We start from the raw sequence: 69,585 nt of genomic DNA, 5'->3' as shown, positions 1-69,585 counted from the left end.
CAGACAAGACCATTGGCAACAATCTGGCTCTACCATTACATAGTTGCTTCAGCAAGTTAGCATACTATCTTTGTGTAGCACATAAATCCCATGCAACTGCCAATAAGCCTTGGTTCAAACAACACTTCCTGCTCTTATCTGGGTAGAGGGTTGAGAGAACCTAATAAAGGTGTGCATAACTTACTCATGAGAGAGAGAGAGACCAATCCACCTTCAAAAGGTTAAAGGCACCAAAACAAAAACATAAAAGAAGAGAGACAGGCTGAAAATTGACATGCATAAGGTCTGGGTTGCCTCGTCTTTATGTTTTCAATTCCTTCTCTTTTAGAATGGGAAAAAGGTACAACTTGGTCGTTGACTAAGCATGGTTTCAAATGCTAACTTGACCAAATTACTCTCAATGATTCTGATCGATTAACAAATCATTAAAAATGACAACCAAACCTCATGGAGTTGTAATCCTGAAGCAATGAAATTCTCCCCCTTGTAGTGGCAGCACCATGGGTAAAGATAATCAGGATGTATGATAGTGTAAAACTAAAGACTTGAAAAACTCAAGAAGAATGATGAATGCGTGACAATCAGTTAACATAGAGGTGTTGCATATACAAATACAAGTGTCAGTATGAGTAGTTAAGTCTCATATTGAATGGAAGTTACAAGTAATTAATATAATGTAATTGACCAGTACCTAAACTTTTAGGTAAGGTGGTAACATGTTATATCATGACTCACTGGAAACTTTTTTTTATGCCATACAGATGAGGAAAAATAATGTAAACTAAACTATGTGGTGAAACATTAAGATTTGTTGTTGTGAATAGCAAACAGGATACACTGGCTGGATCTCACTATCAAAAGTGCTTGGGAGGCGCCTCAGAGATTGTTGGTTCTTTGCTCCTCTCTCTGCCACTTTAGCAGCAACCATGATTGACCAAGTTGTCCACAGGGAATGTGCCTTGAAGTGAACAGCATCTATGGGGGAACTATTTTTATTTGGCAAGTACTTCTACTCTTCAAAGTCAGTGTTCATTATAAAGCTGGGAAATGCCAGAGTTATGTCCCTGGAAAATGGGAAACACTTATGAAGAATTAGAATAACTATATAGTTTGAGTAGTAAAAGCAATTTCAAATGGATAGTTCATCTTGTTAGTGAATATTTCCACCCCCCCGGTGAATTGCTTATTTTACTCTTGAATAGTCAAACTGTTAGATATAGTAAGGTTCAGGGCCCGAGGCCATATAGATTCAATTTACTAGGACCTACTTGTAGTGCAATCAAAGTAATCTTAATTCTACTTGTAGTGCAAGTAAAGTAACCCCAAGGTTAGTATATGGTTAGCCTAGGATTAGCCTCTATATGTATACCCTAATCAACTCATTGTAACACACAATTTAAGACAACATAGATGTTGTTGGGGTTAGGACAAGAGGCTGAACCACTTTAATCTCTATGTACTTCTACTCTCTCTCCTAACATAACTTCTAATACAAACCATCTCAAGATTCTTGTTTCAATGTATGGTTAGTGATATAGAGTAGTAACTAGCTAGAGTTTAAATCCAAAATGATATCATGACCGAGCATTATAAAAAATGAACTGAACAACAGATGATGCATGGATACAACAGTAGGACCTACTTTAAATATGGAAGAGTCATGTTCTTTATCAGAGCTGGATTCTTTTCTACCAATTCCTTCCACTCTTCTTGATCAATTTTCCCATCTCCTTTTGAATCAGCCTCCATAATTGTCTAAACAAATAAACAATGTTGACAACCAATGGAAATTTAGATATAGACATTGAGTGAAAATACAGCAAATATGAAGTGTGGTATGTGTAACACCTTATTGACAATTGATTCCACTTCTTCATCGGAAAGCGTCAATTCAGATTCAGTTAGAATAGCCAACACCATCTCCTTCAACTTCAAGAGTAGCAATTGTGTAGTTCATGAGATAGAGGACGCAACAGTTGAGTGATTAAAGATAACTTGTAGAGAGTGTTAGGAAGTTCAACAATAGTAAAATGTTTGGAACAAGATTTATATGCTGCTATACTTACACAAGAGATTATATACCACATCTGACAAAAACCATATGATAAGGAAAGGTATAGTAACTGTAACATTGTATGCAAGAACAAAGCTATGACAGACAGTAGTTGTTAACATGACTCACACTTCTTCTGCAATTCCATAAATGAAATTTCCAATAAAATCAGCTTTCTCCAAAGCTTTGTAGAAGTTCATGGTGATATTTTTTTGCAAAAATTTCCTTTTTACAACAATGAGAACTGCTCAGTCTAATAATCAGGCTTGCAATAATTGTGAAGGAAAATAACAAACCAGATATCTAATTGGAATCCTCTAATATCTTATTTAGTCTTGTATTGTGATTTCTTTAATTTTTATTTTTATTTTTTATCTTTGAAGGAAATCATAGATATGTCACTTTGAAGACCATCCTGAAACAAAACATATTTGATGTGATTATTCTTTTGGTCCCCACTACCAATAAAATTTTCCTTTGGCAGCTATCCAAGGTTAAAATTGAGGCTAGTTTAAGCCTTACAGGATATGGTTGAAAATAACATATACAATAGGTTAGAATTAAATTCTTGATATCAGATTAACTAGATATTAAATTGGGGGGAATTCCCGCTTCTACTGGATAGGCTCCAATTTGAAGTATTTGTGCTATATGAAAAAACGTAAAGAGATTTCGCATATGGTCATGTGAGTGTTAAAGCCACATAAATATTAGCAACAGTTGAGCAATTATTGTTGCCATTAATTGGATTTTGTGATATATTTAAAGACACCATGAGGACAAAAAGAAAATTTCTAACTCACCTCTTGATGCTCAATGTAGCCAGTCTGTCGCAAATCATACAATCTAAATGCAACTGCAAAAGAATCCTTTCCCAGCTTAGTAATCATAAAAGATCTTGGATAGATAAAGGGAGGGTTGCATATTTCAACATACAATTTATATCTTCACTGGAACAAGAAACATACATCAAGATGAAAATTAAGAAGAAGGAAATGATTTATTGTTGTGACAAATTGTCATACATGTAATTTTGTCTTCTTTAGGTGCATTTGGGTGGAAGATGCTTAAAGACCGAACAAATTCTTCAAATTCAATAACCCCATTATGCTTGACATCAAACAGATCAAATACCTGCAATATGTTTTAGTGTGGGCATGCATATAACTCAATATCAGCTGGCTGAAATTTGTTATGTACAAAGTAAGACAGTTGACAATTAGACGGATTATGGACAACAAGCTACAATGGATAATAAAGTTTTTTATCATTTGTTTTACAATGAAAACATTTTTAGATCCATTTGTTATTCTAAATTCACTTTGAATTCCAGAAAATTGACAAGTTGGATTTCTTTGATAAACAGATACAACCTTTCGTTTTACCCAATTGAGTATACATTTAAAAGAAAAATTATAAGTAATAAATAATTGACATGAGAAGAAACTCAAGTATACAAGGTGACAAGAGACAACAATAGCAGAAAAAGGAAACAAAGAGTACAGTGCAACGCAGAAAATACAGACCCTGTCTGCAAAAAAATTCTGCTTATGGCTGTTTCTAAGAAGTGCAAGATGGAATTCCTCCTGTCAATAGAATTTGAATAAATTAGCACAGGTGCACCAATAATTTCAAGTTCTAATCAAAGTGTTAAAAAGTCTATGTTAACCTTCAACCATATTGATCACAGATTTCAGAAAGTGGACCAAGCTACCACCACTAACTCATGAAAAGAGACAAATCAGAAGCTACATAATAAAACATTGCATAGATATACCTTGTGAACAAGACTATCATCATATATGCAATTGCTTAGTTTCTTGAATAGATCATACAAGGCCTTGATTTCATTGACTGTAACTGTCAAAAATTTAAAAATTCATTAGATTGTCTCAAATGGCAAATCAAACACACAGTTTTGACAATTCTTTGTTTTATCTTCAGCTTTTTGTGGCAACTTTGGCTGCCTCAGTCCCTCCAGTAATTGTGCAAAAGGTTTTGAGGTTTTAGTGAATGAGCATTACAAATAGTCTCTTTGAAGAAAATTTGTTCTGCCCTAACAGCTCTCAGCATTGCCTCTACAAGTTCCTTATAAAGAAAACCAGATTTTTCTTATGCCTTTAGGGGTAGTCCCCCCACCCCTCCCCTATATGCCTACTAACAGAACTTTGATCTTAGCAAATGGTTTTTTCACCTAAAAAACTTCTAAAAAATTAACATATAGATTTTAAAAATTATGATGAACAAGCATTTACTCCCTACAGGTAGGTTAGAAGTACATGTACTGTAACACATTCAACTAGATATGTGTTATTCCCTTGGTGGATGGACATAGAAGTAGATGGTGTCACCTTGCACCTATGCCAAAACCAACACACAATGTGCAAGGGAGTCAAGATATTGGCAAGCAAAGTGGAAAATGAGCTAAACAACAATGCTTGCAGCAACTAACACCAAGGCTACACCCATGCAAGGGCAATTTCGAAGATAGAGGAGAGAAACACCCTGGCATGTGCAGCATGGAAACAAGCATGGTGCATTAAGCAGTAGACCTTAATCAACTTACTGGCAGACTTGTATTAGGTAAAAAATAAAGGCATGAACGAACTTGATGCTCCTACTAACAACCTGGTTCAATCTACTTTAGAGGCATGAGGGAGTTTTTCTCTACTTGAATTGTGGGTGCAATACAGGCAACACCATGTTGATAATGGCATGAGTATAGCTTGAGGAGAAATATCCGTAAGCACAATGCTAGCGTACATTGAGACAATAGCCAGTTGGTTACATACACTCACTTCCGTAGACCATAGTTATATCCCACACAAATAAGTACTCAAGAAGCCATTGCGAAGGAATGGCAGGGCATGAGGTTGAGAAAGTAAACTAATGCAAAAGGCCAAAAACCTATCAAGTGAGCTAAGCTTTTAGCTAGCACTTACATGGACCAACCATTATCAAGTAAACTAGCATTGATTCAAAATGCATGGACTGATTGGCAGATGCAATGCGGGGCATTGCATGGCATATGTGACTGTCCTAGCCTTGCAGGTTAACTAACTAATAAAAGGAGACGTATCCTACAGGCAGCTGAGAATAACTACCAAGACACTTGACAGCATAGCGAATGAAAAGCCAGTTGAAAAATCTTTTCCTAGATAGGCTAGAATATAGACTTCCTTAATCTGAATAAATATGCTTTCTGTTTCAGTTTCATATTTCCACTTGTTTGTGTAGCTGAGAGCAAGTAGAGAAAGGCCACAAAGAAGAAAAACTGAAGCAGGGTCTAATTAGGATATATAAAAGAAATAAATTTGATAACTTAAAGCTGTCTGTCCTTGATCTGATTATTTCATTTGTAAGTTAAAATTGATCAAGTCAGCTCAAATTTTCTACTTACAAGATGTTTCAGAAGCAAGAATGATAGCCTCTTGATACCGAGGTTTTTGTTTATTCTTTTTCAAGCTGAGGCAGCTCAAAAAAGCACGCATGATGCAAATACCGAGTTGATGCTTTGTAATATAGAACTGCAACATCCAAAGAGAAAAAAAAAATTAAAAGAAATCTTCAATATAAGAGATAAGCTTACAAACATTCATGTCTCATTTTAGTAGATTTACATTTTTGGCTGGAGTTCTCTTTGACGGAAAGACAATTTAAATCCTTGTTACATATAATATTGTTCTATTCTTTTTTACATAGCATCTGATTTGAGTCTATTTTGATTTAGTGAACATATGAAATATGCCAATTTTGTTGCGCTAAAGGAAAGTTTTCTAAATTTTCATGAAATGACAGATGCATGTCAAATCCAATTGCAAATAAACGGACTCGTTCTCTCTCATGCAAAGTTCAAGCATGTCCAAAACTGTTTAAGTTTGATCCATAGGATGAATGGTTTGCTGTTCTTTCTCTCTAGAGTGTCACGGCCTTTCATAGGCACTTGTGCTTCCACTGCTGATGAATCAAATTAATAAAAACCTAAAAGACATTTATGGTGAGTCATGTATTTATCACTACGCAAAAAACCATGTGGATTCACAACTTGAATGGCAACATGACACATCTAAAGACATAGATATCAGAAACTTCAACCTTTCAAGCATTTTTTTTTTTTTTTCTGAGAAGGCCCAATCTAGACCACTGACCCTTGGTATTTAAGAAACTACTGGTACTTGCTTTTGAAAGGGGGGAAATAAATTATACTTTTCCTCCCAAAATTTGGTGTAGGTTTGATTTTGGTTCTTTAAACTTAAAAACTTCAGATTTGCTATCTGAAATTTTAGAAATAGAACAATTTGCTCCCTTCATCTATTTTTCTGTTTCAGTGACTAATGGTATGCAAAGGCATCCCATTTTTAAGAGAATTAATTGAATTAACTATATTTGTAGGGGACCAAATTCGAACCAACCTCATATTTAAGGGACCAAAATCGAACCAGTTTCATAGACAAGGAGAGATGGAATTTTTTCCTTTTTGAAATTTCAAGAATCAAATCCGAGTTTTTTAAATTAAAGGACCAAAATCGAACTTATCCCAAATTTCAGGGATCAAAATCTAACTCTTCTAAGGTACCCATCATGAATATGTTACTGTAAAAGTTATAGCAAGAAATGAGCAATTCGATCTCATAAAGTCAAAAATCATAAGCACCCAGTTGCCATACCGGATTGAATCTCTCAAAACCAGCCAACTATAACATCAAAACTATAAAGCATGAGATATATAACATAATCCAAAAGTGATACTGTAACTATAGGTGTAGGACCCAAGTAAAGCCACAAAAAAAAATGTAAAACAGTGAAGTCAAACCAACACAAAGTAAATAAACACAACCGGCCTCTTCATGAATACGAAATACCAACTCCTCTGATCCTCATTATAAAAAAAAAAAACCAAAAACAAAACTCAAATTGGACTTGATGAAAGAAATAAACTATATATGAATGTCTATCTCAAGCAAACCAAAAAAAAAGAAACTATATATGAATGTAAAACAGTATGCTAAACTTGATGATGGAAGAATGGAAAGAACTAGTTTGATAGTGTTTATTGATGAGGGCAATAAAAACTGACCTGGGTAGTCCTCAATAGCTAGCTGTTCTCTTGCACACTGCACAGTTTCACAGCTTTTCAATCTGCAGGACTTGTGTGTTGCACTTCTTCTTCTTATTTCTGCATGTATCTGCTATAATATAAACTTTTTTTTTTTTTTGGGATATGCTATAATATAAACTTGTATATTTTAACTTTAAAGTCCATAATGTCACTTTTATTATATTTTGTTTGGTTCGACCTGAACTCAACCTATCTTAATAATACGTTGAAAAGTAGTATTTCAGGCATTCAAAAGTCCAAGCCAGCTGCTATTGGCTTAAGACCGTTTACTATCACTGTGATTCGTGGAGCCAACTTTTAGAGAGGTTATATGATAAACAATATTTTCATAATACTTTTACAATAAATCATGAGTTATAAATTGTTATTGGTTCTAATTTAAATCTTTGCTGATATTACTTTTTTCTTACTAATTATAACCCGTAATAATGTATCAATTATAATTTAATGTGAAAATATTGCAAACATAACATTTCTCAAATTTTCATGTGCCAACAATTTAAAGATCGGTCACTTTTTAGAGGGACAAAATGGGCTTCTGCCCTTTTCAGCCAAACTAATTAGCATTTTACCCTTCTTCTCAAACTAATTAGGGAAATGCCCCTCTTTTGAAACTCGATTTTCTCAAAATCGAGTTAAAAAAAAAAAATTCTGGAACCCTATAGTGACGTTTTTAAGGACCTATAGTGACGTTTTAAAAACCTATAGTGACGTTTTATAACTTGATATCCATGAAATCGAGTTATAGGCAATAAAATTGCCTATAACTCGATTTCATGAGTATCAAGTTATAAAACGCCACTATAAGTCTTTAAAAACGTCACTATAGGTCCTTCAAAACGTCACTATAGGGCTTAACTCGATTTTAAAAAAGTCGAGTTTCAAAAGAGGGACATTTTCCTATTTAGTTTGGAAAGAAGGGCAAAATGCTAATTAGTTTTCCCGAAATGGGCATTTGGCAATTTTGTCCCTTTTTAGAGAAAGCACGAGAGATGGAAGGTAGATTCACGTTTGGTTTGAGAATATTCCTGATGCTACGAATTCTGCAGTGGTTTGAGAATATTTCTCGTGATAAATTAAACCCTTTATTTTTAAATGAGAAATGCATCACTTTTAACCTCGTACTTTCGTTATTGTGCCAAACAGAACCCCACCCATGGTCTCAGTTGTTTTATAATTTTTAAGTGTTTGGCACAATAACAAAAATTGCGGGATTTGAAATGGTTCATTTGACAATATGGAGTTTAATTTGTTACAAGAATAAATTAAAGGATTTTTTTGGACTTTTCCCGAATTTTTTTTTGTGACATATACCAATTGAATAGTCATTACATAAATTTTTATTTTTTTTATTTTTTTATATATATATAAGATAGAATTTTACTCTAGTCTAATCTAAGTGTATATGTGTGTAAAGCTCCTTTTTAGAAACTTGAACTTTGACTTTTACCCCTACACCCCACAAACACTTATACTTGTGGAGTGACCATCGCGCAAAAGGGTGCGATGGTAGTCATTACATAAAGTTTTAATAATGGAAAAAATTATATTTTGAATCCTATATTTTAGGGGTGTAATAATGTTGTGTTTTTTAGTTTAATATAAGTTGAAAGTTTTTTTTTTTTTTTTTTTTAAGAAACTGTTGAAGGTTTAATTTGAAATTTTAAAATTTCGCATGAAATTACATTGAGATAACATAAGTATGCTACTATATTATAATATAATAAAGGACATATTTAACAATTCTTTTAGTCATGGATTTTTCATTTAAATTTGTAATATACTTGTACGCAAGTCTTTAATTTTCATTTTTATGCCCACCACACACACACACACACACACACACACACATATATATATATATATATATTATGTATTGTATATATTTCATCTGGTACATTAAGAAACTATCAATATACAACGACACAACGATGCCAAGTTTAGTAATATAAGCTTGTAATCAAGTGAGAGATTAAAGTGGATGAAGTATGTTGAAATTGTTAGGTCGGATTTGGTTACCTGTTGGATTAACCTTTGCATTGTAGAGTAATCTTTAATGTGCCCCCTTTGCCCTGAGTTAAAGGGCATTCCCACGCACCACAAGTGGGTAGCCATCTATAAACTTTGGTTGAGAGAATCTAGATTGGGGTTGGGGTTTCCCCGTTATAGTGGAAGGAGATGCAAAAGAATGTTTTTATGCCCTGTTTAAAAAAGAAGATCCAACTGTTTGGTCTATTTCTATTGTTAAATAAGTAATTTTTTTATTTAATTGTCTTTCGTTAGCCGTGAATAGGGGTGTTCACCAAACCGTAAAAACCGCATCAAAACTACCCGCAAAATGGCATAACCACACCACACCGTAAGTAACAGTGCACTGCACCACATGATGCAGTGTAGTTTGCAGTTTTATAATATGAAAACTACATAAACCACACCGCACCACACCCTTTATATATATTAATATATTTATTTATTTAATATTATATATATATATATATAAAATAAGGACAAAAGATCAGTACATTAATAATTTAATACCCTAGTCCCTAGCCGTATATGTAACTTCTATTAGTAAAAAAAAAAAAACTTATCACTCTCTCAATCCTTAAAAGTCAGACCCTAGCCGCCACACTTCCACCTAGGCTACTCACCGACATTGCACCAATTTCTTCTACTATTGAGATATTCATGTGTTTAATTCAAGTTTTTCTTTGTTAAAGTTAATCTATTGGCATATTATACTATTCACTCAGGACAAGTTGTTAAAGTTAATCTATTGTTAAAGTTTTTCTTTGTTGAATTCACTGTTGTTGCACCAGTTGTTAATTATATTATTTTTTTATTGATTGTTGTGTTGCCGTTGGTATACTAGCACTTGGAACTTCCTATGTTAGATATTTAAGTTAGATATTATTTGTTTATTGATGGGTCCTATGTTAGATATTTAAGTTTAATTTTTGTGGATTTTCTTTGTTTTTGTTTGATATTGAATCTGGGTATATAGATACATATAATCTTTTCCTTTTGCTTAGAAGGAAGGAGAGGAAAAGGTAGATTGGGAAGCTAGCAATGATAGAATGTGATATTCTATTTAGGCTTGTCCACGGGTCAGGTTGGATCGAGTTTGTGTTCAACCCGCATCCGACCCGATTAGATCGGGTGGACAAACTTTGAACCTGTCGCCAACCGAGAGGATGATCGGTTCAGACGGGTTGGAACATCAATGAGCAACGGTCGGGTTCGGTCGGAGTCGAGTCGAGATCTGGAAAATAGAGGAAATCCAGTGAGAAAACGATGAAAATTGGCCAAAAACCTCTGAGATTTCGCTGGAAATAACTAAGATCTCGACTAGATCTGGCGAAATCTCGCTGGATCTAGCCAAGAACTTGACTAAATCCAACTAAATCTCACCGAATCTAGCCAAGAACTCAACTAGATCTAGCAAAATCTTGCCAGATCTAGCTAAAAAACATCTTAGAACTCATCGGATTTATCAAATAACGTTAGAATATTTGTGGGTCGGTCGGATCGGGTTTCTCAGATTTTGAAGAAGGTGAATTGACGTCCGACCCGTCAAAGTCGGGTTTTGGAGGAAGCAATCCATTGCTGGCCGTCGAAGAGGTCGATTCGGTTGGCGACGGGTCGAGTTCGGTCAGCAGAGGTGGGTGGGTCGGGTCTATCGGTTGACTGGACAACCCTAATTCTATTTCAATTTACATCATACCACACCGCAGATGTGATCGCAAAAATGACGTGCGATACGGTTATGGTTTTGGTTAAATTATACATCGCATTGCACTACACCACACATGTGATCGTAAAAATGAGGTGCGGTGCAGTTATGGTTTTGGCTAAACTGCACCGTAAAGTGCGGTACTAAAAATGGCCTAAAACCGCACCACGCCACATCGTGAACACCCCTAGCCGTGAGTTTTGTTGGGTTAAAAGATTTCTAAACTCAACAACTCATTATGCTATTAAAATTTTTGTTACTCTTAAAGCTAACTTCTCTTGTAATTGTAGTTTTGAAAGCATGCATGTGTAAGGGTGGCAATTCATGTTCGTATGTCGGGTTTGTGTCGTGTCAACTTATGAGTATTCGACTATATAGGTCAACCCTAACCTGACATGTTTATTAAACGGATTAAGATTCCTCAACTTTAACACAACTCATTCATTAAACGGGTTAATCGTGTCAACCTGTTTATAAAAAAAAAAAAAAATAGTATTAACCAAATTGATATGAATTATGAAAAACCAAACAAATAAATATTTCTAATAAAAAATTATAACTAATGAGTAACTGCATCACAAATAATCATTCAAAACTAAGTCATATCTTGATATCATAAATAATCAATCATAATATGTAAAAGAAAAAAAAAAAAAACCACAACAACTAATAAGTTTATATACCTAAGGTTCAAATGGTATATTGGTAAAATGTTATTTAATTAAACGGATCAAATAGGTCAAACGAGTTTTATGTAATGTACACTAACCCAACCCGTTTTATTATGAGTCAATCGTGTCAACCCAATCCGAATATGTCAGATTTGTAGGTAGTGTCTAATTTTGCCACCCCATGCATGTGCAATTGATGTACTGCCCTTTTCTTTTCTTTTTTCCGAAACCATGTACTGCGGCTACTGCCTTTTGATTCTTAAATCTTAATAAAATTTTGGTTAAAAAAAAAAAAAAAAAACGACACATATTGGGTTTATAAGTCAGTAGCTCGTTTAAGTTGGGCTGCAAGCTGAGTGTGTAACTACATGATATGGGCCGGGCTTAACCCAATCTCTCCTAAGCAGCCTGCTACTCTACATTGAATAATAGTAATTCATGAATACGTTTCTAAATTCCTATTAAAAAAACGTTTTGCATAAACGAAAAAGCCTGCGCTCGAAACCTTGGTCGTAGCATTAGAAATTTATTTATAACATCTTCTTCATCGTCTACATCAAAAGAAACACAAATAAATGGTTCTTTCTCTCAGTCCCAGGTATAAGTTGCTTATTCCCCATTTGACTCTTTCAATTTTTTTTTTCTTTTTTCCAAGCATCAAGAGCTTGATCTTCAAATTCCATGAAAATCTGACTTTTCCCATCACCAATTTTCAATTTTTTTTCCTGGGTTCATTTTTTTTTTCAACTACTTTCACTTATCAGTAGCTTACCATCTTTTATTTATTTATTACTTTTTTATTAGAATTTGATTTGGGCTGGCAAGTTGTGTTGGGTTTGAAAATGGAGGTGGAATTTGTTACAAGTGGCATTGCAGAGGAAGAGTTCTTTGAAGTTGATGATAATAGCAATAATATTGTAAGCCCATGTTGTTTTGCCTTATTATTTAAGTCACAATTCATGAAATAGCTAAAATTTCTGTTTTTGTTGCATTGAATTTTGTGTTATCTATTTTTTTGATTCGGTTATACTTGGGCATTTGGGTGGGTGGTGAGTGTCTAGTAACAAATCTCTAGTTGTCAAATCTTTTCAATTTAGGGGAACAAAGATCACTAAAGAAGAAATAGACATATGGGTCTTTTTTTTCTTTAACAAGTAATAGATTTCATTAATAAAAAAGTGCAATGGGGTGCATAAGCTAACCTAGGTACACTGGAAGTTCCAAGTAGTTTTAGGACTCTCACAAGTTTGAAGACAAGAGTAAATCAGTTGGCGGAATCCGCGTGTTGAGGGATCTTAAAAGCAAAAGTTTGAGCCTCATTACCGGCAGCTGAATCCTCTTGGAATGCACTACAGTGTACAAAAAAGGAATAAATGACCAATTCATATCACCCTAGTAATATCATAGTGAAGGAATAAATGATCCATGGTCTTCCCATTTGATTTACACATGCAAGACCAATCCACAATGCTTTTAAAATTCAACGAATAGCTTCCTGAAAAATCGTATAACCTTTGTAACATATTTAGGTAATCTTTGCTCTGTGAATTATGTTGTTCTCAAGCTCCATTTACTTGCTTTGTGTTGCACTAGTAAAAAAATGTGAAGCTTATGGAACAATTTGTTGGATTGCATTTATTCTGGTACTTATGGATACTCAAGCTTAGGTAATAGCTATTTATTTATGATGTCTTTCTTTCTTTCTTTTTTTGAAATCTAAATCCAAAATTATTTATAATGTGGAAAGGAAAATGCTAATTTTGAGGGCGGAAGGTGTGGAATATGTATGGATGTTGTCATAGACAGAGGGGTTCTTGACTGCTGCCAGCACTGGTATGTATCTCCATATTCCTTTCATCACTTATGATTGTTGAAACATGCATTCTCGCAGAGTTTAGTTGAGTTAAAAAGCCCAGAGATTCTTTAGTTGGATGTTTGTGTTTATGAAATTTATCTTCCTTTATCCATGTTTATAGAACCCTTTATGGTTTGTCTATATAGTCAATGATAGTGCTAGTTTTTTTTTTTTTTATTTTTTTTTTTTAAATTATTTTTTTAAATAAATAAACACACACACACACACACACACATATATATATATATATATATATATCTTTTGTACATTCAAATTGAGGAAAACTATGAACTCTTTTTCATTTCTATCAAATTATATTTGCATGGGGGCTTCAAGTGATAACCCAGTGGTAATGGCATCCTTTGTGGTATCCCATGTTTGTGGTTTGAACCCCACATATTCCCTCTCCCCCACTATCCACCTATCAAGTTATATTTGCTTGGACATGTAGCAAGTTTGACTTCATTATCTGGCATCATCATGTGATTTCAGGTTCTGTTTTCTATGCATTGACAATTGGTCTACCATCACAAACTTGTGCCCGCTTTGCCAGAATGAATTTCAGTTGATCACATGTGTTCCGGTTAGTGTTACAACATTGTTGAAGACTTTTTCTTTTCATTGGTTGCTATTACTCTTGCTGTAATTGATATACATTCAGAACCTTATTTGCCTATTTTCTATTGAACTTCTATTCAATCTGTAATTAAAATTTGGTGCCAAATGGAAGCCAAAGTTTAATTAGTTTCATTCAATTATGAAGGTCTATGATACTATTGGTAGCAACAAAGCTGATGAAGACTCATTTTCCAGGTATTAAAAAATTATGCACTTTGCTTGTGTTGTTTTGCCTGTCTCATAGCTTTGTTCCTCTTGGTTTTGTAGCTCCACATGATACTAGCATTGCTTCCTGAAAACTTAAGACTTCACTCTAAGACATTACTTTCTTGTAATAGCAATTCATTTTACCCGTTATCTTATTCGTTAGTCATCTTTGACTCAAAGCAATATCGCTACACTTATAGATGTTAATGGAGCCTCAAAATCAATTAATTGTTTATGAAGCTCCTTTTGTTAGAAGAGATTGAAATAGAACATAGAAAGAATTATTGCTTGCATTACACGAGTTTGAGTGCCATGTGGACAATCTGTGGCTCGTAGAACTTATCATATTTTATTATAAATAATGATGAAATTATTCATGTTTTGACTGTGCTTATGTTTTCAGCACTGATTAATTGTCATTTTTTGTCCGTTCATATATGCAGAGATGATGAATGGTCCATTGAAGGGAAGAATAATACTCTCTCTTTTCCGTCCTACTATATTGATGAAAATGTAATTATCCTCCATATGTAATCTCATAAGGTTTATTGAAATGTTTTGAGGTTTCTGAGATTAGTTGTGGCTTTTGTAAAAGATCTGACCTCTCATGCCAGTGTTATTGGCACATTTACCATATAAACTCAAGGCTGCCTTCCACACATTTTCATTTTGTAGAGGCATTTACATCTTAATCTCTTTCTTATGTACTTTATCATGTTGTAGGCAGTTATCTGCTTGGATGGAGATGGCTGTAAAATTCGAAGTGGATTAGCAACTATTGAGGGAGATTCCAATCTTGATACATCAATTGCTTGTGACTCATGTGATATATGGTATATTTGATCTAAATAATTTGATTACTAAGGTCTTACATATACATTGAATGACATTTAGGGATTTCTTCCCTTCTCAACGTGGCTTAAGTTGAGATGTGAAGTTTCAGTAGGTTGATTTTCCTAAATATTTCTGTGAACAAGTTGTGAAATTTCTTATTGTCTTTGAAGGAGAAAAAAGCATCATAACCAATTTTTTCTTGGTTTTGCATGGAGTTAGGTATCATGCATTTTGTGTGGGATTTGATCCTGAAGCCACATCTGAGAGTACCTGGTTATGCCCAAGGTAAGTTTTCAGAGGATGATTGTTTGTTGGTTGGTGCTGGACTGTTGGTTCCCTGGCTAAGTCTAAAAGCTAATGGATTTTCTTGAGGTTCACATGCATTATTCAATTAACTAGCATGCATTATGAATCTGCAAACCCTCTTAAATACCAACTTCCTCTCTGCTTGGAGTATAGTTAGGTAACTAACAATCGTCAATACTGCCAGGTGATCATTAACCACCGCATCTATGGCTTAGAGATAAATAACCTTGTAACTGTTTCATGATCATCTGATGTTGTCAAGTAAAGGTCTCCTTAAGTTAAAAATAATTATTGCAGCTTTGGAGCTCCACATGTATTCTAGGCTTGAACCATGGATAAATGGAAATGTCAAAAATGTGTCTTTTTCTAAATGTAGCTTCCCTTTTCATTTCTTTCAACATTCTTGCTTGTGGATTATTGTAGATGTGTGCCACAAAAATCAGAGGTAATTTCAATACAGAGGCCTGATAATCAGGGTGGCTCCGAAAATGGTAATAGTGAATGTTTCATTGAGGATGCTTTATCTGGAAAGGTGTCTGTTTCTGTTGCTGATGCCGGAGAAACAGCTCTTGTGGTCTCAATGGTTGATGAAAATCAATGTACTGGAGAACCAAATGAGAACTTTTTGTCAATTGTCAAAGTTGAGAAGGACTTGGAAACTGAAACGTTGCTATTGACTTCCGATGCCAATAGTTACAAGGCAACTGTTAAAGTTGAGAAGGACTTGCAAACTGAAACATTGATATTGAGCTCTGATGCCAGTAGTCAAAAGGTGGAAACACTGTCTGGGGGGAAGACTATCATTCAACCAATCTTTGATGCAAAGGAACTCGAATTGTCCTTATCACGTGATGCATCCTTTATTTCAGCTTCTAATTCCTTGGTGCTTAGTGAGTCGAAGACAAGTTGTGCTGAGAAAGCAATGAAGGAACTAAGAAGCAATGATGGCATTGAAAATCCTTCAAAAAAGTTTATTAATGAGTCCTCTACTGGAAACAGGCTATCTGAAAATGAATCCAGTATAGGCCTTCATCTTGGTTTATCTGTAGGCGCTTTTTTATCTGGTAATTTTGTGTGTACAACTTTTCCCTACCATTACTTTTATAGCTACAATTCCATCATTATGATAGCAGGCAGCTGAAAGTATATACATGCTTTGTGTATTTGAGAGCATCTCATTGTTATCAATTTTAATGTGTTTCTAGTTGACGAAAAAAAGAATGATGGAATTGAAGATCAAGTTGCTGAAGATGTCCAGCAGCAAATTCCTTCAGAAGATTCTTTGGAAAAAGGTTTGAAAGTGGTTTAGGAATATTTCCTTCTTCTTCTTGTTTATTTTTTGGCCTTTAATGGGCTGTAGAAAAGCTAATATATTTAGCAAAGGTAGTTTAGGTTTTTAGTAAGGCATTGATATGAGTATCCTGTTTCATTGCCTCATTGCTGAAATGTTTTCAGTTGACAAAGTTGAACTGGACAAAGTTGGACTGGATGCTAATAAGGATGCTGCCAGAATGGTTGGTGTAAAGAGAAAGCCTACAGATTGCAGGTAACTTATTGTTCAAGTCTCCATTGATTCTCTCACTGTTCTTTGCAGTAAGTTCTTGTAACTATGTTACCCAAGGATTTGTTACTGCTACTCCCATGTCAAAATTTTCCAGTGCTGCTTGCTTATTTCCAGGTCCAGTAATCCTCATTTATATTCTGCATTGTGTTTCTGCTCTTCATTGAGGTTCTTAGACCTTTCAGCTTGCAGAAACATGGGCTTTGTAGGATACATGGGTTGAGGAAAAGTTTCTTTTATTGCTGTATTGTGGTTGTTTCATCTTTATTAAACATACCATGTTGCATTTTAAACTATGCTTAATATTTTTGACAATTCTTTAGTAGTAATTCAGAGTGGGTGGTCGCCAAATTTTATCATTTATCTTAAATTATTGTGTTGCTGAGCAGTCTATTAATGTATCCTATGTTCATCTCTTTAAATATCATTTTCCCTCTTAAACACATGCTTGTTTGAATTGAATATTGTGAAAGCTTTATGTCATTCAATGCAGGTAGTATCAAATTCTGACTATTCTTTTATGTTGTCTTTCTGATTTCTTTATAACTATAAGCGAGCAAGTGTGTATGAGTACTGATGATGGAGATACCAAACACAAGATTGTGACAGAAGTTTCTAGAAAGAAAATTAAAGCTGAAGGGAGGATTCAACAGGTGGCTAAAAGGGACAAAGTCAATGCACCTGTGTCAGATAATTCTCAGAAATTCCCAACCCCAATAGCAGATCCCAAAGATGACAGGTTGAAATATCATCAAGATAAGGAAGATGCTACCTCTGATTTAATGAGCATAGTTCGAGGGGCAAAACATAGACCTTCCAAGGGGCTTGGACACCCAAATCCAGCTGATAAATCATTGATAGAACGAGAAAATATGGCTGGCTTACGAGTGAAAAAGATCATGAGGAGAGATTCTGAGGATAAGGAGTCATCCATGGTAGTCCAAAAACTAAGAAAAGAAATAAGGGAAGCTGTCCGTAACAAATCCTCAAAAGATTTCGGGGAAAGCCTTTTTGATCCGAAGCTTCTTGCTGCCTTCAGGGCTGCTGTATCAGGACCCAAAACTGAACCTGCTAAGAAGTTATCACCTTTAGCTGTAAAGACAAAGAAGTCAATGTTACAGAAGGGGAAAGTACGTGAGAATCTAACAAAGAAGATATATGCATCATCCAATGGAAGACGAAAACGTGCTTGGGATCGGGACTGTGAAGTTGAGTTTTGGAAGTATCGTTGCATGAGAGCTACGAAGCCTGAAAAGATTGCGACTTTGAAGTCAGTTCTTGGCCTCCTAAGAAACAGTTTGGATAATTCAGATCAGAGGTCTGAATCACAGGCCACAAATCCAATTCTTTCCAGGTTGTATTTAGCAGATACATCTATATTCCCAAGAAAGGATGATATCAAGCCTCTCTCAGCTCTTAAAGTTACAGGCAATTCAGAGCAGAATAAAGAACAGCTCATTTCTTCAGAAAACTGTTTGAAGTCATCTCTTGATAGTAATAATATGAAATCCACAGAATCAAGTAAGGTTTTGGCAAAGGCTGGACTTCCTTCATTTGAAAATAATGAAAACAAGAACATTGTTCCAACCTCAAAGAGTGAGGTTGCTTCTACTTCTAGCAAAGTACCTTTAAGCAGACGCCCAGAAGGGCCAACCATTTCTGCATTAAGTGACTCTAAAGTTAATGCTCAGAAGCAGACAGTTGGTAAATCTGATGATGTAAAGAGTGACAAAAGAAAATGGGCCCTAGAGGTCCTTTCTAGGAAAGCAGCTGCTGCAAGCAGGAACTCAAGAGATGATTCAAAGGAAGACAATGCAGTGCTTAAAGGAAATTATCCGTTACTGGTATGCAATAGTTTGTTTTCTGAAAGGATGTTTCATGCCTTTAAACTTGTTTTGATACGATTCCTTTTTCTGACTGGTGTGAGCAGGCGCAACTACCAGCAGACATGAGACCAGTACTGGCACCCAGTTGCCATAATAAAATTCCCCTATCTGTGAGGCAGGTATGCTGTAATTTGCTGTCTCCACTTGATCATAATCAGGCTGAGTATATGTCCTACTACAAATGGATTATCTTTCTCCTTGGATTATTATTGAAGTTGCTTTTTTTTTTTTGGATAAGTAATGAATAAAAGGACTTCATGTTTACAATGATGAACACAGAGAATCTTAAAAAATTACACTAAATATTTTAATGTAAAAGACATTAAGCATTTAAGTTTCCTTTTAATGTAAAAATATTTGGGAATGGAAATAAAAGTTATTTTTCTGTTTGACTTTGGATAAAAATTTAGAAAAGCTGAAAAGGATGTGGATACTCTTGTAACAAAATTGAGAAAAAATTGTGCCCCTAATCCTTACTAGGCATTTTTATGGTAGATTTTGTTCATTACCTCCTAACATAGAAGAAATCACAATCTCCAACTACATCAAACCAATGCTCCCACCTTGTGGAAGAAATCAGAATCATCAACTTTTCAATACCAATGCTCCAGCCACTAACACCACCATACCACCATGCAGTTCCCAGTATCATTTCTGCTCCCACTGCTACTGCCACCTCAAGTACCATCACTACCAGTGCAGTACTGCTGCAACACTGCCAACACCAACTCAACCACCTTTCATCACCACCACTGCACCACCACAACAACTGTGTCAACGCCAACTTGACTACCTTCATCAGACCATCACGAATGCTAGCTATACTGTTTTTCATTTGTCACTGCCATCCCTACTTCTATAAGTTATAAAGAAAATCTTCCAAAAAGAAAAAAATCAATTCCATAATTTGTTTGCTTGGAATTGGAGCAGTTAGGATTCAAGGTTTGGTTTTATATAAATGGATTTGGAGGCAATTTTAACAAAGACTTATGCCACAGTAAAACAAGGATTTATTTACACAACATAATTGGATTTCTAAACCACATTCATTCTTTTATATTAAAACTGTCCTCACTGTGGTTTAAGTTTTCTATATATCAAAATCATCTCTCACTAGCAAATGTTATACTAGTTCTTTTCTTTATAATACTGGAATTGATTTTTCTGGTCGTTTAGACTCATTGATGACATCTGCTATACAGGCACAGCTTTACCGCCTGACAGAGCACTTCTTGAGGAAGGCAAATTTGCCAGTCATTCGCAGAACTGCAGAAACAGAGTTGGCAGTTGCAGATGCAATTAATATTGAAAAAGAGGTTGCTGATAGGTCAAACAGCAAATTAGTATATGTAAATTTATGTTCGCAGGAGCTATTGCATCGATCAGATAACATTAAGTCCAGTAGAGCCACTGAATCAAATACCTCACCCTTGTCAGAAGTCCCTGTTGATGGATCTGAACAAGCTACCACCGAACTTTCAACTGATCCTGTAATTTTAGAAGCATTGAGAACTGCGGGCCTTGTGTCTGATTCTCCTCCAAATAGTCCACAACCGGAAAAGCAAGTCCTCGATGATGTTCCCTCCGAAAGAGAGGAAGAACTGGATAATGTATTTGACATGGCTTCTCATCCAGAACTGGATATTTATGGTGATTTTGAGTATGATTTGGAAGATGAAGACTACATTGGTGTAAGTTCAACAAACATCTTTAAGATACCACCAGAAGAAGGTGCCTCAAAAATGAAAGTGGTTTTCTCTACGCTTAACCCTGAACAGTTGAATGATGGTCTAAATTCTGATGATCATGAAAAGTCAGGGAATGTTGAAGCACCAAAGGACTCCAACTTGCCCCAGAATCATAGTGATGCAGGAATCAGAAGTGCTACCATAAAGGGTGAGACCAATGATTCTTGTGTTCCTCCAGAACCTTTAATCAATGAAGACAGTGAAGAGCCTTCAATTGCAGAATGTGAAGAGCTATATGGCCCAGACAAAGAACCACTTATTAAAAAATTTCCTGAAGTAGCTTTACGAAAGCCATCTGGACAGGTTGAAACAGTAGCTCTAACTGAGAACAAAGATCCTATAGGAAATGAAAATTGTGTGTCAAATAAAATGGTGAAAACATCTGAAGTCAGGAGTGAGAGCTGTACAGAGAACATGCTTGTTGCTGCTGTTGATCCCGACTCTCCTGGTGGGAAACATTCACCCAACCATTTTCAAACAGGGGAAAATGTTGAAAGTAAGGAGAAGAAATCTAGCCTTGAGACTAACAAGCAGTCTGAGAGCTTCAATCATGTATTCAAGAAGGTAGTAGAAGACCCTCTTTTCATCATCTCTTTGATTTCATGTTCTTATCTTTTCCGTTCATTTTTCTCCGTGTCACAGCTCTATGTAAATTGTTCCGGTCTTCAGTTCTGTCCATTACTTGTTATTGTTTACCACCTTTTCTTCTTATAGATTTTAGTTGATCAGTCACACTAATTCTGTATAGGTGGAAGCCTACATCAAAGAACACATCAGGCCACTGTGCAAGAGTGGTGTGATAACAGCCGAACAGTATAGGTGGGCTGTGTCAAAAACGACTGATAAGGTTATGAAGTACCACAGCAAATCCAAGAATGCTAATTTTCTCATCAAGGAAGGTGAGAAGGTGAAGAAACTGGCAGAGCAGTATATTGAGACAGCCCAACAGAAGGACAAAAGTGAATCTTCATAACGGCAGCTGTTTTCATCTTTCTCAAGTTCTGCATATTTTTGCACCCCTCTTTAATAATCTGTAGATAGTTATGGGGTCTGGTCCAACACAGCATTAATATAGGCATTTGTATAAAATGAGAATCGCAAGAACTTTGACCCTACTTGATAACTGGGTGGGGCCGTAGGGCTTGGCCTGAACGTAAATTGTATGGTAGTGCCAACTGCCAAGGAGACATAGGTCCCTTACTTTATGCCGAGTTGCTTGTGCTAAAAAAACAGAATTTAATATGAAATTGTAAATTGCAGTTGAAATTTTTTAAAACAATCTGTTGGATGAGTTACGCTATGTAGTTTTTAATGAAACATGTGTGAATTTTCATGTATAGTTACCATAAAACTAGTTAGTGTTTCAACTTTAAGGAACTTTAGGGCAAAGAAAGTTACAAAAATCCCATGTAGGGAATGAATTTGATAGCCATGGGATCTGATTGCCATGATTGGAATCTTTAATATAGTCGAAGGTTTAGTGAGGAATTTTTATACTAGAAGGTCTATAGACAAAAAATTTTACTCCCAATTGAGATGGTAGATTGTTAGTGGTAGGTAAAAAAGTGATATTAGTAGTAAGTTTAAATAATAACCAATAAAAGTTTGTTAACTCAATTGTTGTGATAAATGTTGTGCAATTTTTTGTGTATGTAGAATTGCTCTTTTTATACCTCTCTAGCTCTCTTCTTAGGTTGGCCGTATGTATACTATTTTTGTGTTCTTCAGTGTCACATGTTCCAAGGTCTTTGTAACTTGTTCTTCTAACACCTATCCTTTCAAATTCTCTTGAGTCTATCAATTGTAGCAAAGTGGATGAGAATCTATATATATAATAATAGGTAAAACTGAAATAAACTTAAATTAGAATTCCAAATTAGAATTCCAATTTTGCGCGCTGTGTCATAAATTATTTATTGTTAAAGAGTTTTATTTCTTAGTTTTAGAATCAAATGTAAGACCACATCATAAATATTCATCCAAGTGAGTTATTAAATACAAAAACCAAAGAGTCTAGAATAAATGAATTGTAAAAAAAAAAAGTGCTTCACAATAATTTTTTTTTTAAAAATGGACAATTTACATTTTATACCTAATAATATTCTTACAAAATTTTTTAAAGAGTTAACAAAATATAAAAATGACTATTAATAATATTTAAATTATATATATAGTAATTATATTATGTATCTTATCGTATATCTTTAAGTGTATCCATACATATGTATAGAGTTACAAGCTAGTGTTATTAATGAATGAGTAATGTTAGTGCCACATAAAATGGCACAACTTGTATCACAATTAGCCCACTAGATTTGTCCAAGACTTAAACTGGCCTCTTTTTTATGGTCATGCATGATTTACTTTCTATTGTCTAGTTTGACTATCCTATAGAATGCTAGGATATTTGACCTTGTGACTTTAAATCAATCAATATTATTAATTGGTCTCGAACCTCGAACATTCTAGTCCATCCACGTCCATTTTTAAAACTTTTTAGGGAAAAAATGGGCTTTTGCCCCTTTCGCCCAAAAGATGTAGCAAAATGTCCCTATTCTGAAATTATCTAACAAAATACCCCCTGTTTTGAAACTCGATTTTCTAAAAATCGAGTTTTACATTGAAACTCAATTTTCTAAAAATCAAGTTATAGGCAATCAAACTTAAAATTTTTTATAGAATTCGAGTTCTTGGAACTTGGGTTCCATGTGAATTTTTCCAAATAACTCGATTTTCATCAAATCGAGTTTTACATTGAAACTTGATTTTCTAAAAATTGAGTTTCAAAATAGGGACATTTTATTAGATAGTTTCAGAACAAGGGCATTTTGCTACATCTTGTGGACGAAAGGGGCAAATGCCCATTTTGGCCAACTTTTTAGAACTAAAAGCACAAATTTGAAAATTTATGAATTAAAAACATTCAACATGTAATTTTGAGGGACCAGGACTTTATTTTTGATTAAAAATATATATATATAAACTTAGTGAGAACTCTAGAATCCATAGGGTGATATTTTAGATAAAACAAAAAACTCAATATAAACTTACCAACTCAATTATCTTAGTTGGAAACATTAGAATGTACTTATCCTATATGACTTTGATAGTATTTATAGAAATAAAAAATCTAGTATCACAACCTTAAGTGGCATAACTTTGTCACAACTCTGATATAACAAACTGTGAATGGTGGAAAGAAATATAATGAGTCCATGTTAAGTGACAATGTGGAAAAAGTCTTGGTACTAAAATTACTCTTATAGAAATGGTTTGTTGAAAAATAAAATAAAAAATTTGCAAGCAAGTCCCGAGAGAAACTAAAAGTAGAGTGTGCCTGCACTTTGTAGCACCAAACTAACCGTTTGTTTGCGAGGAAGGAAATGAATGAAAAGTATAATTTTAGAATATTCTTCAATTTCTTTGTTTGAGAGTTTTAATTGATGAAATTAAAAGTTTAAGTGTGAGAGAATGAAATGAATAGGAGGAAGCATTTTTTTTTTTTTTTATTCCCTCAAAACCTCAAATTTTCATTTCTTAAAAAATTATGAGGAATTATAGGGAATTGAATTAGATTTAATGAATTTTTTTACTAAAATTTCAAAAACCCCCTATATATTTATTCATTTATTTTAAAAGAGAGGTATAATGTTAATATTGTCATAAAATGATTCTATTCATTTCCTTTAAACAAAGTTATTTATCTTCGTGGGTTCTAGTTAGTTCAGCTGGTAAAATATTTTATGGTTAAATAAGAAATCCGCGGTTTAATCTCCGTTTACATCAAAAATTGATTAATGCCTTGATTTGATGATAAATAGTTATCATTAGGAACGAACGCCATAGGTCATAGGTTGAAACTCTCTCAAAAGAAGTAGTTTTTTACTGAAAGGTTGAGATTAAAAGCATTGTTATTAATTCCGTTCTATTCCGGCCAAAATGGCCGGAAAATTTCATACCGGCATACAACCGAAATAGTTTTCCGTTCCACCTCGGATCAAATTTCGGCTTATTCCAGTGAGTTTTGGGTGTTCTAGGCTGTTTTGGTCAATTTCGGCCGAAATACAAGATTCAGCCGGTATGAGTTGAGGTTATGGGTCCGAATATAAAGAGAGAAAGAGAGAGGTTTTAAGGTATGGGTGTGATGTGAGCGAGTGCTTGTGTGAGATAGAGAGAAAACAAAAGGGGAAAACAAGTTTAATACATGCTTATTTGCATTTAGCATTAAGAAAAAGGTGGCGAACAGAAGGAGAGTCGGTTAGTTCTCCATTGTTCTTCAAAGTTTTGAGACAGGATTTTTTTTTTTTTAAATTATATATATATATATGTATATAAGATAGAATTTCTACTCTCTCCCTTTTGGAAACTTGAATCTCGGCCCTTACCCCCCACACTCTACAAGTATTTATACTTATAAAGTGACCATCGTATCAATGATGTGGTAGTTGAGACAAGATTTTGAATTTGAAAGAGTTAAGAGAGAGAGAGAGAGAGAGATGTGTAGAATGGGTCGTGGGGGTAGGTAGGGTAATAAATGGGGAAGGTATTTAGACAAATTTGTTGCTTTTTTATTCAACAATCTATGAATCTATTACTTCAAGAGCTTTTATCTATTTTTTTAATTATATTTTTGGGATGTGTATTGCACACGTGGTAGGTAGCTTATGTTACACACAATCTCAATGATGAATGTAGTGCGTTATTCAGGGAAAAAAAAATAAAGAAAGAAGAGAGAAGAACAATCTCAATAGTATGCTTTATGCTATTTAGGCTGCGTTTGTTTCGGTGGTAAAGGAAATCAGGAAAACGTTTTACACCCTTGAGGGTGTTTGGCTGCGCAAGGAAAATTGGGTCAAACGGAAAATCATTTCCATTGACTGTAAAATATGCCCTCTAACCCTGTAAAACCATTTCCGTTTGTATTTTACCTTCAAATCAATTCTATCTCAGGAAAACAGAAGAGAGAGAGAAACAGTAAGGAAGAGAGATCGCACACTAGCATCGGCGAGCTCGCACCACTGAGATCGCACACCAGCATCGGCTCATCGCACCCTAGCACCGGCGAGATCGCACACCACCATGAGCTTCGATCCACATCCAAGCTACCCAGAGACACATAACCTAATCCCCATTTTGGTAAACCCACACCCACCCGATCTTGCGCCGCCTGAAGCACCATCGAGATCGCACCCCAGCACCGGCGAGATTGCACCCATGACCCACCCATGCCCGATCTCTCTCTTTCTTGATCTACCTCTCCCTTTCTCTCACTTGTCGATCACTCTCTCTTCCTCCTTCTCTCCGTTTGACCGAGTTTTTGAATTTAACTAATGTTTTGTTCTGATTTTTGTTTGGTTTTGTTTTGATTTTTTTTTTTTGTTTTAAGTTTATATATTGAAATTTTCTATTATGAAATTTGTTTGGAAGCTGAAAAAATGGTTGAGAAAATGTAAGAAACTAGTAGAAAAATAGCATTTTCAGATTGCAACCAAATACTTGAAAATATTTTCTAAAATAATTTTTATAATGCAGCCAAACACTTGAAAATATTTTCCTTTCTCGAAAATATTTTCACCTGAAAATATTTTATACTCGGAAAACATTTTACATTGAAACAAACGCAGCCTTAGTTGTTTAGCTTTATCTTGATATTAAAAAAAAAAAAAAAAACAACTAGTATGATGATTCTGATTAGTTAATTAAGATTTTTTTTTTAATATTTATTTCATTAACTTGTATTATTATTCGACTAAAAAAATAAATATGTAATACATTTTTTTTTTTAATGTTAAGAAGACTAAATTATTTGTATTATATAATATTTAAGCCTGTTTGGTAGAATAGTTTAAAATGTGATTTTTGTAGTTTTTTAAAATATATGTAAACAAAAAAATGTGTAAAAAAATATATATTATTATTTAAAATGTGAAAATATGAGTTTGAACACAAACAGGTCTTAGTTATTTACTTCTTTGAATGGATAATTTTATCTTTTATAAGAATATATTTATTTATTTTAGGCCGAAACACTTTAAAAAGGTACGCAGCGGAGATATTTCTTTCTAGGACGAAATGAAACGGTCCGGATTTAAAAGTAACTTTTAATCTCAACCTTTTAATTTTCTATTGATGCTGCGCCGGATCTCAATCCAGTTTAGCTTCATAATTTCAGGAGCAAGACAGGTTCAAGAACACACAGAGAAATCTCTCGGCGAAAAATGAAATGGCGTGTACTTCTTCTCGCATTTGCTTCCTTTTTTTATATTCAACTTTTGAAGCTTTGTAAAACCCTGATCCCTTTTTTTTTTTCCTTATCCCAGATAGAAGAGAAATCGACATGGGGTTCTTTCTCTTCGCACCAGGACTTGCTGCAATAAAAGACTGCTAATTTGTACGTTTCTCAAAACCCAGAACCAATTCTTTATTTTTTATTTATATTTTTGGGTTTAGCTGTGAATGAATTGTGTAAAGTTCCAGCATTTGTTAATTCAAGATTGTATATTTGCATAATTGAAGCTTAAAAAAAGTTTCTTTAAAAAAAAAAAAAAAAATTCTTTATTAACTTATAGAACTTAGAAGTGGAAAAGAAGCTCTAGATTCCAAGATATTTGTGGTGTTTAGCTAGGTTTTGTGTGGTATGATTTGGGCTTAAGCTGCTTGGGGGATTTTGTTAGATTGTGTCATGAAATTTTGATGGTTCAATTCTTATTTTTGAATGGGATCTCATCATGTTAGATGGGTTATTTGAGTTTTCACTGTGATAGATGCCATTGAATTTCCTCACTTATACTGGTAGATTTGTTTAATTAAATTTTTTTTCTTCCATTGAGATTTTGTAAACCACTGAAATGGCTATAGATCTCAATTTTTTTTTTAAGTAATGGTCTTTTTGCTATGATATATAGTTGTATATGATGAAACTTTGATATTTCATGTGGGTGTTGTGCTGATTATAAACCACTGAAATGGCTGTAGATCTCAATTTTTTTTTTAGTCTTGGTCCTTTTTTGTTGATCTATAGTTGTATATGATGAAACTTTTGATAGTTTGTGTGAGTGTTGTGCTGAAAATGAGAAACATTTGAATTGAGTTTTTGTATTCTGGATAGACTTTCAAGTTTCAGCAACATATCCAGAGAATCCTCTCTTGTATATATTTTTTGTTTTCCCAAATTCTTTTTCGCTAACTTCTAAGGTTCCATTTTTAAATTGTGCAGATTTTGGGGTTTGAGGAAAACCTCAATCTGTTCACCTTATCTACTTTTGTCTCCAATTTGATTTTGTGCAAAATCTGAAGTTACCTCCCCAATTTTGACTCTTTGGATCACTTAAAAGTGATCTTTTTGGTACTAGTCATGTCTAAAGCTTATACCATCATAGATAAATATTTGTTTGTATCTCCATAAGATTTGTGCTTCTTCTTGTTTGTATCTTACATGCAACTTCTTGACATATCACGAGATCAGTCTCATGAGAAACATTTTTTATTTTTCAATGAGACCTATCTCACTAGAAATGTTCTCTAACCATGAAATGCCAAGTGAGTCATATTTTTTCCTTTTCCAATGAAGTGTCCTTTAGAAACGTTTTATATATACAATAAGATCATCCAAAGTTCGAAGATTCAGCAAGTGAGTTAAGTTTTGCAATGAATTCAGGTTTGAATAAAATTTCAGGCCAAGATATCTTAAATTAATAAGTTTCTTTTAGTAATTCTATAAGTGTAGTACATATTCAAGTATCAAAGTCTCAAGAGTGAAAAATACAAGCTTTTCATCAGGTAGTATCAATGTACAATAAAAAGATTCAACAATTTGATACCAAATAGTATAGGAAAATGTTAGGGACACAAAAAATCCCACAACTATTGCCACAACTTGTCACATGGCAAGCTGTGAATGGTAAAGGTCAAATGGTGGGTCCACATCTCCACCACTCATAACTCGCCACATGACAAGTTGTGGCAAAAGTTGTGAAATTTTTTGTGTCCCTAGCATTGCTCAATTGTATATATTAAGTTGAGTTTTTCTGAGTTATAATGAATGCAGTAATTAAAGATTCTCAAAAAAAATTTAAATCAATCTTCAACAATTTGAGAATGTTCGGTTATTGTGCTTTTTAAAACTCAACAAAACTTGAATTAAATGTAGGGTCCAATGACAAGTTGTGGCAAAAGTTGTGAAATTTTTTGTGTCCCTAGCATTGCTCAATTGTATATATTAAGTTGAGTTTTTCTGAGTTATAATGAATGCAGTAATTAAAGATTCTCAAAAAAAATTTAAATCAATCTTCAACAATTTGAGAATGTTCAGTTATTGTGCTTTTTAAAACTCAACAAAACTTGAATTAAATGTAGGGTCCAATAATGTATGCCCTTAGGGCATTAATTAATAATCCATTTTAGGAAACTTTTTATGGGAAATTGAATTTCTCATAAAAAGTTTCCTAAAATGGATTGTTAATGTATGCCCTAAGAGCATATACATTAGTAAAACCCTTTAAATGTATACCATTGAATACAAGTTGTTGAAGTTTCATTCTACATTGATCTTAGTACCCCCAAATAAAAAACCTACTGCTGTTGAAGGTTTTATTTGGGGTACTAATATTGGGTCAAAACGCCCAGTGGGCATAGAAAAAACTTTTTCCTATGCCCCTGGGATTTTTTGATCCAATACAATCAAAGTTTTCATATTACATTAATCATAGTACCTGAAATAAAAAACATACTGTTGAAATCAAATTCTCTTTTCAATTTTGAGATACTTACCGTATTGGGCTTGCAGAACTGCAAAATGACATAGGACTTGTTTCACTAGAATTTTAAAAACTTAGAAAATCCCGAAACATCAAAAACCCAATTTGCTATAGAATAATTCTAGGGCCACACACTCTCACAATCTTTTTGCCACAACTGTCATACGTGCTTGACTGTGAGTGGTGGAGAAAAAATAGTGGGTCCATGACCAAAAGGTGTGTGAAAGTGTGTGGTACTAGAATTATTCTTTGCTACAACTTCGGCTAATTCTTACCGCTAAATCTCACACAGGTTTCTTTTCCCTCTCTCTAACCAAATCCATTCATTCTCAACCGTGGATATCGACGACGGTAAAAAAATGCTTAGATTTGGGTAGAGAGGAAGGGAGAGGGCAATTTTTTTCTAGAGATACACACTCTTGCACAGACTTTGCCACAACTAGTACATATGTCAATTGGTGATTGTATTAATTTTCACAAGTATCAGTGGTTGTCTTAATGTGTAACTGATGTCATCCAATCACACATTGACAAATGTGCAAGTTATGTCAAAGTGTGTGCAAGAGTGTTTGTCCATAGAAGAACTTAGGGGGAAAAAGGGTGGTGGCAAACCACCTTGAGATTAAGCATGGAGATTCAGGAGAGTAAAATATCCAATGGTAAAGAGTCAAATGTCCACAACACTTGTTACAAGAGAAAATCTACGACCTCAAAGTTGTGGTCCTAGAACCACTCCTTATTAACCTGTATGTGCACAAATATTCCTAGTGGGCAGCTAAAAATTATCACTGCAAGTAACTGTTTGCACTTGACTTGTAATGCTTCTCGAACGCATCTATGCAACTATTCCATTACAAGTGTGTGATAACTGATAAGAGGGAAATTACATCTTATGTGCACTGTCTAAGTGTCAAAACAACTACAGCCCAACAACATACAAAAAGGAAAGAGAGAGCCAGCTTCATTAAACATAATACAAACGCATTGGAGAGAAGCAGCAGTCATCAAAGATACAAGAGGACAACATGATTTTGAGATACTGCAACTGCAAACAGCATGTATGCACACCCCTCCATCTATATTCTGTTGTTCCTTCCATATGTCTTGTAATTCGAAGCTTTAGCTCCTTTCGGTCTCCACCAAAGGAAAAAAATGCCATGTTACACTGGATTATTTTTATTAGGCCATTGTGGCTGTCCTTAACCTTATAATCTTATGGCTATCACGAATGCTAAGGTGCCTTATGAAGTACCACAGAAAAGCCAAGATTGCTAATTTTCTCATCAAGGAAGGGTTGAAGGTGAAGAAACTGGCAGAGCAGTATCTTGAGGCAGCCCAGCAGAAGGAAAAGGTGAATCTTTATAATGGCAGCTGTATTCATCTCTTGCAATTTCTACAGCATTAGTATTTGTATATAATGAGAATCATAAGAACTTTGAGCCATAATTAGGTGGGCGTTACCTAAATGTAAATTGTATGGTACTACTTGGCGTAAATGTAAATTTGTATGGTAGTGCCAAGTAGTCATAGCTCCATTGCTTCATGCTGAGGTGTTTGCTACAAAAACAGAATTTTATGAAACTGTAAATTATTTTTGAATTTTTAATGCAATCTATTGGATGAGATCTGCAATGTAGATTTAACTCAAAAGTCCTGTAGGTTTTAACTTAAAAAGAGCTCTGCAATGTAGTTTTTACTTTTTACCAAAACATGCGTCAAATTTCTTGTATAGTTACTGTAAAAGCATGTAGTGTTTCAACTTTCAAGAACTAGAGGGCAAAGAAACTAAAAAAAAAAATCATTTGTAGGGAATGAGTTTGATGGTAACCATCAGAGAGAGACACAGAAATAGACTGAAATATATAATCTGTAGAGGGGAAGAAACAGCTTAAAGGCAAGTACGAGATTTCAAATGGAGTCCGGATGCCTTGTAAATTTTGAGACCTGCTGTGCAGTATGATATACCTCCTGCCTCCAGTTTTGTTACCGCTACATAGGTTTTGTGGTTGCAGTAATATGTAATTAAAGGAACCCCAGTCTAAGTCCTAACTCACTGAAGTCCCAAGTGGTAATAGAATAATAGCAGAGTAACAATGAAGGGGTGAAGTAATGGACAGGGCTAGGATAGTTTGTAAATTGTAAAGAGTAGATTGAAATCTCTGAAATAAATTACCCTCTTATTGCTCAAAAATGCATTTCCAAGCTTATGAAAATAGGATAATGACTATTTATGACGTGCCATGGTTTTTGCATGTAGAGTTGCTTTTGTAACTGAATTTGTTGAACCACTTTCAAGGTACTAGTCCTTAAAAAACAATGTTCTAAAAACTGGACATTCTAACTAAAATATTGGTGGCCAAGTTCCAACCATACTTTGTCCAAATGCCATTTTCAGTGCATCACTCACTTAATGAGATGTTGGGAGAAATAAGCTCTCATGTATATGATGATATACAATTGTTTACAAACTGTACGTGCACAGATATTGTCTATGATCCTAATGGACAGCTAAAAAAATTATCACTGCAAGTAACTGTTTGCACTTGGCTTGTAATGTTTCTCGAAAGCATCTTTGCAGGTATTCCATTATATCAACCACCTGGCAATCTTGTGTGTTTGTGATGGGAGAGAGAGAAATTACATCTTATGTAAACCGTCTTAAGTGTCAATACAACTACAAAATACAAAAAGAAAAAAGAAAAAGAAAAGAAAGAAAAAAACAGCTTTTTTAATTATACAAAAACTGAATCCTTCAGTATCTAATCAGTTACAGCAACAACATGGGTTTAGTGTACATTTGACACAAAAAGATGCAGCAAGCATCAACGCATGCAGGACTATATACTAATACAGGAAGGCTGAAGAACACATGACTTTGAGATACCTCAACTGCAAACATTGGGTATGCACACCCCTCCATCTGGATTCTGTTGTTCCTTACATATACGTCCTGTAACCCGAAGCTTTAGCTCCTTTCGCTCTCCACCAGAGAAAAAAAGTGCCATGTTACGCTGGATTATTAGGCCATCATGACTGTCCCTAACCTTCCTATGGCTATCCCGAATGCTTCGAGGGGTGCCTTCCCATATCAGTTTCCTGCCATTTGCCCCTACCTCTAAACTGTAGCTGTAGTTCCGGGACTCAGTCTCATCACCCATGAAACGAAGGAATGCCATGTAAACTGGGGCTGCACCAAGCAGGAAGGCCTCAAAGTGCAGGCAGAAGTATTGACCAAAACAATTAAAAACCTGACCAAAAAAGAAGAAGAAGAAGAAAAAAAAAAAAAAAGAGGAGGAAGGTCGGAACTTAGGAATGCAAAAACATCATACCAAGTTCCATTAGTGCCAAAAATAATCAATAATCTTCATTAAAACTTATTTTGCAGATTGGAGTGCTTCAAGGTTATGTCAAGTTTTGCATTAATTGAAAGAAAAATTTTATACAAGATACAGGTAAAAGCTGCTGTCAGTTCTTACTTCTTCCAGGCATGTGTATATGACATTGGTAGCCATTGTCTAAAGCCACCAATGCATTATTCCTTTTTTTCTTGCCTATCTTAAACATGGCCTTAACAGCAACAAAGAATGGATAGCAATCATAATCTTCTTTTTTGCAAAATTAATTCTTTTCTAAAACTCATATTTTATTTGTTTTCTTGAATAATTTGAGAAAAAAAAATGCTTAATTGTCTCTTTTATCACACCATTTTCCATATTTGATCCTGGTGCCTCTAATTCCTAAATCCTTAAATGTCACCAAATTATAACAAAGCATGTGGTTGGAGCCTGGAGGGCTTGCAAATATTCTAAGATGCAGAAGAAAAATCTGGCAAATTGAAAGTTGAAAAAAAAAATTTTGAATCACCAAATGGAAACTTCAAAAACAATCTCCACTTACTGTAAGCATCCAGGTTGCATTCTCTACTTCACGGGGATTAGACTTGACATAGCGGTGATTGAATGTGCAGCCAGAGTGCATGTCTACCTTGTGATCGTCCCGCAGATGGGTTATCAGAAAAGGGATATCTCCAACAGCAGGACACTCAGATCCAGCATATGGGCAATTGTATGGTCTAAAGTTACACTGAGCCTCATGCTTAAGTTTGCTGTAGTAGGGGAAAATCTCTATGCATCCCAAGAAGTCATACTTGCAGGGCAGTTCAAGTGACTCTGCCACCTTCTCCAATGCCAGACACCTAATATCTCCAAGCTCTTGTCTACAAGTGGGGCACCGGTTTTGTACCCTTGTTTTACAGGTAGAACACAGTGTATGTCCATTGTGGCACTGCAAAAATATAAAGTCAGCAGTCAGCTATTTCCAACAAAGCAGAACTAAGAAGAACATAAGTTACATCATATTAAGAAAACCTTGAATTTTTAAGATTGAATGCTATGATCAGAATATACAGCAGCCAGAGACGCTCTTAAATACAAGATTAGCGAAGTTAGACAACTTTTCAGCACTACCAAATGCAATCTTATATAGCTTCTATACTTTCAATAGTTTTCTAAGAAATGATAGTGGCTTGGACCAAACAAAGGAAGGATGATTATATGAGAGTGAAGCATTGCATCTTTGAAAAAGCTTCCGAAATTTGTTTAAAATGTTAGGCTTATACAAGTTAATCAATGTTTCAACAGAAAGCTCAAATATGCTTGATCATATATATATTTTAGTCATATCATGAAGATAATTTCCAAGTGAAAATCTCAAATGGTAATTTAAAGATAGGGGTATGCTTAAAATCTAGCAAGTATCTAAGTATATGCATCACAGAAGAGACGAAGGAAAATAAATACACAAAACATGCAATGAAAATGGCTAGATTAAAATGTTACAATAAGGCTATGCGTTTATATGTTCCTGACCCTAAATCCAAACTAAAAAAATTTCCTACAATAGATTATTCCCTTTAGGTGCATCCCCCAGAATGTGATGTAGAACCGGCTGCCAAACAAAATAAAGAAGATATAAAAACTTCCCCCCAGAATCAACATTACCATCAAACAAATAATCTATCTTTAATATCATAGTTGCACTGCATACATTCAAAGCAAGACATAACATAAATCACTCTCAACATCCTTCAAGCAAGAAAAAGAAAATTAGAAAGCCCGTGTTCCATTACTATAAAAGACCCATTCTACAATTATACCATATTCTTCAAATGCAGAAAATCCCATACCCAGTTCGCCAAATCCCCAAACACATGAAATTACTCGAATCCCAAACCACTGAAAAAGTTTCTCATGAAATAGAACACTGATAAATACATGCCACGATTCTCTCTCTCTCTAAACAAACTTGCATCATTAAAATCCCCAAATCCCACAAATTTTACATTTCCACTCACCCAAACCAATTAGATGATCTCCCACATCAAAATCACACAAATGGAACCAGCAAAAAGTACTAAAATAACAATAAAGATCAAAATTTGAAAGCAACCCATTAATATAATTGAAGAAAGCGACACACCTGGTGAATTGGAGGGTACATAGAATTGGTACAGACAGGACATTCGAGAAGTTCATGGACACTGGTTGGAGAGTTTTCCTGCACGACCACATTGTTCTGTGACTTCACTAAGGACGAGAATTGAAGGTGCTGATGTATCTCTTCCTCATAGATGCCATCCAAAGATGACACACATTCCCTTTCCATGAAAAATAAATACCAATCTAATAAATACTACCAAACCAATGAATCATGCACAAAGAAACTATGCAAAACTGGAAAGAAAGAAGCATTCACTTATAGTTTAATGGGTATTTCTTAAACTATATGTTCCTTTCTTTCTTTCTAGGCCTCTATGTTGTCTATAACTGAAAACTGATTAGCAGTCATAGAAAGAAAGGGAAGAGAGAGAGATGAGGGAACTAACACTTTAGATATGCTTTTCTTGGGAGGTTTTGTTAAACAAGACAGAAAGAGTCACCATCTAACTAGCCAAAAATATATTACTTTTTGAAAAAGTAGTTGTTGCCGGGAACAAAAGGCCAAACTGCATTATTATAAAAAATTTCTTGTTCCAAAAATGATGTCAAAAATAGTACTATTAGTTTAGTCCTTGAAACATGGTACATGTTCTATTTTTATCTTTAAATTTTTTTTTTTAATTTTTTTCTTGAAAATGTAAATTGTCACTTACTTTATCTTTTCATGTTATTATTATTATTATTGTTTTTTTGTTTAGTGTATCTAACATATTTTCATGAAATCCAAAATTATATTTTATTTTAGTGGAAAAAATATAGTTTAGATTTTATTTTTATCTTTGAAAAATAATTTATGTTCAATTTTTTCCCTAAAACTTAATAGGATTGAATGGAAAGATGAAATATAGATTTTTTAAACTTTTAGGGATGAAAATTAAATTTTAATTCTGAAAATAGGAAATAACCCATATTTTTGGAACAAAAATAATCTTTTAAATAGTATTTTGAGGGCGGAAGGTGTGGAATATGAATGGATATTGTCACAGACAGAAGGGTTCTTGACTTGATCCTGATAACCCCAATTATAAAAATAAAATAAAATAAATAATGATAACCCAATCCCTCTCGTGCTACGTTATGACTTATTATAGAGAATTATAGCTATTTATGCAAATTTATAGAACAAGATTTGTCAAATCATTATGATCACAATATGTTTTATTAATATATGTGTCCCATCATAATAGGTTTTGCTTTTAGAATATTTCAATATTCATTGCTTTATTCGCACTTTATAGTTCATATGGATAGGTTTGTTTTCTAGTCAAGCAAATTTAAATTTTTAGAAAATTATGCCACAATTTTTGCAAGTGTTAGTCATAATGATAATCACCTGAATGTGACAGTTACAACTATTTTTTTTAGTAGTTAGTCCATATAATATATAGATTCTATCTATTCAGGTTATACATGACATTTGTATGCAATAAGGCTTATAATAATATGATCCAATTAAAATGAAAATTCACGATTTTAACTAGTGTATAATTGATACTAGCATTTTTCAACTCCACCATTGATTTACAATGAGATTTTGATTTTCTTAACAATATCTTGTTCAAAAGTAGGACACATCTTCAAAAAGCAAAACCACTCCAAAAACACTTCAAAGACACTATAACTATAGGGACTAACGTGGTGTTTATGTCATATTACTCTAGGACTCTTTGCACATATTCATCTATTATCTCATGGAATGTTTGCTAAATGTTATGTGATCTTAAATCTTGATTGACTGTTTCTCAAAAAAAAAAAAATCTTGATTGACTATTAGACTCGTCTTATTAAACATTAAAATGATAAATTATGCTTTGAATAATAATTATTTCACATAAGTCTATTATATTTTGATAATTTTATAGTTACAACTACTTACAACCGAAATGAACAATTTTAACTCTAAATGTTCTTAACTCACAGAGGTGCCAACTTAAGCTACAAAGGTTCTTGGCCACATTAGTCTATATATTGATATCAATTTTATTAGCATTAATCACAATATATTATGTTAGCAATTATAAGAAAAATCATGAAAATTGTTGTGTTCAGAATTATATCGTATTAAAGTTGTTTGGTAACCATAATAGGCATATGTCTATATATATATATATATATATTTTTTTTTTTTGGTATCACACATCGGTGTTTATTTGGGAACAACTTATTTAGCTTTTTGTTGAAATTTTTTTGTTAAATGTGTGGTAAAGTATACTCGTATTTTGAAAAAAAAAAAAAAGGTTTTAAAAAGTTGTATATAAAAGCTAAAAATTAAAAATTGAGCTTATAAGCTCAAGTTAAATGAAAAAACAGCATTTCTTTTAGATAATTTGATAGTTACAATTAGAGTTGGGAGATTTGAATTTATATTTGAAAGTTGAAACACCAAGAAGCATAGGTAATGTTTTGACAGTATTCCAAATTTCCAAGCATTTTATGTCTCACATGCTGTTTGCTAAAAATCCTTAGACAAACCAAAGTGAAAGCTCGATAGTAAAACTACTAAAGCTTGTTTAATTACGGCTTAATTGTTTTTAATCTACTTAATTAAGTGTGGAATAAGAGTAAATAATGCACAATTAACAAGGACTACTACCTAGTGCATGGGCTTACAAAATTAACAATTAAGTATAAAACACAAGGAGTAAGGGAAGAGAGATACAAACACAAGATAATATGGTGATGTATTATCGAAGAGGAGAACCGAAGTGCTCGGCGTAAAAACTTCTCCGCAACCCTTCAAGCCAAATTAATCCATTAGTGAATAAGTTGGAGTACAAGGACTACAATATAGACCCTCCAAGCCTAGACTACTTTTTGTACTTAGACCCTCTGAATCCCAGCTACCAACAGATTTCACCGAGCTTTGTCTTCACTAGCTTCTCGGATTTCACAATTATCACCAATTGCATGCACCATAGAATGGCATGACCCAATGCTTCCCAAAAGGATTTTTTTTTCTTTTTAAAATAACACTAAAACAATTTTGTTAGTTAGCACGTTTTCAAAACTATTTAGCAAACTAACATCTCGAGTGTAAGGAACTTGATTTTGTAGCGCTAAATCGAGCATTATAGACTTGAGTTCTATGCATGGAAATCGAGCATTACAGACTCAAGTTCCATAAAGAGATCAAATGAAGCCACAATGAGGAAACCCAAACTACACGAATAAGAACCAGAAGGAAGAACCCAGAAACCCAGACCAACGAAGAAGAAAAACAAATAAGAAACGCGAAGATTCGAAGAAACCAAACAAGAAACACGAAGAAACAACAAACTCAGATCTCCCTAACCTAAACCATTTAGCTCAGATTGAACCTAGGTAACAACGACGAAGGTTCCAGTGGCGGCGATGAAGGTCCTTTTTCCTCTAATTCCTTCATTTTCTTCTCTGGGTCATTCATTTTCTTCTCTGGAAAGGGGTTTGATGATGTTCTGTTGGACATCTCAGGGAAATCGAGCCTTGAAGACTCGAGTTCCAAGGAACTCAAGTTCATCACACTTGATTTACCATAACAAAATTGACTCCCTTATACTCAAGATATTAGTTTGCTAAATTGTTTTGAAAACGTGTTGACTAACGAAATTGTTTGAGATTCGATGTTATTTTGGAAAAAAAAAATCCCTTCCCAAAAGCTCCAAAACAACCCACAACACTCAGAATGTGTGAGATATGTGTTTCGGCTAAGAATCTCTTAAAGGATATGAAATTAGAGAAGTAGAAGTAAAGGAAAACTAAGAAAAATGTGTAGAGGATTGTAAGTATGTAATCTCTAACTCTCAAATGGATTTCTGGGATTTTCTCTCTGAAATTTTCCTTACAATTTATTGGGTAATGTGAATTTATATAGTGTGGGTAAAGAAATAAGGAAAGACACACAAATAGGATGATAGTGCATCTCAGGTCATGAGTTGGCCAAGTCGATAGCCACCAGCGAGATGCCATCACATTTGAACCCTTCAACTTCCAGTATGTGCTCCTCACATAACCTTTTGCGAGTTACTCTACTCGTGAGTTAGTTGCGAGATGTTTCGTCTTCATAGTTCTTCACTAATTTCACTCACTGAATCCATTACATTGAATCCCACAAATGTACAAAAAAATGATTGAAAAAATACAATCAAATTTGACACGAAATTAAAGTCTACAATACATAATTGAAAATCGCAACTTTATACAAAGTTACCGACACAATAGAAATATAGAATACCCAATTACCCATTACAGCCCGACCCATAAAGCCACATACCCGCTTAGAAACCTCGGATTCGGATAAAACAGAAAAAACCTCTCAATTCACAATGTCCTGTGATTGCCTGTTCACACACTCAATTCAACCATCAAAAACCCCGATTTCATAAAACCCTTTTGCCCATTTCACTCAAAAAATGAGCACAAAGTGTCACATTCTCAGGGTAAGTCTTCAAAATAAAAAACCCATAATTTGATAAACCCTAGTGCCCAATTCAGCTGAAACAATGACCTCCATTGGTATTCTATCAATTCCTAAGCTACACCACTCCAAACCCAACACCCACCTTAAAAGACCACACACAATTCTCAGTCACTCCAATGGTTTGAGTTTCACTAGAAGAAATCGAGTTCATTCACCTTTGTTTCTTAGTTCATTCACAGTCTTTTGTAAGTCCAACTCAGAGTCCTCCTCACAGCCTGGTGAGACTAGTGAAACCACAAAAGATGATTTTGTGACCAGGGTTTTGAAGGAGAACCCAAGCCAGGTTGAGCCCAAGTACCTAAGAGGCAACAAATTGTACACTTTGAAAGAAAAAGAGGATTTGGGCAAGAGTTCCAATGAGGGTGTTATTGAATTCGTGGCAAAAAGGTTGAATTTGAGGTCGAAAGCGAAGAAAGAGGGCATAGAGGGTGGGAATGAGAGTGGAGTGGTGGATGAAGCTGTGTATTTGAAGGATATTTTGAGGGAGTATAGAGGGAAGCTCTATGTGCCTGAGCAAATTTTCGGGACCCAGTTATCAGAAGAAGAGGAATTCGATAAGAATTTGGAGGAGTTGCCGAGAATGAGCTTTGAGGAGTTTCAGAAAGCAATGAAGAATGATAAAATTAAGTTATTGACTTTGAAGGAGGATAACAGCGTATTGTATATTAATGGGTATAGGGAATTTATTGTGGAGTTGAAAGAGATACCGGGTGACAAGAGGTTGCATAGAACAAAATGGTAAAGATTCCCCACCAATCAACTTAAAAGTTAATGTTTTTGTGGTTTTTTGTATACAGTTTGTTGATAATATTTGTGTCTTTGTAGGGCCATGAGACTGAATGAGAATGAAGCTCAAGCTCTTTTGGAGGAGTACACAGGTCCACGATATGAAATTGAGAGACATACTATGGTGATAAATCTTTTTTTTTTTTTTTTTTTTTTTAACTCTATTGAAATCGATTCGCTATCATTACTTGTGGATCAAATAATCAGTCGTTGTATGAAGTGGCGAGTGAGTGACTAAACAGAGGCAAAGAAGTTTGAAATTTGAAACTGAGGTTCAAATGGAAAATCTTTAAAGAATACATGGAAGATTGAATGAATGTTTTATTTCAATATGCAAATCAATTCAAATTCTTGCATATAAACACCTTCTTCTTATTCTTTTTTTTTTTTGGTTGTGGGGGGGGGGGGGTGGTGATCTTTATTTCAGCATCTAGCATTGACTTAGAGTTGGTTTATGTTCTCTTAGATTCAGTGTTGCAGCCATTTCTGCACCTCAATATTCCATTGACACAGTATTTGCATCATACAATACATTGTGAGTTGGCATGGACAATTAGACATAAAACATAAGTAAAGAAGTTGGGAGATCCTTCTTTTGACTATATATATTTTCCTTCTTGAATCTTCTGCTGCAGTCTTGGGTGGGAAAAGTACCAGAGTACCCTCATCCAGTGGCATCTTCCATATCTAGCAGAATGATGGTAGAGCTTGGAGTTGTGACAGCTGTGATGGCTGCTGCAGGAATTGTCGTAGGAGGTTTCCTGGCATCGGCTGTGTTTGCTGTAACCAGTTTCATCTTTGTGGTGACTGCATATGTTGTGTGGCCTGTAGTCAAACCCTTTCTAAAGCTTTTTCTTGGTCTCATATTTGGAGTTTTGGAGAGAGTTTGGGATAATCTTGTTGATCTATTCAGTGATGGAGGAATTTTCTCCAAGATCAGTGAATTTTACACTTTTGGTGGTGTGTCTGCCAGCCTTGAGATGGCAAAACCAATTCTGCTTGTCCTTTTGACTATGGTTCTTCTTGTTCGTTTCACACTTTCGAGAAGACCTAAGAACTTCAGGAAGTGGGTAAATGTTGCTTAATTTTTTTAGTTCCTAATTTTATCTTTCATTTGCTAATTATATGATTGATTTGGACCATGGATTTCATCAGCAAGTGTCTTACTTAATATGCTCTCTTCAACATTCAGGATCTGTGGCAAGGGATTGATTTTTCACGATCTAAAGCAGAAGCTCGCGTTGACGTTAGTTTCTTAAGAATATTCCTTTGCTCATTGTTCCAAATTTGTTAAAAATTCTAGATTGTATTCTTAATTTTCTATTTTTGGAATGACTTTCTTTCAGGGTTCTACAGGAGTAAAGTTTGGTGATGTGGCTGGGATAGATGAAGCGGTAGAGGAACTCCAAGAGGTTTTGAATATGCCATTCTTGTAGAGACATCATAAATAATTGTGCATGCTTGCTTTCCTTTCTTTGAGAGAGAAGTGATTTATCTCTTTTCCTTTTACTGTTTGATGAAGTTTTAATTGAAAAATGTTATGATAATACTCTTAATGGTTGTTAGTTCTAAACAAACTACTGGGCAGTTTTTCCATATTGTTTCAATTATGTTATTTCAAAATGCTTAAAGGTCTGAATTTTTTTTTTTTTTTTTTGGTTGAAAAGTTTGATGGTTATCTTCTTTTCTTCAATTGTTCATGACAAATTTTCCTTCCTCTTGATTCTCTATTTTATGTTTCTTGAAATTTCTGGTAAATTTATGCTATTTGTTTCATTCTTTTTGTATGGGAAATATGTTTTATGTTTTGTTTCATTTTAAATGTAATGCCTGATTGTAATTAAAATGAAAAGCTTATTGACATCGGTAATGTCTGATGACTAGTTGGTGAGGTACTTGAAGAACCCAGATCTGTTTGATAAAATGGGGATAAAACCTCCACATGGAGTTCTTTTGGAAGGCCCTCCTGGATGTGGCAAGGTTAGCTATAATCCTATAGTTTTGAAAATTGTGTGTGTGAAAATTGCCAGTCAGATTCTGACATGTACTCATGCTTTTCCAGACCCTGGTTGCAAAGGCCATAGCTGGCGAAGCTGGTGTTCCATTTTACCAAATGGCTGGATCTGAATTTGTTGAAGTTTTAGTTGGTGTTGGTTCTGCTCGTATCAGGGATCTATTTAAAAGAGCCAAGGTGATATATACTACCCATTTTGGATGTGATTTTTATTGTGACTTGTTTGAGTTGTTTCTCATCATTGTGATTGCATCCTCTTGGTCCACATTTTTTTTTCAATCGTGGTCTAGAATAAGTTTTGGGGCCATCAGAATCATCCTTGTATGTCAATAACATAGTATTGGGTCTCATGATTTTCTGAATAAGCTGTATTGATTTCTAGATGTCAATTGCAGAGTTCCTTTCATAAATTAGTGCTTGGTATATTTGCTTACTTTGGAAGTTTTTTTTTTGAGAATATCAGAGTTTCCCCTGTGCAGGTGAACAAACCATCAGTTATATTCATTGATGAAATTGACGCATTGGCAACTAGGTATGGATGTGTGTGGGTGTGTTTGTGGGTATTTTTGTGATAATGATAATAATTTCATGAAGGAATCTTATGCCCAATTCTAACTCTGGTTGCTTGAACTCCAAAGCTTTCAAGCTGAAGTTATATGTGAACCACACAATTACACATTTGAAAAAATGTTGCTAAAGTTTGGACCTAGTACAATGGATAGTGGAGAAATGGTGTGTTGGAACTCATGAGTAGGTTTGCTTTTGGTAGTTAGCACCAAGCCATTGTCTTTTCTTGCATGTAATCATACATGAATGGGTCAGAACCATGTAGATTTAGGTTCCATGGTTTATGTTGTTCATCAAATTCATAATGCTAGGGTGGGTGTTAAACACTATTTTAGGTTATGCTCAGCTACGATTTTGCGTCCCTAAACAAGACTATATTTTTTGATAATTTAATAGTTACAATTGGGGAGGGGGGAGTTGAACCATGAATGTCATGGACACGCTAGGAAGTGCCAACCAGTTGAGTTACAAGACATACTTGGGTTCCAATTTCATTTAATGAGAGTGAAAGTGATGCTCTGCATACATTAGAGCAGTCTAGATAGGGAAGCATTCTCACAATGTTTCTTCATCAATACTTAAAACAAATTTACAGATGATTTACAAATGGCTGCAAAACTAACCAAGCTGTATGGTTGAAGGTGACACATCAAGATAAATGATTATAAAATGATGAACTACAAAATGCACATGAATGAAATGAATGATCATGTGTTTGTTTTTCTATGATCAGGCGTCAAGGAATTTTCAAGGAATCTACCGACCACCTGTATAATGCAGCCACTCAAGAGAGGGAAACAACATTGAACCAGCTCTTGATAGAGCTTGATGGGTTCGATACTGGAAAAGGAGTGATATTTTTAGCAGCTACAAATCGTAGGGATTTGTTAGATCCTGCACTTCTTCGACCTGGTCGTTTTGATCGCAAGGTTTGTTTTCGTTACTGAGTGGGGTGCTGTTATTAGCTAATCTATGTTGCTTCAATAAAAGAAGCGGAAAAGGGGAAAAAAACACCAAAAAACAAAAAGTTGAGATATCGTTATTTGATCAGAGATGTAACTATTCTTTTTATGCTTGCTATCATGTCTATAATGGCGCCTTTGTGTGTCGCTTTTCTAGTGATGTACTTGACCAACCGTTGGCTGGATTTATCAAGCATGAAAGTTATTTACAAAATTATTTATGAATATGATGTCGTGTATTCAAGTAGATCAGTTTCATGCTAGATTTTTCTCAAGTTCTATGTTAGCTCTAACAAAGGGTGGTTAGTGCTTCATTATCATTTGGATTCTTCTCTTCTAGATAAGAATTCGCCCTCCTAGTGCAAAAGGGAGGACGGAGATTCTGAAGATTCATGCAAGCAAAGTGAAAATGTCAGAGACTGTTGATTTATCCGTCTATGCTCAGAACCTACCTGGTATGTGTTTCTCTCCAGTGTTTTGCCAGGGTTGTCATTTCCATATCTTAAACCATGTATCTAATTATCAGGATGGACGGGAGCAAAGTTGGCTCAGCTGGTCCAAGAGGCTGCTCTTGTGGCAGTTAGGAAAGGGCATCGGTCAATTCTTCAGTCGGACATGGATGATGCAGTAGACAGACTTACAGTGGGACCTAAACGTGTTGGAATAGAATTGGGTCATCAGGGACAATGTCGTAGGGCTACTACTGAAGTGGGAGTCGCAATGACTTCCCATCTGCTCCGGCGATATGAGAATGCAAAAGTTGAATGCTGTGATCGCATTTCAATTGTGCCTCGTGGTCAGGTCCTCTTTCTGTTTCCCTACCTATATTTTCCTCTTCTTTCATCAGAAAAAATTCTTATAAATAATGAATGCAACTTTTATATGTTTTGGACATTGTCCAAGTTCCATCCAGAACTAAGCCAAAAATCGAAATTGTGCCCACTAATTTGAGGGCTACAACTAGACAATAGCTATTGACATTTGGCATATAGAATAGCTCTGATGATACCTGTGTTCAGTATTACAGCACTGGTTATTCACAGAGATGAAAGTTATCCAGAGGTGTGATGTGTGGCTTTCTTGAAACTTTCTTATAGTTGTATTTGACTTAGATATCTTTCTGTCACCTGGTATTCATGGTGTACATGTTTGAAATGATGTGTGCAGACATTGTCTCAACTTGTATTTAATCGACTTGATGACGAATCATACATGTTTGAACGCCGGCCTCAATTGCTGCATCGCCTTCAGGTGTGCACCTCATATTTTGAGCTGGTAGTTCTGTATTGGATTGCATCATCATTTAAATTGATTTCCTTCCTATGTACAGGTATTACTTGGAGGGAGGGCTGCTGAAGAGGTCATTTATGGACGGGACACGTCTATGGCATCAGTCGGCTACCTTGCAGATGCATCCTGGCTTGCCCGTAAAATTTTAACCATGTTGGTCCCTTACTTCAGTATTCTTTAAGTTTCTGGTTGATTTGATGCTTCTAATGCCAGGTCCTTTCTTCCTTTTCAACAGATGGAACTTGGAGAATCCAATGGTCATACACGGAGAACCACCACCTTGGAGGAAGAACGTTAAATTTGTAGGCCCAAGGCTGGACTTTGAAGGATCTCTTTATGATGACTATGGTCTGATTGAACCTCCAGTCAACTTCAATTTAGATGATCAAGTTGCAGAGAGGACCGAAGGGCTGATCAGGGACATGTACGGAAGGACAGTTGATTTGCTTAGGAGGCACCATGCAGCTTTGCTCAAAGCTGTGAAGGTAGTTTGATGTGGTTTGTGTAGACTTTTGGTTGCATTACGTTCTTATGCATTCATTATTAAATATTTTAAGTTTTTTTTTTTTGGTTGGGTTTTCAAAGCTGTTGAGCATGGAAGTTAGAACACAATTCTCTATATTTGAAGTCCTTTTCATTTCGTCCATTTCAGGGTTAAGATTGTCACATCATTTAAAATTTTAAATAATGTGGCAGTATGCACACCTTTTGATTTGTAAATTTAATTTGAAGTATGAAATGGATCAATTTCAAATGGAAAGGATCCTTTTCCATTAAGCATAGACCAAGTTTTGAAAATACCACGTAATCTTGATTCAAAAGGAATATAATCAGTTGTGCTTTTCATGTTGTTGCATATCATAATGATATAGGCTAATTAAATTGTATTATTACTCCCATCTGTGTGTGTGTGTGTGAGGGAAAGTAAAATAAAATTCCCATGAAAAGAAATGTATTAATCTTCCATCACCCTTGTATTAGTTGGTACAGTGGTTCTGTAACTAAACTGACTTGTGATCTCACTACGGACTTGCATTCAGGTTCTTGTTGATCAGAAGGAAATAAGTGGGAAAGAAATTGATTTCATCCTGAACAAGTACCCTTCACAAACCCCTATAAGTCTCCTTTTAGAGGAGGAAAATCCTGGAAGTCTTCCATTCAATAAACAAGAAGAAGAGCAAGAATTGGAGTATGCCCTACTAACTCCATCCAAAGGAGAAACCTAGTGAATTTGATGCAAGGTGCAGTTTCATATTAGACATCAACTTGGCCTACCTACTTCAGCTGGAGCATGCAACAAAGGCTACACCTACACTGGCAGCTTATTGGGTTGAGAGCATGAATTTGACATGGCATACACCCAAGAAGGGGGAGAGAGAGAGAGAGAGAGAGAGGCCATCCTCCAATTTTGGTGCATTTATCAATATAACTGTTTAGATTGATATCTACTGTTACATATTTCACTCCCAAAAGGTGTTAATTATTTAATGTGATTCAAAATTAGCTTACTTTCTGTAGGTAATTATATTAAAGTCCAATTTAATTTAATGGCTTTATTGTCAATCTTTGCACTCTTTTTATTGGAGTTTGGCTGCTTTGGCAGAAACAGTTGAGTGTTCAATCATGAAATTTAGAATAAGGACATGAGCTGATTACTGATGTACTTACTCATTTATGCCTCTCATCATTTGTGTTCCATAATCTGGATCACGTGCACCGCAGACATTTTCTTGTACTCTAATTGCACCAACCTTTATGCTAGGATAAGATCACAATGCTACGAGTTCCATGGGGAACTTGGACTTTGGATGACTAAGGTAAAAAGCTGTCACAGGGTCAAATTTTTTACTCGATTTTCTTCCTGTGATGGCCCTAAGTCTTTGACTTAGTCTCAGCCAACACTACACATGTACTGTAAGAAATACTTAGAATAGATTATTAGGGACACACTTACACAACACACACTATGTTTACAAGGAACTCACCCTCAACCTCTATTATTTAATCTCAAGTATAAACTTACAAACTTGGAGAAAATACACAAAATTCTCCCTAAGGTAAAATACACTTCGTTGTTGACACCCTAATAGCATTAGGGTCGTATACACAGAAATAACTGCTATGGCAGTTACTACCTAATAACTGCTTGGGTCTTGGACAATCTGACACTTGTGGTATGAATTAGGACACCTTGAACTGCTGTTGTCTTGGTTGCTTCTCCATGTTTTCAGCCCCTACACAGCAGGTCTGAATATCAGGAAAACCAGAAACTGCCTGGTAACTGCTCCTGCACATCAGCATATGCACAGTCCATGTCTCAGTAGATCATAGGACTTTTGCCCACCACTCAATTGCCCACACAAAATCTGAATAGACGTTTTGGGATGCTTGGCCCATGCCTAAGCTATCCTCCATCAACCAACACAGCCCACAAGCAGCACACACACAAGGTAGCAGCCATCAGCCCACTAACATCTGTCCATGCACTAGGCCAACACCCACTAGCCTATGCCTTGCACACAGCATCTGATACACATCATCATGGCAGCCTAACCCTACCTTGCACACAAGCCACCAAGCCCACACACAAGCAACTAGCCATTAAGCCACCAATGCCATGTACATCACTTAAGGGTTGACACCACCTGCTACCACTCATCTTAAAACCAACTTTGCCCACCATGGCCCTACTCTACCATGGCCTTTGAGCATCATATGGAGTAAGGTGCCTCCACATGCTGCTCCCTCACCCTGCTCATTGATCCAACTCGAATAGGGAGGCTAGGCATGTCCCCTTAAAGAGCCCTTAGGAGGATTACTAATCTGGCATGAGGAACTATCAATGTGTTGAGAAAACATAAAACCATATGACTGGCCTAATGCTGCCTAAACACCATCATTCCTCATGTCATTATCAGCAACAAGTAAAGCTCCTAACACAAGCTAAGCTTATATAGTATTCAAACTATATTGCTTCAATTACCTAATGTAGCTCAAATTGTTCACACAGTATTTAGTTAAAACACCCTACACTGATATTTTTTCATAAAATAAGCATTGGAGCACATAGTTGTCCATCGAGATGGTGCATGGTATATCAGTCCTATGTGATCTCCTTCTCACATGAGTGTGGGTTGAGCCACTATATAAATGGGTGATTATTTATGATTGGTACATATAAATTACCATTCAAACTAAATTGATTCACTTACTCAATGTAGCTCAAATTGTGAACACTTTTTTTTAATTTTTATTTTGAGAAGATGGGCACACCTAATTTGGTTCACGCATCAACACACAATTTTTTTTTCTACATAAGATAATCATTGCAACACAAAATTGGTCCACCAATAATTGGCACCCAAGACCATTTTTAAAAAAATATTCCAAAATATTATTGAAAGGGTCAAGATTTTTTTTGACACTTCGTAATATTTGTAAAGAAATTATTTAGATTTTAAACCCTTCTCCACTGGTTGAAAGTGTACTTTCATATTGTAACTATCAAATTATCAAAAAAAGAATATCCCTAAGTGTAACTCAAGGATTGTAACATACGAGTAGCATATTTTTTAACTTCTAAAAAAATAAAATTATTGAAAAAAGCTGTTTATAGAAAGAGTTCAATTCAAAACTGTTGTGTCAAACTCAAACGGCCACTGAAAAAAGAGGTTATAATGAAAGAATCTTTTTGGGTTTTGAACAACTTTTTTTATTGGTTGAAAATTGGGTTTTGATAAACTTTCCGAGCTAATAGCGCAATTTAGATGGCACAAAGTAGTTTACGCTAAACTGGGAGTTAAGAACTTAATATAGCCACAAAAACCACACACAAAAAATTCCTTTACGTGCTCTGATTTCTCAGAAAAACTCTCTCTCTCCTTGTTAAAACAAGCGAGACCCACAAAATAAAACTGCCGACTTCACAACCCTGTGTGTCTGTGCGGATGAGAATTGATTGAGAAACTATGAAGAAACCGCAGGATGGGTCCTTCATAAATGCCAAATGCCACCAAAACATCAATAACGATGACAACAATGAAAACAACGAAAACAGAAGCAAGTGTAGCAGAAACAACAGCAACAACAGCAAGACTAGAAGGAGCTTCTGTGAGCTTTCCTTGTCTTCTTTGGTGTTCTCTCTTTGGTGCCTTGTCTTCTTGTTTTACTTTAAACTTGGCCTTGGCCATGGCAATGGCAATGGAGGTAATTCTTCTTCCCTTTTTGTTCCTTTTTATATATGGGTTCTGCACCATTTCTCACTCACCTCCTACTTTTTTTTCACTTTTGGTTAATTTTCAATTTTTTTAGACTATTGGGTTTTGGCCTTTTGGGATTTTTTTTTTTTTGGTTGGGTTAAATTATTATTCTGTCTTTGTCTCTATTTTGCTTTCCCTTAATTTACTTACTTTTCTGTTTGTTCAGTACATATTTTGGCATTTTTTATTTTTGGGTGAAGCTTTTCATTTAAAAAAAAAAAAAAAGTTTCAATTTTTGCCTTTCTTTTCTTTTCCTTCCATCTTTGTAGCTGAGTAGACAGTTGGAAAAAAAAAATTGAAACATGGAATTCTGGGGTGTGATTGCAGTGCTATATGTAAGATTTGATTTATTTTCTTTCTTCCTGCAAATTTGTGGTAATTAAAGCAGGGTATAAAGAGATTGTGGTTACTTATTCTCTAATTCTTGAATGCTATTTTTTATTTTTGGTTTTGTGATGTTCATCTTTATAGACTAGAGAGTGAATGTTCCAAGGACTTTTCTGTCTCCTCTCTTTGTGGTCTCTTGTTTTCTGTTGCTGTACTTGATCTTCTATGTTCCATGTTCATTGTCCTTTGGCTTAAGTGTGGAGTAGAGTAAAGTCTCTTCTATTGCTGCCTTTAATATGTCATAGTTGTTATTATAAAATTTGGTGATTTGCTTTTAGTAAATTAAAACATTTGGAGTTAACAACTGCATGATCTTTGGCATTTTTTATTTGAATGTCGGGGCTTTATCACTTAATTATACCTTACATGATGTTATATTGATTGTACTTCAGGGAATTCACCTCCTGATAACAGGAGCACACTCTGTCCTATTGTTAGCAATGATAGGCTTGGTGACCATGCATACTCATATATCACAAATGGAAGCAACACTCGCACAAATGGAATGTTGTTACAATTTAATATGTCAACTCATGGTAACAATTCCAATGTTCTTCAAAGATTTGAAAATTCCAACTGTTCACTCCCAGAGACAATAAGACTGGAAGAAGTACTTTTGAAAGTTTTAGGTTATGCCGCATCAGTGTGTAAAGTACAAGCACAAAAAGAAGGAGAAATAATTCAAGTAGAACAACTTTCAAGTGGGAGAACTCATAATTCTAGCTATCTCAATTTTGATGAGTTCCGAAACATAACAAAGCAAGGAAAAGGTAAAGCCATGCCTAGTCAGCTTGTTAACATCACCCACCGGCTTGAACCTGATGGAACTGAGTACAACTATGCCTCTGCATTTAAGGGTGCAAAGGTAGTGACTCAAAACAAAGAAGCAAAAGGAGCTAGTAACATTTTGGGGAAGGATCATGACAAGTACCTGAGGAATCCTTGTTCAGTGGCAGAGAAGTTTGTGGTAATTGAGCTTTCAGAAGAGACTCTGGTTGATTCTGTCAAAATTGCAAACTTTGAACACTATTCTTCTAATTTCAAGGAGTTTGGTTTGTCTGGCAGTTTAAGCTATCCAACTGAAACATGGTCCCCTTTGGGAACTTTCCTTGCTGCTAATGTGAAGCATGCACAATGCTTTAAGCTTCCTGAACCTAAATGGGTGCGGTACTTGAAATTAAATTTACTTAGTCATTATGGTTCAGAGTTTTACTGCACACTAAGTTGTCTAGAGGTGTATGGTGTTGATGCAATTGAGCGGATGCTTGAAGATCTCATTGTGACTTCTGCGGAACCTGTTCCCAGCGAATTGCCAGTGCCTAATTCAACTGAATTGCCTTCTATAAAACCAGATGTTGGTCCAGTTGACAGCAAAAGAGATAGTGAAGTTCAAAATGAAACTGAGACTGCTGGTGCAGGGACAGAGAGTAGCAATGATGCACAAAAACTCAATGTTGTTACAACAAATCCTTCGGTGATTTTGAATGGTATTCCTGATCCTGTAATGGAGGTTAGACCACAGCCAAATGGGAGGATACCTGGCGACACTGTTCTGAAGATTTTGATGCAGAAGGTGAGGTCGCTTGAATTGAATTTATCTGTGCTGGAGGAATATGTCAAAGAATCGAGTCGAAGACAAGGAGATATTCTGCCAGAGATTGACAAGGATCTATTGAGAATATTATCTCTTATGGAAAAAACCAAAAGAGAGATTAAAGATCTCTTAAGGTGGAAGGAGAACATGGTACTGTCTGACCCCATTCCTCTCTCTCTCTCTCTCCTCTCTCTGGGGATAAGTAGCTTTATGCATCCAACTAATTGTTTGGCATCATTCCCTTCTGCAGGAAAAAGGAATAACTGACCTTCAGTCATGGAAAGCTCTTGTCTCATCTCAAGTGAATGCATTGGTCAGAGAAAATAACATTTTAAGGTTTGGAATGTGTATCTTATCATCTGAATTCCTTTGTACCCTCTTCATTCATTTCTTAATTATCTTATCTAAAGGCTGCAATAACTGATTTCTTCAAGTTGTTTGCCCTTATGTTTTTTAAAAATTTATATTTAGAATGTCTTCTATTATTTGATGGAATATTTCCCATTTTATCAGTTTGAAGTGTTCAATCAATAACCCACTTCTTAGACGAGACAAAGTTCCTAAAGTGGCACAAAGAAAACATCTCATGTTTCTTGATAAAAAAAAAATGGCAAGATATAATTCTAAAACTGCTATGCTTTACAATGTTAGTTAAATGGTTTCTTATGGCGTCAAGACTTCTCTAATATTCAACTCAACTGAAAATCAATAAATCCTTAATTCTTAACTGTTTACCATAATCAGAACCAACTGTAATAACACTTGTGAACTTGTGATAGATATTATTTCATCTACACTCTTTATTATGTATAATATATGGACTTTTTTTTTTCCTTATTTGCTTTCCATATTTTCCTGTTTTTCTACTTACTGTGTCTGACATGTTTTATGTTTCTTGTTCCATTATTGCCACAGGTTTGATGTTGAAAATGTTGTAAAAAATCAAACAAGTTTGGAAAGTAGGGAGCTTGCTGTGCTGGCAGTGAGTCTATTATTTGTGTGCTTTGCAATTCTCAAGCTAGCATCAGCACAAATTTTCAACTTTTTTGGAGCTTGTCAGTCCGATCAAGTTTGTGAGACAAGTCGAGGTTGGGTTTTGATACTTATTAGCAGTAGTATGACCATATTGATTACCTTGGTCTATAACTAGTCCCTCATTTTTTGTAGCTCTAGTAAATAAAACTGTTTGCATCTTGGGCCTCTTTGTAATTACTGATTCTATATAGAGGATGGTCTTGTATAAACGTTTCATTTTGCTTTATGCATGACTAAGCGCTGACACTACTAATCTTACCTGAGAATATATATATTCAGGTAAGTCTTGTACAGGGTGTCTATATTGAAGCAACTGGATATTTGGATGATGTTTATCATGTAATTCTTTCTTCTTCTTTGATCTTTAGTTAGAAATCTACCTAAATCTACCCCTAGCCCCTCCCCCCTTGGGGGTCTGCTACTTAAACGGGAGTCTCCAAACTTCCCCCATCTTTATGGCTTAGGGGTACACCGTCCAACGTAACAGGCTGGTGTGTATCATGTCATTCTTTGTGTTCCTTTGGGTATACAAAGTATTGCAGGCTACAATGGTTAGCAAAATACTATGATATTTTCTTTTTTGGGAGATAATATAACATATAAGGAAATCACTTGACTCAAAACCTTATGCTTTGTGAGTTTGGACTTAGTGATGTTATATTAACCGTACACTCATTATTATTATTATTATTATTTGTGACTTTATTACTTAACTAATCATACTACTCACGTAAATAGTCTAATATTTTTTTTTCTTTTCCAATTTTGTCTATAGGGGCTAGCTAACACATAACAAAGTCTGACAATAATGCTTTGTTTGTTTTGACAATAATATTTTCTAAAAAATGAGTTATTTTTCAAAAAATGTTTTCTATAAAACTATCTCATTTTCATATGTTTGGTAGTAACCTTAAATAAGTTGAAAAAAAAATCTTTTTACTTTCCTTATTTAGCTTACTGTTGTTTTCCCAAAAAAATTAGTAGAAAACAATCTCTAAAAATAAGCCATACTTTTTATGTTAACTAAAAGTAGTTTTCCTTTGACTCATTTTTTCTAATACTACCAAATACTAAAAAATACGAAAAATTATCTTTACACAATATTTTTCATTGAAACAAACGGAGTGTAATATAGAAAATGGATGCCTTTACTCTCATGAAGATCTTGCATTCAATGAATCATCCATCAAATTCTTTAATGGAGACATTTAAGATACAAGTCTCTCTCTCTCTCTCTCTCTCTCTCTCTCTCTCTCTCTCTCTCTCTCTCTCTCTCTCTCTCTCTCTCTCTCTCTCTCTCTCTCTCTCTCTCTCTCTCTCTCTCTCTCTCTCTCTCTCTCTCTCTCTCTCTCTCGACACACACACACACACACAAGTATTAAACTATACTTATAAGTTGCCCATGTAAGAAAACTACCTTTGGTTGCCTCATACTTTCTTCCTAAAAAAAAAACACAAGATTTTTCCCCTTAACAATCCATTCACAATGTATAGATTCTGGGGGGTTTCTTCTTCTTCATCTTTTTTTTTTTTTTGGAGAAACATTTGTGTGGTTAACTTCGAAATCTAACTATTGTTAAAATTATTGAAAAATATGGTTTCCATAGTTGACTTGACTTTGAAAAGTAAGTATTTATTAAATAAATATTTTTAAAATTGTTAATCATTGTCATGATATCATATTAAAATTAGAATTGTTATTCGGATTGGGAACAAAAAAGTGGTGGTAGAAGTTATGTCCATAGCGATTTTTTTTTTTTTTTTTTTTTTTTTTTTTTTAAGTTTTATTAATTGACCAACCTTACTATTTACTATTTAAATGGACGGAGGGGATTGCCTTGTTTGACTTTTCAAAAATTCCTTCCCTCTCTTATATTTTTGGTAAAAAAAATGCAACTTTAGACATAAATTTAAATAATAGCTCCCCTAAAATTTTTACTAAAAACATGTAACACATTTATTTAGATGACTTATGCATCATTTCTATTTCCTCTAATTACTTTTATACCACAAATAGCTCATTAATTCTAAGTATATTTAATGAACTTCATAAAAATAGAAACATTTATATATTATTAATGCATTGTTTCTTTCCTTTAATTACTCTTATTCCATAATGGCAAATCATAGAAATATATAAGTAAATATTTTTGGGCAAGGGTAGAATTTCTATTTTGTATAAAAAAAATATTTTTAATAAAAATATTTATTATTATTATTATTTTTAATTTTAATTTTCCATTTAGAAAATTAGAGATATGGACATTATTTTTTTCCTTTTAGAAGAAATAATGAATGTTTATTTCATGGTTAGGAGTCAAAAATATGAAAAGTGTTATGTCCATAATAATTTCACAGTACTTTTACAACAAATTATATGTGGTAAATTGTTATTAATTATAATTTGAATCAATAAACTTAAATTACTTTTTTGCTCACTCATAACAACCAATTAGGATTTGTTGTGAACATATTATGGACATAACATTTCTCTAAAAATATTTTAATTTTTAACAATGTTGTAAATACACTTTGTTATATGTAAGAAAATAGTATTTGTTAAATCATGTTACAAACACATTTTGTGCTTATCAAAAAAAAAAAAAAAAAACACATTTTGTGTGTTATTTTTTAGATTTTTAATTTTATATAGGGTCTTATTAAGGGGGTGTCCTTAGGACATTTGTTAATGAACTATTTTAGGAAAATTCTAATACTATTTTCGTGGGAAATATAAAAAATTGTAAGAAAAAGTTAGCCATTTTTTTTTTCTTTTTCCCATAAAAAAGTTTCTAAAAATAGTTTCTATATCAATGCCCTTAGGGCATTCTGCATTCGTTAACTTGTTCCTTATATATATATATATATATATATATAGACTACAAGTAAGATTAGAATTTCTTTATTTACTCTACAAGTATATTGCCCTAAGATGAGTTTTGGGCTCTTGAAGGAATATATAATAGTTAGAGCATTAGCATCTGGATTTCTTAAAAAATACTCATTTTATACTCTAAAAAACTACTTTGTCTATTTTAACAATCTATTTTACAACTCACCTTACATCCCTATTTCTTTATTTTCACATTACACCTAACGCTATTTATTTATTTCACTCTCTCTTTCTCTCTCTTCCTCATTGTCACTCTCTTCACCATGGCGATGTCTCTCTCTTCCTCTTCATCTCTATCTCTTCATCATAGCACAATAGCCACAACCCATCGCCGCCACAACTATCAAAACCCAAAACCCAAATTCCACGCTACTATGACCCACACCACCATCACAACACCACCTGAGAGAGAGAGAGAGAGAGAGAGAGAGAGAGAGAGAGAGAGAGAGAGAGAGAGAGAGAGAGAGAGTTCATTGTAGCATGTTGCAAAAAAAATTTTAAATATGAGAGACTGGATGTGGCAGGTAGCAGGGTTTCGAGAGAGAGAGAGTTCACTGTAGCATGTTGCAAAAAAATTTTAAATATGAGAGACTGGATGTGGCAGGTAGCAGGGTTTCTTTTGATTATCTTATTTTATTTTTTAAGTTGGTGTTCTAAAATAGCAATTTAGGTGATTTAAACACCCAAATGGTAATGCTTTAATTACTATAAATTTTAGTGCAAAAAAGTTACCAATTAACGTGACAATGATTACTGTTGATGCAATTTTTTTTTTTTTTTTTTTCTAATAAAGTTGTTGTCATTTTAATAACATAATAAATAAATATTTGAATTATTTTTCTAAGGTATATTTTCCAATAATATTTCAAAGATGTGCTGAAAACGACCAGTCGTATAATGGAAGTTAGTCAACATGTGAAGAAATCAAAAATACAAAACCATCCTAAAAACAAAAAAAACCGGAATTACTTACGCCTATAGGTCCACCTTCAAGGTTTTTTGATTTCTCACCCAAAAAAAAAAAAAAAACCACCGTCCTTGTTGTCTTCTTCTTCTCCCCCCAAAATCCTAGTCTGCAAATCGATTTTTGTGTTTCATCTCAAACAGCAAAAAAAAAAAAAAAAAAAAAAAAAATTTAGAATCCTCGATAAATACTAAATTATTCGAAAAATCGAACGTACGGTACTTTAGGGTTTGGTGGTGGTTTGTTTTTCATGTTTTTCTCCGAAGAAGCTTTGATGTCGCATGAATGGAGATTGCCTCTAGTTTCACTACGGTCCTCTCGTCTCAACCGTTCTTTGTGCCCACAATAGTCACTGCTCTCTGTTTGCTACTCACTCTCTTCGCCTTCACCACCGTCCGATCGATTTCTTCCAAAGCTTCTAAATCCGACGTGGACGGCTGCGATTTCGCCGCGTCGGCGAACAAGAAGGGCGGCGGAGGTGGTGGGGGTTGTGATTGCGTTTGCAAGTGCACTTCGCCGGAGATGGTGGAGAAGGTGAATTCCGCGGCGGTTATTGCGGCGGAGAGACAGACCGGCGCGTCGATGATGGAGCAACTCGTGCCGGAGATTACCACCCACGCGCTCAGTTACTTGGACTATCCCAGCCTCTGCCGCCTCTCGATGACGAATTCGCTTATGCGAAAAGCCGCCAATGACGACAACGCTTGGAAAGCACTTTATCACAAGGTAAATTTCTAAATTTGTGAGTGTAATTGTGATTGTAATTGAGATTAAGGAGCATGGCATTGTTGGAAATTCAAATTACTCATTTGGGTATCTAGCATTATTGTTGTTTGAGTATTGCATTGTTGGGAATTTAGCAACTAGTAATTTAAAACGACAGTAATGCATGGAAAAAGTGGTAATTGTGATTTTAAGGAGCGAAGTATTGTTGGGATTTTACTCATTTTAGGAAATTCGGTAAATTTTTACATGGTATGGAGCATTACATTGTTGGGAATTTAGCAATTAGTAATTTTGTTGAAACAATGATAAATCATTGTGGAAAGCGGTAATTGTAATTGTAAATGTGATTGTATGGAACATAGCTTTGTTGGGAATTTACTCATATGGCTATTACTACTAATGTGTTTGAACTTGAATGGTGATATTGCATGGTAAGAAGTAATTGTCATTATGTGGAGTGTTGCGTTGTTTGGGAAATGGGAATTAGGAATTACTAATCTTGTTGAATGATGAGAATGCATGGAATTGGCAGTAATTGCAACTGTAATGAGTATTGCACCGTTGATTAAGGATAGTTGGGTGTGTTGAGGAGTAATTTTTTTTTTTTTTTTTTTTTTTGCACAATTGAATTGAGAACATTGGGTTAAGATCCTCAAGAGTTCTGAGGGTAACTCTATCTTAGAGTTTCTAAAATCCTATGCATTCAATTTGAAATGAATGGATTGGATTTTTCAACTTATCAAAAATTTAAATAGATACCAAATTGGTGATTTTTAACCTTTATTTAAATTTTGATTATGTGGTAAAATTCAATCCACTTATTTTAAAATGGATGGATAGGATTTTAGGACATTCATGATGGAGTTACTATAAGAGCTCTAGAAGATTTTAACTGAACCACTAATATCTTTGGTTAGATTGGGCTTCAAAACCTATTCAATGCATGTGAAACTTATAAGTTAGAAGTAAAAAAAAAAAAAAAAAATTTATTGGAACCCACTAGCATATATTGTTGTGTTTTGTAGAGTTGGAATGTGGATTAAGTTTGTGGTGTCGTTTGAGGTGTTGTATGAGGAGTTTAGGCTATTTTGAGATCATCTGCTACTGGTGAGATCAAATAGAGATAAAATTGGGGTTAGGATTGGGTTTGGGGTGTCATTTGAGGTATTGTATGATGAGTTTAGGCTGTTTTGAGATCACCTGCTACTGGTCAGATCACATAGAGATAAAATTGGGGTTAGGATTGGGTATGTGGTGTTGTTTGAGGTGTTATATGATTAGATTAGGCTATTTTGGGACCACCTGCTACTGGCGAGATCAAATAGAGATAAAATTGGGGTTAGTACTTTTTTTTTTGTTTAATTGGAGTTTCCACTAAGTTGTAAAATTTATAAGAAACCAAAGTTTCTTTCCTTCCAGTTTTTTCTTGGTTTTGCAGCCACATTGTGGGTTTGTTGACTTGGGGAAACGTAGTGTTGAAAGCTTTTGGGGGGTGGGGTGGGGGGAGGGTGGGGGTGTTATTCCAACCTATAAATAAGAACTTTGGAAGGACAAATTGTTAAAAAGTATATCCTATTATTGTCAAGAAAGCTGTTTAACTTGTAATTATAGTGGGTTTCCTTTTTAGTGTTTTCTTCTTTGTCTCACCTACAGGTCTTATCTGTCAGTTTTAGCTCAAATTGTCTCGGTGTCCTTAGAAGAAAATTAAGGAAATGGCATTTGAAATTTTGGGGTTTTGAAATCTGCATGTGGAGGGGAATGTGTCCGGATCATGCCATCTGGATTTGATATTGATGTCTGTTTTAGTGTATTTTTGTCTCTACGTTTCTGTATTATGCTTGTATGTAAGACCGTGTATTCTGATTACTATTTTTGGAATTTTAGGAATTCAGAGCGTTGTCTTTGTATCTGACAACAGTGGTTGGCTGTGTTAGATACATCTTTTCAGGGGGGCATGTTCCTCATGTTTGCTAGGTTTATTTATTTTATTTTATTTCGGATGTCATGTATGTGTCACCAGCAGACCTGCTGTTTTATCTACTGATCACTATCTGTGTTTTGGATGTATCAATGAACTTCTTGTTTCTCAAATTCTCTTTTAGGACTTCACATGGGAACAGGATAGTGTGACACCAGCCAATGGGTGGAAGGCTTACTATGCTGCTACAAGAGCCATTGTGAATATTAATACTGAATTCTTCAACATCATTAGAGAAAGGTCTCTTCCAGCAATGAGTCGTTTTTGGCTAAATGCAGATTTTGTGAAGTGTGTTCATGCATCAGGAGAACTCTTTTCAGGGTATGATGTTTTTTAGATTTTCTTACAAAAATATGGTTTTTCTAAGCTTATGTTGCTTTATACTTTGATTGCAGAAAAATAAAATTTCAAATATGTTTCTCTGTTAAGGTTATATTGTGTTTGTGTGCGTACATATATTTATATTTTTTATACTGCTATTTTGCGTGTGTCCTGTTTTTCCAAGTAGCCTAGCCTATAAGTTGCTTGCAGTAAAATTGTGACATTGTTTCAATCATGATAATTTTTTTTACTGTAATTTTGCATAACTCACTCTCTCTTACCAATATGTATGTGTGTATGTATTATGTTGCTGGGATGAAAAGGAAGAGAGGGGGGCTGCGGGGTGGGGGGGGGGGGTATTGTTGGGAAGTATGCACTGTGTACCTCTTGTACCTGGGTTGCTGCAACCATGCTATAGCTATGTAGTGAGTAAGTTAGCATGATTCTACTTGGTTGAGTCCAGAAATGCCTGGTTCTAATTGACTGATGCTTTCACTAGCTGAGATCTGACATGGTGTTCATGTAGGATTTGGCCTAGTAGAAGTGGATGAGCCACAAAAATACCCTTCACATGTGTGTCAAAGATTACACTTGAGGAAAGGTTGCCCATGTATATATATCATACTGAACTACTTTCGTGTGTTTGTTATGTAGAATGTATGCTTAGATGCATTCCATGTGCATATGCATGCAAATTCATACACGTATATGGTTATATATATATATATATATATATACACGTGCGTGTGTGTGTGTGTGTGTGTGTTTTTGTTTGCTTATGTGATTCTGATTGGGATTATTTCTGCCACTTGCTATAATTTGTTCATCTTCAGAGTTGCATCTCATAGACTTCTAGCATGTGCAGCATTTAGTTTGTTGGTGAAGCAACAGGCTGATCCATAGTTGTGAAAGGGAAAAGGTCAATTTGTAGCATTATGGCAGTTCTCATTAAGCTGCTATATGTTTGCTTGGTTTGAAATTCCATGTTTTCTGGCTCTGCTTCCCTAAGTTATCTGAATCTGATGGACATTTAAATTTTTTAACGTTTCTAATAATTTTATAGTTAGAGATTCTTGACCTATTTATTGAAGTCAAGTATATAAGAGAGTTCTTTAAAAGCAGAATGCTTTCTTTTAATGGTGGAAACATCAGAAATATTTGAGCACTGGATATAGAATGTTAATTAGATGGGATCTTGAGACAGTCCTTTCTGTTCTAAACTTCTAAATAACTGAGAGAAGGTAAGGTGGAGTTCTAGCATTGGATATTTTATAATTATTTCTTGCACAAGTAAGAACATCATAGCATGTTATCTACCTGACCCAGGCACTGGCTTTCAACAAAGAAATGCATAGTTATATGCTCTTAAGTTTTCATACTTGCAAAAGCTGTAGGGCTTGCTGGGATTTCAACTTTTTATCTGATCTCTACTGTTGAGTTTGCTTTTCTACATTTGATTGGAATTAAACAGGAGCTGAGTCATTTTTGTTTCCTCCTTCAGGTATAATGCTGTAATACAGAGTTGGCAGCTTGCATTTACTTGGGAGCAAGGTGTCAACTTTCAAGTTCGAGATGTACGGGCTCGGGTTATGTCAGAAATGGCTTGGGTTTCCATGAAAACCTTCGTTGACATGGATTCCGGGCCATTCAATGTAACTAATACCTTTGAGTTCCATAACGGACGGTGGTATATGGTGCATCATCACAGCTCCGTGATGACCATTGATGGAGACGTGGAGCAACAGCTTGTGCATGCATAACAAAAGAGATGATACCAATGAGATATTAAATACTAGTCACCAAAAAAAAAAAAAAAAGGAATATAGTGGTGATATTTGCTAGCTGGAGCAACTTGCATGAAATTTCATTATGATTTCTTTGGATTATCCTTATTAGTTTTGCCAACCTCAGTTTTGGTTGTTTCGTGGTAAAGAGGTCCTTTTTTTTCTTTTTTTTTTTCCCTCTTAATCTTTAGTTTATTTTTGGTTTTACCATTTGCTAGAGCTATTTACATTAAAAAATTCGAGTGGGATGGGAATGAGTGTTAAAGAGTTTCACATGGATTAAATTACTGGAAGTTCCAAATAACAAATTTTCAAACTAAATTAGGAGGAAAGAAAGTGGATTCAGGGATAATATGTAGAAGTAGAACTGGAAATGAACCATATGTGGTGGAAATAGCAAAAAGGAATTGTGCAACTCTACTTTCGTAAACTACATGATTTGTACATAATAGGGATTGGTTTTGTAAGAAGTATAGCCTAGAGATGCCTGAATGGCTTTGTTGCAATATCTTCACGTAGTCTTTAGTTTACTAATACAAACTTGGATGACAAGTGATCTGGTTGGTCAATCAATCCTCTTTCTTTCTAGAGTGAGAAAGAAGACAACAAAGTTTCAAATTTCAATGCTGCCCATCAAAGATAGAGTAGACGACTCGAAAGTTTTTGATGAGTGGGCTCCATGGAACAAGTTATATAATTTTAAATTACGAGAGAGAGCAACAAGGTTCCATGGTCTAGTGGTCAGGACATTGGACTCTGAATCCAGTAACCCGAGTTCAAATCTCGGTGGAACCTCTCTTTTGCACTTTGACTTTGTTATTGATTTTTATTCAAAAACTTGTCGGTTTCACAGCCCCAATTTTTATTGAATACCTAAAATAAGGCCCTCATACTTTCAAATATCCTTTTTATACACACACACACAATTTAATGATTAATTAAATTAAAATTTTTATTTTATTAAATTCATGTTTTCAAAGATGTTATTTTATGACATATACTTTTATCTCTATATAAAATATATTTGATTTATTGTAGATTATGATTCTTATTTTCTTTTAAAGAAGATTCATCACTTTATTTTTTTAATGAAAAACAAAATCTTACAATTCTCAATTCCTTCATAGACTTTAATCTAAGAGACCCGTAATTTTACCTATCATGAATGTGGAGATATATATATATATATATATATATATATATATATTTATATTTTTTGTTGTTGAGAAGAATGAATGTGGAGATATTCTTAGACAGAGGAATGCTAGGAGAATAATTATTTGCGCAATCTTTCTTGCAATTTATTATGGTGGCAGAATATAATGGGAGCAATATCACTCATTGCTATCAAATTCATTTTATTTCGACTGAAAATTTTCATTTTAATTAGTTAACCAGAATGCATCACTCCTTATACCATTTAATTTGGTCCCATTATGCTAAATTCTTATCAGTACCATCATTTCAGTTGGAATTTGAACAAAGCTTTATTTCATTTTTTTTAACTAATTTTTTTTTCATTACTTAACTCAAGTATGACTTGTTTCCTTTTTCTTTTATTTTTCATTAATAACGTATTTCCTTAATTTATTTTTATAATGATGTTATTAAGAATGTATATTATATTCTTATTGTGAATAAATACATGATATGGTAGAACACTATCTGTTGAAGAATTAGGTATAATTATTTTGTATGTCTAGAGTAACCCCAAAAGGGCCAAAACGATAATTTGAAATAAACCAATATCAAAATATTCTGTTTTAATAGACAAACCAAAATGGCTACAGAAATAGAATTAAACAACATTTATATTACTTTCATAAGAATTCACCACAAACACTAGCAATTTTTTTTATATAAATAATTACAAACACTATTTTTATCATACATCAATCATGATATTTATGATAACGGATGTGAGGGTGAAGATGCCAAGAAAATTTTGTTCGTGGGTATTAGAGATAGAGTTTGATTAACTTGTTTTTAGTTTACGGTATTTGTTAATGAACTATTTTAATAAAATTTTAATATTATTTTTATAAGAAAAACTGTAAATTTTTTTCCCATAAATTTTTTTCAAAAATAGTTCAATAACAATCCATCCAGCATCCATTAACAAAATCGTTTTAGAAATACATTACAATAATGGGCAATTGATAAATATGTGATCTTAGTTTCCTTACCGACTCCTTACTCTTTGGGCCTTACGTTTGAAACAAAACAAAGGTTTAGTAGTTGTTATCCAATCCTCTCCCTGTTCACTCAGACAGACAGAGAGAATGGGAATTGCTCTAGTCTCAGTTCCAGCACCTCATCAGAGCTTACTCTCTCAACGTCCAAACATTAGCAGCAACACATGGTTGCATGGCTCAGCAACTACTTCCATTAGATACCCATCTAAGCTCACCATCCCTCACTGCTCTTCTTCAATTTCTGTTGTAGAAGAAGGCCTTCCTCCTCCTCCTCCACCACCTGATTCACTTCCTGTACAGTCAGAATCTGCCACCAATGACACTGACAAGCTCCCTCTGAGGTACTACAACTTTCTTATTTTGAATTCCAGCCAACCCAGTTTGGATATTGATAAATTCTTTAACTTGGAAAATCATTACCAATTATCTTCATAAAGCTTGTTTCTTTGAGTCTCTAAGAAAGCCATAGGAAAGTGAAAAAAAAGGCCCAAGTTTTGGGTTTTTATTTAGTGTTATGGTTTCGTCCTAAGAATTATACTCATCTCATCTAAGCCAAATTGTTGCAAGAGGCTCATTTTGGTGTATTTGTTGGGTTGGGTTAAGAACAATTTTGTACACACATTAGATTAGAATAGTTTACAACATTTACAAAAAGTTAAGCTCAAATGTTGAGGAATTTTTTTATTTTTTTTATTTTTTGATTGAGAAAAACTCATATGTTGAGGTGAATTATACTTTACAAGCCAAATTGTTGCATGAGGCTCATTTTGAGTGATATTTGGGTCTTTGCTGGGTTGGTTTTAAAACACATTTTATCCATATATTTGATTAGAGTAAGTTACACCAAGTTAAACTCATATTTTGATATGAATTATACTCGACAAATTTACAAACACTTCCCTTATTATCAAATGCAAATTGGAAATTCAGTTTTAATTATTAGTATGATTGTTCAATTCGGCGGTCAAATCAATGGGTAAAATAAATGGAGTTGATTAAATACGGATGAGGCAAATTGTTGCACTAGGTATGAGGAAGTGATACGAGTTAAAAGGGGGCTGTGACTAAAAGCACGTTTATATTTTATAATTGTCAAATGTGGAAGCTTGTCAATGTCACATTTCATAGACTCTTATTCATAGATCGTTAGTGACTTATGAAGAATACACGTGGGCAACCCCAAGATTTTGGGAATAAGGCCTGATTGTCATTGTTGTTGTTTAGCAACTTATGTATCAAGGGATGAAGGTTCTGAGTGTTAGAGTTGTGTGAAATTTTGATAGCAGTTGGGTTTAGATATACTTGCTAATAATAATTGATGGTTTTGGACTGGGCATGTTTGTGCAATAATATGATCAAAACAGGTTACTGATTGATGCTTTTGAAAGCTTTTCTTACAGAGGAAACTCTAGTTGGTCTATATGGTTTTTCTTGCATAAAAAATCCTTTAAATGGTTACTTGATCTTTGGAAGAAACTGGTCTGATGCAGGTCAATCTTCATTTAAAGAGTAATTTGGGTAACATAATTTCTTTTCTTGTGCTAGTTAATAAATCAATGAATTGTTATTTGATAAATTTAAATTTTGATACGCAGAAAAGCCTTTTGGCTTGACCATTGTAGCATTGGGACACTATTGAGGTTTCTTTTTGTCCAAATTTAACTTCTAACTTTGATTTCTCGTGATTGGTGATATAAATAGGAACAATGTTCCATTCTAGTGCTGTAAACAAACTTACTTTCCTGCAGGGGTTGTAAGGCCTGTGGGAGGGAAGAAATAGAGAATGGGTGCAATGGTGAGGGTAGAATTCAAGGTGGGATAGCAACATTTCCAGGCTTTGGCTGGTGGCCAATAAAGGCTTACAGGCCTTGCCCTGGATTTGTGGCATCTGGCGGTAGGTATACACGACGTGGGCAAAGCATGGATGAGGTTGCCTTTGGAAGGGGGGGGAGAGGAGCTGCTGTGGGGACTAGCGGTGAGGTTCAGTCAAGGTAAGACTCCTTTGTTTTTGTTACATTTCTTACTCTCCTATGAATTGGTCTTAACGTCTCTGGATGCTGTCACTGTCATTACAGACGACTATGGTACATCTAAACGCATAAGAGATATTTGAAATTTGGATTGTGTTGCTAGTAGAGGTTGATTACATTTTTGTAAGTGAGAATTTTGGGTTAAAGTTAGGACACTCTACATGTGTCACTTCATTTTCCTCTTCAATTAGAATATTGACTAGGAGGAAAGAATATTTTATATAGAATTCAAATCAAAATCCATACACTTGCATTGCCAATCCGAATGGTGGATATATTACTTTTGTTAAGTGTCATTGAGAATAATGGTTTAAGTACAGTCCACACAAAGAGAGAAAGTTCATGCACATTTCTTGGATAAAGGAAGAATCTTTGTATATATTCTTTCCAGCTTAAAGTAGGTGTTTGGTTATTGGTGACAGTAACTGCATTGGCTGTGCATCATTCAGTTTTGGTGAAATAAGATTCTTATTCCTTAAAAAGGGAAATAAGAATCTTATATTCCTGTGTCTTATGCCTTTGTTTTGGAAAAGTATTGATGACTTTCTAATCTAAGCATTGAATCCCTTGATCCTTGACTCCTTATTACACATATTCATGCAGCAAGAGAAGTCAAGGTCCAAGTAAATTTAAGAGATAACTTGTGTGGTAAAGGATTTTGATTAAGACAAAGGCAGGGCCACCTAAACATGTGGGAGCGAGATACATTTGCAGCTATAGTTGAAGCACTGAAGGAAGATATGAAAGATAGGATGGAGAAATGTTTACTTTCCTCGCAACATATCAAGATAATTGGAATGAGATTCGGTGGGTTAGTTCTTCAAAGCCGACAATTCAATATTCTGTAATGGTTTTTGAAATGTGGACATTTCACTGTTTTTGAATTCTCAAATACCAATATGGACACTTAAATACTTAATAGTATGAAAGGTCTGTTACTTCTCTGCTCAGTTGGAGCTGATTCCTTTTGTCAGTCTGTTCAACTTATTTGGTATATGTATTGACTTTTTAAAACTTGACTTCTTATTTTTTGTTTAAGTAAAATTATATTTTTGCCTACTTATCTTTTTAAGTCAAATAAACCAATGAAAATAAACAACCACTAAGGCAATGAATATGTAACACCCCCCCCCCCCCCCCCCTCTTCTTTTTTAATTATATTGAGAAAATTATAATTTTATCTATTTCCTTTCTTACTCTCTTTGGCAGGGTGATGGAAAATATTGGGAGTTTAGAAAAGTGGGAGGATAGAAAATGTTTGTATGTTCTACCATGTGTGTTTAGTAGAGAGGAAATTACTAGTAAGCCATCATTATTAACAGTGGAAGATCATAAAAAATAGAGAGGTAATTTTGTAATTTTGTTAACGTCATTACCTTCCCATTTTCTTCCCAATTTGGAAGGAAAAAAAAATTATGGGGTCAAGTGGAAAGTTATATCCACCCTGTTTTCCTTCCTTTCTCTTTTCACTTCAACCAAATAGTAGAAAATCACACTTTACGCTTTTGTTTCCGTTTCCTATTCTCATTTTTTATTCAATAGAATATGTAACAACTACTAACTAGGGTAACAACTAGTGAACTATGGGTTAGACTGTTAAATTGACAAAAGTTCTAAGCTCTAAAGCTAACAAGTAAGCCTTGTGAGAAAAAAAGTAATGTTATAATCACAAACTATTTTACAACATTTTTACAAATGGTTGATGTGGTCAATTCTTATTGTTTCTCATCTAAGGTCATCATTAACATCACATTTTCACTTACTAATAACTACTCACCACAACAGCAATTTGTAAACAATGTTGTGAAAATCATGTTTTGTCGAGTATTTTAGCTTAACGACAAAAGATCCTAAAATCACTTACTAATAATTACTCATCACATTAGCAATTTGTAAAAGCAATTTGTAAAACATGTTGTGCAAATCATGTTGTGTCAAGTAGTTTAGCTTAATGGCAAAAGATCCTAAAATAAGGTTTTAGAATAATAGGTTTTAGAATAATTTTAATCAGTTCTAGTGGCCATCTGTTATAATTAACGACATTCAGTAACGCAATAGCCCTTCCCTTCGGAAGTGCATCTGGAATTCGTATTGTGTGAAATATGTTTATAAAGGCGACTTTGTCTATTTTAGCGTCGCGATAATCCTACTTTGTTTTTACTTCACTTTGATAAGTAAACTCTGACGAGTTTCTAGAATTTACTCTACTTTGATTATCCATTTGGTTTAGGTCAATATTTTTTTATTTATTTCATATACTATTTTGAGGTCTACACAATTAAAAAGGAAAAAAAAGATCAAATGTAATTTATCCTTCTTATTAACATTATATTTAAAAAGGTAAAAATATGTCTTATATATCCATAAAAATTTGAATAAAAATTTATTTTAGTTCATAAAATTTGGCTCAGGTTCTATTTTAGACTTTAGTCTGAAAAAAAGTGTAAATGTACTAACTTAATATGTTTATATTTTGGGTTGGGTTAGGTTGGGTTTGTGGTATAGATCAACCCAACCTTACTTTGGGTTGAGAAATCTCCAATTTGGATTGGGTTGTCGGGTTAGAGTCATTCAATTAGGTCTAAAAACTTGAGTTTTATTCAACTATTTAAACTTATTATTCAATAAATTGTTGTAATTTACACAATTGGGCATAATATTCTAATTTCATTCAAAACTAATTCTCAAAATTCCAAAATAAATTAAACTAATAAATTTAAATTAATTTTCAAAATTTAAAATAAATCAAACTAAAAAAATTTAAAGTGCACATTTTTTTTTATTAAAAAAATTAACTGATATGAGACACAGTACACGCGTGCACAATAAACACTCAAAAAAATCCGATTAAATCCACTCGTTAAGACCACCCACATTGTGCTCCTAAGCCACATGACATTATTAAGTTTGCTCTAATACCATTTGTAATGACTTAAGGAAAAGGTCTAACCAAATTTGTTCTAATACCATTTTGTAATGACATTATCAGGTTTGCTCTACTAGTATTTGTAATGACTTAAGGAAAAGGTTTAACTAAATTTGCGTTATACCCCAAAATGACTAGTCTAGTCACAATTGAGACTCTTTGTGGTTGTTTATAAACCTTTGATCGATTAACTTATTTTTTCTCCAATGTAAAACTCTCAGCACACACTCGCACAAGATAAATTCAAACAATTCAATCCAATCTAATCTACAACAATTTGGGGTATCAAAATATGTGCAGATTTATAAGAGTGGATTATTTGAATGTGTTTTATGCAAATATGTGTTGAGTCTCATATTAAGGTAATTACTAGATAGATCTTGAGTTTATAAGTGATTATGAGGATTTCCAATTGTAATTTGACTAGTTTTGTTTTTAAGTATAGCATAGATATGACTAGTGCATTTCTCAAGTTATTACAAATGGTATCAAAGCCAACTTAGTAACCCCATGTGGGTTAGGAGACATTATCTCTCAATGTGGGCCCTGATGAGGGTGTTAAGGATTTAAGTGAGAGAAATTGTGATGTCCTAAATTTATATTGTAGGGTCACGTTTTGCGGCCCAAACCCAAGATGTATGGGATCTTGGACCTGTGAACCCGGTACAATAAATTTGTAGAGAGTGAGTCGAAGAGCTAGGCCTTAGTGCATGGATAACAGTTAATATGGTGTTCATGACAGTCAAGCAAAGATGAACTGAGTTTATCAAGGAAGGTTGGTCCTCGGCACAATCCGAGGAGCTTTTTCTAGTATATGTTGAGTGATAGGGGTTCTAGCCCCCCCCCTCATTGCCTTCCTTCACCCCCTTTTATATTAGTTTCCTTCCTCCCGATTTAGATTTATAGTGCTAATACTTGTCCCATCAGCCCCTCCCCAAAGTTGTTGGGAGTGGTTGTAAAGGCAGAAAAACATGGCTTTGTCAGGTACAGAGTACTAAATGCAATAATGATAGCTTTCCCTTAGATATTTTTATTCTTTCCGTTGTCCTTTTCTGTCTTAGTACTTTTCCTATTCCATGGAATGACCCGGAGTGCCACTCTCAGTGATAGGCAATTCCCTTTGTCCTCGGCCACACTTGGCCGAGGAAGGGTTCTTCCCATGGCCGAGGAGGGGTTTTCCCTTGGACTGGGCCCTTGGCCCAACGTGTATATCGGTGTGGGCTCCCCGGTCTGTTACCCCTACAGATATTAAATTAATCGTGTGTGTATTGTGCATGTGTGCACTAAGTCTCACAACAAGTATATATTGGATTGATTTGGGTTTTTATAAACAATTACACAAAGAATCTTATGTGCGACTACACTAATAATTTTGAGGTATAGTATAGATGTGGTTAATGTTTTTTTTTTTTTTTTTAATTTTTAATTTTTAAATTTAATTTTTTATAATTTCATCATGAGAGAGAAAGAGAGATTGAATTTCGGAAATAACGTTTACATTTCAAGGATTTGTAAGTAGGTCCGATGTATAACTCTTAAATTCTGTCTAAAATTCTCTCTAAAAAAAAATTCT

At 34.5% G+C, this 69,585-nt stretch overlaps 7 protein-coding genes, 1 long non-coding RNA gene and 1 other non-coding gene across 13 annotated transcripts; 7 read left to right on the top strand and 2 right to left on the bottom strand.

Annotated features, from left to right (window-relative positions):
- Positions 1-580: 580 nt before the first annotated feature.
- On the bottom strand, positions 581-7,221 carry LOC115975273 (calcineurin B-like protein 7). The gene is made up of 9 exons (XM_031095988.1): positions 7,131-7,221; positions 5,454-5,580; positions 3,831-3,913; positions 3,580-3,639; positions 3,079-3,187; positions 2,857-2,909; positions 1,849-1,929; positions 1,643-1,755; positions 581-1,064 (listed from the first exon to the last, which is right to left on the bottom strand). Exons 2-9 carry the CDS (start codon positions 5,542-5,544, stop codon positions 1,010-1,012), a joined length of 645 nt encoding a protein of 214 aa, XP_030951848.1. The 5' UTR covers positions 5,545-5,580; positions 7,131-7,221; the 3' UTR covers positions 581-1,009.
- A 4,846-nt stretch (positions 7,222-12,067) lies between these two features.
- LOC115975271 (uncharacterized protein At4g10930) lies at positions 12,068-21,870 on the top strand. The gene is made up of 15 exons (XM_031095984.1): positions 12,068-12,174; positions 12,381-12,493; positions 13,324-13,409; positions 13,924-14,014; positions 14,195-14,244; positions 14,700-14,769; positions 14,980-15,089; positions 15,310-15,375; positions 15,820-16,460; positions 16,602-16,688; positions 16,852-16,942; positions 17,511-18,801; positions 18,888-18,962; positions 20,046-21,155; positions 21,340-21,870. The coding sequence occupies exons 2-15, from the start codon at positions 12,419-12,421 to the stop codon at positions 21,562-21,564; spliced, it is 4,068 nt and encodes a 1,355-aa protein (XP_030951844.1). The 5' UTR covers positions 12,068-12,174; positions 12,381-12,418; the 3' UTR covers positions 21,565-21,870.
- Positions 21,871-26,639: 4,769 nt separating this feature from the next.
- Positions 26,640-30,970, top strand: LOC115975270. Of its 2 annotated transcripts, XR_004088101.1 has the most exons (4): positions 26,640-26,685; positions 26,750-26,821; positions 26,912-26,982; positions 30,256-30,970. It is a non-coding gene; the product is annotated as an uncharacterized LOC115975270 (long non-coding RNA). The 2 variants fall into 2 exon arrangements; XR_004088100.1 differs by having other exon boundaries at positions 26,645-26,821.
- Positions 30,971-31,976: 1,006 nt separating this feature from the next.
- Positions 31,977-35,280, bottom strand: LOC115975269 (E3 ubiquitin-protein ligase SINAT5-like). Its single transcript, XM_031095983.1, has 3 exons — positions 34,826-35,280; positions 33,245-33,631; positions 31,977-32,595 (listed from the first exon to the last, which is right to left on the bottom strand). Exons 1-3 carry the CDS (start codon positions 35,009-35,011, stop codon positions 32,233-32,235), a joined length of 936 nt encoding a protein of 311 aa, XP_030951843.1. The 5' UTR covers positions 35,012-35,280; the 3' UTR covers positions 31,977-32,232.
- A 3,827-nt stretch (positions 35,281-39,107) lies between these two features.
- LOC115975267 (probable inactive ATP-dependent zinc metalloprotease FTSHI 1, chloroplastic) lies at positions 39,108-46,483 on the top strand. Of its 4 annotated transcripts, none has more exons than XM_031095979.1 (16): positions 39,108-40,039; positions 40,127-40,211; positions 40,723-41,157; positions 41,280-41,333; positions 41,434-41,499; positions 41,972-42,067; positions 42,150-42,278; positions 42,581-42,633; positions 43,402-43,597; positions 43,971-44,085; positions 44,157-44,426; positions 44,658-44,692; positions 44,798-44,881; positions 44,961-45,057; positions 45,134-45,405; positions 45,961-46,483. In XM_031095979.1, the coding sequence occupies exons 1-16, from the start codon at positions 39,324-39,326 to the stop codon at positions 46,144-46,146; spliced, it is 2,889 nt and encodes a 962-aa protein (XP_030951839.1). In that variant the 5' UTR covers positions 39,108-39,323; the 3' UTR covers positions 46,147-46,483. The 4 variants fall into 4 exon arrangements, with proteins under 4 accessions (XP_030951839.1, XP_030951840.1, XP_030951841.1 ...); XM_031095980.1 differs by having other exon boundaries at positions 39,109-40,039; positions 44,961-45,073; positions 45,156-45,405; XM_031095981.1 differs by lacking the exon at positions 44,658-44,692 and having other exon boundaries at positions 39,109-40,039; positions 44,157-44,431.
- Positions 46,484-48,679: 2,196 nt separating this feature from the next.
- Positions 48,680-52,548, top strand: LOC115975266 (SUN domain-containing protein 5). The gene is made up of 4 exons (XM_031095978.1): positions 48,680-49,126; positions 49,959-51,310; positions 51,411-51,496; positions 52,076-52,548. The coding sequence occupies exons 1-4, from the start codon at positions 48,889-48,891 to the stop codon at positions 52,308-52,310; spliced, it is 1,911 nt and encodes a 636-aa protein (XP_030951838.1). The 5' UTR covers positions 48,680-48,888; the 3' UTR covers positions 52,311-52,548.
- Positions 52,549-56,087: 3,539 nt separating this feature from the next.
- LOC115975265 (F-box protein SKIP8) lies at positions 56,088-61,009 on the top strand. Its single transcript, XM_031095977.1, has 3 exons — positions 56,088-56,778; positions 58,881-59,077; positions 60,579-61,009. The coding sequence occupies exons 1-3, from the start codon at positions 56,338-56,340 to the stop codon at positions 60,835-60,837; spliced, it is 897 nt and encodes a 298-aa protein (XP_030951837.1). The 5' UTR covers positions 56,088-56,337; the 3' UTR covers positions 60,838-61,009.
- Positions 61,010-61,584: 575 nt separating this feature from the next.
- On the top strand, positions 61,585-61,656 carry TRNAQ-CUG. Its single transcript has one exon. It is a non-coding gene; the product is annotated as a tRNA-Gln (tRNA).
- Positions 61,657-63,057: 1,401 nt separating this feature from the next.
- LOC115975264 lies at positions 63,058-66,100 on the top strand. The gene is made up of 3 exons (XM_031095976.1): positions 63,058-63,397; positions 64,805-65,047; positions 65,690-66,100. The coding sequence occupies exons 1-3, from the start codon at positions 63,144-63,146 to the stop codon at positions 65,724-65,726; spliced, it is 534 nt and encodes a 177-aa protein (XP_030951836.1). The 5' UTR covers positions 63,058-63,143; the 3' UTR covers positions 65,727-66,100.
- The last annotated feature ends 3,485 nt before the right edge of the window (positions 66,101-69,585 follow it).

Source organism: Quercus lobata, chromosome 2, assembly GCF_001633185.2.
Source record: "Quercus lobata isolate SW786 chromosome 2, ValleyOak3.0 Primary Assembly, whole genome shotgun sequence".
NCBI classification, from domain to species: Eukaryota; Viridiplantae; Streptophyta; class Magnoliopsida; order Fagales; family Fagaceae; genus Quercus; species Quercus lobata.
This window is presented reverse-complemented; position numbering and strand designations above follow the sequence as displayed.

What these genes read in the sequence shown, in the direction of transcription:
- LOC115975265 (XM_031095977.1), top strand. Translation starts at nt 56,338, where the DNA reads ATGGAGATTGCCTCTAGTTTCACTACGGTCCTCTCGTCTCAACCGTTC. An exon ending in GGAAAGCACTTTATCACAAG is followed by an intron (nt 56,779 to 58,880) that starts GTAAATTTCTAA and finishes ATTCTCTTTTAG; the next exon opens with GACTTCACATGGGAACAGGA. An exon ending in TCAGGAGAACTCTTTTCAGG is followed by an intron (nt 59,078 to 60,578) that starts GTATGATGTTTT and finishes TTCCTCCTTCAG; the next exon opens with GTATAATGCTGTAATACAGA.
- LOC115975267 (XM_031095979.1), top strand. Translation starts at nt 39,324, where the DNA reads ATGACCTCCATTGGTATTCTATCAATTCCTAAGCTACACCACTCCAAA. An exon ending in CTATGCTCAGAACCTACCTG is followed by an intron (nt 44,086 to 44,156) that starts GTATGTGTTTCT and finishes TCTAATTATCAG; the next exon opens with GATGGACGGGAGCAAAGTTG. An exon ending in CTTTGCTCAAAGCTGTGAAG is followed by an intron (nt 45,406 to 45,960) that starts GTAGTTTGATGT and finishes ACTTGCATTCAG; the next exon opens with GTTCTTGTTGATCAGAAGGA.
- LOC115975271 (XM_031095984.1), top strand. Translation starts at nt 12,419, where the DNA reads ATGGAGGTGGAATTTGTTACAAGTGGCATTGCAGAGGAAGAGTTCTTT. An exon ending in ATGATAATAGCAATAATATT is followed by an intron (nt 12,494 to 13,323) that starts GTAAGCCCATGT and finishes TAATGTGGAAAG; the next exon opens with GAAAATGCTAATTTTGAGGG. An exon ending in AGAAGATTCTTTGGAAAAAG is followed by an intron (nt 16,689 to 16,851) that starts GTTTGAAAGTGG and finishes AAATGTTTTCAG; the next exon opens with TTGACAAAGTTGAACTGGAC.
- LOC115975264 (XM_031095976.1), top strand. Translation starts at nt 63,144, where the DNA reads ATGGGAATTGCTCTAGTCTCAGTTCCAGCACCTCATCAGAGCTTACTC. An exon ending in ACTGACAAGCTCCCTCTGAG is followed by an intron (nt 63,398 to 64,804) that starts GTACTACAACTT and finishes ACTTTCCTGCAG; the next exon opens with GGGTTGTAAGGCCTGTGGGA. An exon ending in AGCGGTGAGGTTCAGTCAAG is followed by an intron (nt 65,048 to 65,689) that starts GTAAGACTCCTT and finishes ATATTCATGCAG; the next exon opens with CAAGAGAAGTCAAGGTCCAA.
- LOC115975266 (XM_031095978.1), top strand. Translation starts at nt 48,889, where the DNA reads ATGAAGAAACCGCAGGATGGGTCCTTCATAAATGCCAAATGCCACCAA. An exon ending in CCATGGCAATGGCAATGGAG is followed by an intron (nt 49,127 to 49,958) that starts GTAATTCTTCTT and finishes ATTGTACTTCAG; the next exon opens with GGAATTCACCTCCTGATAAC. An exon ending in TAAGGTGGAAGGAGAACATG is followed by an intron (nt 51,311 to 51,410) that starts GTACTGTCTGAC and finishes TCCCTTCTGCAG; the next exon opens with GAAAAAGGAATAACTGACCT.
- LOC115975273 (XM_031095988.1), bottom strand. Translation starts at nt 5,544, where the DNA reads ATGCGTGCTTTTTTGAGCTGCCTCAGCTTGAAAAAGAATAAACAAAAA. An exon ending in GCTACATTGAGCATCAAGAG is followed by an intron (nt 1,930 to 2,856) that starts GTGAGTTAGAAA and finishes CTACTCTTGAAG; the next exon opens with TTGAAGGAGATGGTGTTGGC. An exon ending in ATGACTCTTCCATATTTAAA is followed by an intron (nt 1,065 to 1,642) that starts GTAGGTCCTACT and finishes CCCATTTTCCAG; the next exon opens with GGACATAACTCTGGCATTTC.
- LOC115975269 (XM_031095983.1), bottom strand. Translation starts at nt 35,011, where the DNA reads ATGGAAAGGGAATGTGTGTCATCTTTGGATGGCATCTATGAGGAAGAG. An exon ending in TGTACCCTCCAATTCACCAG is followed by an intron (nt 33,632 to 34,825) that starts GTGTGTCGCTTT and finishes ATATTTTTGCAG; the next exon opens with TGCCACAATGGACATACACT. An exon ending in ATGCAACCTGGATGCTTACA is followed by an intron (nt 32,596 to 33,244) that starts GTAAGTGGAGAT and finishes TTTTTTGGTCAG; the next exon opens with GTTTTTAATTGTTTTGGTCA.